This window comes from Hibiscus syriacus, unplaced genomic scaffold, assembly GCF_006381635.1.
Source record: "Hibiscus syriacus cultivar Baekdansim isolate YM2019G1 unplaced genomic scaffold, ASM638163v2 tig00112293_pilon, whole genome shotgun sequence".
Classification (NCBI taxonomy): Eukaryota; Viridiplantae; Streptophyta; class Magnoliopsida; order Malvales; family Malvaceae; genus Hibiscus; species Hibiscus syriacus.
The window spans coordinates 1,504,174-1,576,262 of record NW_024063296.1 but is presented as its reverse complement, the minus strand read 5'-3'; the positions used below and the strand labels follow the sequence as shown (position 1 = coordinate 1,576,262).

Below are 72,089 nucleotides of genomic sequence, written 5' to 3'. Positions count from 1 at the left end.
ACTAATTCTTTAAAGGTAGTGCGAGTTGTCTAAATATGTAAATTTTAGAATTTAAGTGGAAATGGATTAGAAGCTGAAGAGTAATGTTTAAATGTTTGAGTATATTTTTGGATATTTGGAAATGAAGTTAAATGAAAAGATACCATTTTGAATAAATTGAAAATGTTGAGAGGAATTCTAAAAGAATTCATTTTAATGATTAGATGTTAGAATTCGAAAGGTTCCAAAACTTTGGTTTGTTTGCAAATTCTTAAATGAAGAAGTATTATTTGAGTAAATTATTGAATACTGGAAATTTTATTAGTATTCTGAAATTTGAATTAAATATTGAGTTGAGGTTGAATTAAAAAATTATTGAGTTTGGTGGTTGAAAATCGAAATTTAAGAAAGTTTGAGTTGAAATTATAGATGTTTGAAATGTTGAGGTTTTGATTTGAGCATTTTATTAAAGTGCTAGAATTTTTATATTTAATGTGTAATGATTTTAATGGTGAAGGACCATTATGAACTAAATGGAAAGGTTGAGGTGAATTCTAAAAATAATTCACAACTTATAGCTTATATTAGTACGATACTAATATGTAGTTCGAACACTTTGTGTAATTATTTTGGTATTGCTAGACCACGACAAATCTAGCAATCGAGATGATTTGAAAGGTAAAGAAAAGATACGTGATTAGAAATATCGCTTAAAGGATTCTATAGTGAGGTAAAGGTGAGTGCAGTTATTTATTTAATTATTTTGATCGAGGACGACTTGCGATAAGTCAACCTCATTCCAATTTACAGTATGATTTATAAAGTTTCTAAAGAATATTTTTATAATATTATATATTAGTTTTATGAATGATTTAGGGTATGAACTACCCAAGCATGATATTTTTATGATATATTTATTATGATACATCAGCCCTTTGTGTGTTATAGTGAGAACTGTTGGTACACTTGCCATGCCATTAGTTGAGTATTTATCCATTATCAGCTTTGGTACATTCGTGTATCTATGTTATCATATCAGTTTTGATATATTCGTATATCAATGTTATCATATCAGCTTTGGTACATTCGTTTATCAATGTCTAACACCGTTGGTGCTTATTCAGGTTATGATGGCACTGAAGTGCATCATATCTCAATATCAGTTACGATTTGCACCATGTTATGCATAGTGCGCACCTTACTCACGTATCTAATGTTCTCATAAATATGCATTGGGCTATGAAAATGAATATGCAAGTTGTGAATGATTTCCAGTTGACAGAAAGCATTATATGCTTATTTTATCAAACATGATTTATCAGAATTTTCATGAGTTCATGATTTAAAAAGAAATTTTAGGTCTCAGTGAAGAAATCGACTTGGAAAAGTTGGTTTCTCAGTTTAATGTTTTAATTCGAATTATTTTATTTATGATTATGATATTTTCAGATTTTCTCACCTTTGATTATTACTACCTCATTAAGTTATACTTAGCGCGTGATGATTTTCATGCGTAGGGTCTGATTGAGATACAAACATTTTATGAGGAGCCTTCTAAGCATCATGTGCAGATCATCTATAATACCAGTATCTGTAAGACATCATTGAAGTTTCTTTTGACTAGTAGTGGCATGTATAATTATGTCAGTAGTTTCTATTTATCTTATTTATTTTAAATAATTTGTAATAGTAAACTAGAACTATTTTAGTTTATTTTACTTAGTTTAGTTTTATCAGTATCGATGCATGAAAAGAATATATTACGTTATTATGTTTTTAAAAGATTTCACGAAAAGACATGGTTTAGTAAAATTATTGATTAACAAATGAATTTATTTTCCTGTAACAAAGAAAAAAATTATAGGTTGAGATATACTTTAAAATATATATTAAAAAAATTAGAATACGAGTGTTTTCAAATGAAACAAATTTTTAGGCAATTTCAGTTCAATAAAATGTTTTTAAGTTGGTGTGACATCATTGACTCGTATATCAAGATGTATACAGGTTAAGGGTGTTACATTTCAATCTTCTTTATTCTACAACAAAGTAAAGGCATTGGTTGGGGCAACAGGTAGAGAAGAAAATTCATAATGGAGAATACCATTTTTTGTCATTGTGGTTTTCCAGCTTAGCTGAGAACATCTTGGACAAGAGATAATCTGGGTAAAAGGTTTCTTAGGTGCCCAAATTTTGGGAAAAAGAGTGGAAAATGTCATTCCTTCAAGTGGTTTGATGTGGAAATAACGGATCGTCCAAAAACTATTATTATTGGTCTATTAAAATCGAAGAGAGCTATGGAGAGTGCAATGATGAAAGAACGAATGATTTTGGTTTTCTTTCTTGGTGTTTTATCCTATATATCTTTCTTTGGGTTTAGGAAAGGTTGATTTAGGGTTGAAGGAGCTGCTACAAGTTTAGATAACCAAATTTTGATTTAGGGTTTTTGTTGTTAATGGAATGTATCAGGGTTAAACTTGTATTATTAAGGTTTAATTTTGAATGTTATTAATGGAATGTATTAGGCTTGTTCAACTTGCTTTATTAAGGTTTATAAAAGAAGATGAAATATTTGAACAAGTGTTTGGAAAAAAATGTATTGATCTTTGATAAAAATATTCTAGGTAAACTTTTTTAAATTTTGAATGTACCCATAATTGCATCATACTTGAACAAAACAAAGTGACCATGCATTAACATAATAAAGCCACAAAAGTTTAACAAAATAACTACATCATATTTTTGCATTAATTCCAACATAAATTTAGTAGCAAAGTTTACAATGCATTCACAAGGTTAAATAACAAAATAATTGGCCAAAAATACTAAATTGCATCATACTTGAACAAAACAAAGTAACCATGCATTAAAAAAAATTATATCATATTTTTGCATTGATTCCAACATAAATTTAGTAGCGAAGTTTACAATGCATTCACAAGGTTAAATAACAAAAAAAATTGGGCAAAACTACTAAGAAAGTTTGAAGTAGTTATTGCCAATTTTAAGATCAACCTACTTTTGACAGTATTGACAACGAAAACAGAAAGTAGAGCATAACCACAAAACACAAAATATCATGTTTCTAACACTTGTGAATGTACACAAAAGACATGATTTCAACACTTCAATTAATTGATTCATCATTCCTTGGCCGCTTGAAAGTTTCATCCATAGTTGGTGTGGATTGAGTGAATTGAGTAATTGAGCTTTCTTGATTGCTCATCATCCAACTAACAACATGAACTGCTGTTATTTCTGTTAAAGTTTGATGGTGGTTAGAAGGCTATTAGGTAGGAGTAGATCCTATTGATGTTGTTGTTGCTTCACTCAAACTCCCAAATGGTCTCTTAACCTGTAAAAGTGATCATATAATTGAGCCATCAATAATTGTATTAATAGATTACAAAATGTGAATATGATCATATTCTTACCAGAAGTTTAGGAATTATCACTCTGCTTGATGGATGAGATTGAGGATGACCAAAAGTATTGTAGGGTAGTCTACTGTTCCCCTCAATGATGCCTTTATATGTCCTTTTGTTATGTCCAAGTTGTCCACACTTATTACAGGAAAGTGGTGACTATTTCTTGTAAACTTTTTCACTACGATCAGTAGTTTTATCAACTTCCCTTCTCCTACTTTTATGAGGCCTGCTATGTGGTCATCTTTGGACTTTAGGTAAGATGGGCAGATTTGTGAAATTTGGAGTCCATTGATTTGGTCCTCTTATTGGTGCAATGAAACAAGAGTATATTGCTTGTTGTGTGGTCTTTTTGTAACACTGGTCCACATAAAATTCATGTATTTTCTCGATAATGAGTATAACTGAAATTGCATGATTACAAGGAATCACTGCATGAAAAAAAATTCAAAGTCAATAAGTAAAAAAATAAAAAGAAAACAACAATAGAAAACTATGCATGTCAGTCGTCCCTTTCTACATGTGCAAGTGTGCTCACTTAAGTTCACCACATGTTAGACGTGTTGTCCACATGCAACCTAATACATATAATCACCAGCATGGTGGGCCAACACCTACATTCAACAATTAATGAGTCAGATTAAAAGACAATAACTTTAGAAAATATCTACATCTACATGACAGTTTTACCTATTGGACATATTAATTGATGCATCTATTTTTTTTTTTGGACACAAAGTTAAAGTACAATTGTCAACTTTAGTCTTATTCTTAGCAATCCTATGAATTATCTTAGTTTGAACTATTTCCAGCATGTTTATAATAGGCTTATGTCTTGCATCAATTATGAACTGTAAAATAAAAACAAAAAATTCAAAAACATATCCATCAATGCAACGTAATAAAAATAACGGAACACATTTTAGAAAGTACCTTGTTAAAATATTCACATAAATTGTTTAGTAGCATATCAGATTTAGCTTTAAAAGAAAAGTGTGATTTTGACCAACTTTTAGGATCTTTCTCTGACAACCATTTATATGCATTAGATGATAAATCCTTCATCTCATTTAATGTGACCTCAAACTCCCTCACAAAGGTTGCCCTAGCATCTTTCCATAAACATTCCTTCAAAGATTGTCCCTTATGTTTTGTCTTGAAATTTATCAATATATTGCAAGGAAAGTACACAATCCTTGATGAACATATATTATTATGAGATTCACACACCAGCATCCATCTGACCATATCATTAACCTTAAAAATTAATTAAAAATTAAATTAGTAAATTTCATATCAACATTACTTTAAATAAAATAAAAATTAATTATAGTTTTCTACTAACCCCTCCACCAATCCTTTCACTCGATTTTAATATGCACGTGTCATGTAATGTATTGCATACCAAATTGGATAATAACTTTGCTGTATTAGTGGTATGTTTAGTTATTTTTTTCCAAATCATAACTTTTTAACATTGATAATGCAATATATATATATATATATATTACTTACTTTTTTTATAACAAACTATTCCATATATAATCACGCATGACATATTCATATTCCCCAATCCCTACTAGTATTTGAACCTGAGACATTACAAATAAAAATACGAATATAAATATTCATCAACAATTCAAATACTCAAGCAAACAAATATTATTTCCGTTTATGTAGCAAAAAAATATTCATCAACACTACAAATACTCACACAAACTCTAAATTATATTTTAATAATTCATGTCTCAACATAACATTTTCTTCAACATTTTAATTTCTTACAAATTTTTCATCTTTCTACACTAAGAATAATTGCTTGATCATTAATCTTTTTTGAAGATTCTTCAACCTATAATTTAGATTTAGATATATATTAATCACAACACAATGAGAAACAATATCAAATTTAATATATGTTATTAATCTTACCTTTTGCATTTTATGTGGTGCAGAACACTTAGAGCCCATTTCATCGTCAATCAAAATATTAAGTGTCCCTAATTCAAAATCAGACACCTCCCCAATATGATTACATTTTGATAGTTTATCTATCTCATCCTTCACCTTCACTCAATCCAAAAATTCTTTATTGTTTTTTTTCTTCAAAATCATCAAATTTCTTTTCAACCATAAATTCACCAACTACATTTACCATTAAACCCTTTTCAATTCATCAATCTCTTAAACGATTCCCCCCAATTTTTCTTGCACAACTCTTCGCCTCATTCATTTTACCCCTTATCTCACCAAATTTATTCACCACTTTATTCAATTTTTCATCTAATTTTTCATTATACTCCTTTTCATCAAATTTGAGGGTCTTAATCGCATCATTACTTCTGATTTGTCTATTAAAACAATCAGAAACAACTTGTTTAATATGCACTAACTCAAACATAAACATTTCAATTTTCTCAATCATTGTTTCATTCATATCACTCCCATTAGTAAAATATTTCTCATCAAAATTATCTTCTTCCATGATAAGAACCTTCAAAATTAAATTATAATATTAAACGATCTTGTTCAGTGCTTAATTGTGAAGTATACATTTATTATATTTTCTTTCTTCTTGGGTCTTTCCACTTTCAACTTTGTCATAATTCTAATCACATCTTCCTTGCCCAATGCAAGAATGTGTGGTAACCCAATTTTTTTGTAGCCAACACTTACAGAATTTGACCAGAAATCAAATAATACAACCTACATCAATAATGAACTTAATCAATTTATTGCTACACTACACTTTATTTTAAAAAGTATTATAACCAAGCACATCTTTAACAATCAATTTACTTCTAATAATGTAATACACCTTTTTAGGTATATGTGGCTTCTGAGCTTTTGAAATCTAGCTATTTCATCTATCAATTTGTCGATAACAAATTTCATCCAATTTAATTGTCCTTTCAACCCTTCCGCACACAACTTCATATAGTCCTTGCTCGGGAATGTATCACCCGTTGAATAAAGAAATATTCCAACAATACCCTCAACCTTAGTTGATCTCTGTGATAATCACTGCTTTTTATCTCTCCATCGAGTTTAACGTATTCAACCTTAGTATTTGTATTATACATTGTGCAAAGTTTTTTCCAATCCTCCCTTTCAATCACTTATTCAACACAAGTTAGAGATTTTTCTGAACCTTAGAGGAAATGAATATCTATTGAACCAAATTAGAGATTTTTCTTCATCAAAATTCTCTACCAACTCATGACACAACTCCTTAAGAATTAGTTGTGTTGATATTCCAATCAAAGGGCCAAATCCCATTTCTATAACAACATTTTCTTTTTTCTTTCCCTTCAACTATTCCATCAATTCATACAATCTGATCAAGCTATACCTTTTCGATACTTCCTACATTTTTTTTAAAATGTAATATTTTATAGAACCTTTATAAAAAAATTTATAAGCTCAAATACTAATTTAATCGAGTAAGTCCAAGGAATATCTTCTTTTCTTGTAAACTCTTTGGCGCTTTATATTATTCTTTCTATTACTTATACACTTTTATATAAGGTTCTTTCTCCTCTTCACTCATCAACTTCCATTTCACACATGCTTCTTGTTTAACCTACAATTAACGCTTCGTTATAAAAACATGTATTTTATTACAATTGTCATCTTTTACGTTAACATTCTCAATTCAATTTACATATCGAATCAATCTTTTTATTATCATCTTCCTTCAGTCGTTAACATTTACTCAAACTATAAACATTTCAAATTTGTTATAAATATAAACTTCTTAAGTACTTTTAATCAATAACCATTCAAACAAGTATTAGATAAATAAATAGTTATTTACTAAAAGTGCATATATGAGAGCATTGGTAGCTTCCGCGTTTCTTCTGTCTTAATAATCTCTTGATCCTTTTCGAAGTCATCTTCTTAAACCGTAATTGACATATTATTCATTTTTGATTCCCACAAATTTTCCCCCATGATACTTTTAATCAATAACCATTCAAATAAGTATTAGACAATTATTCTTTTTCATTTATAAAAATATACATTTGAACAATATATGCTTATTACAGTTATCCAATATAATTATGTAAGCTTAGGATAACCGATTATAGCAATACAAGTTTTCCCATTACTGATTATGTTCATTGAATCAAACCAATGAAATGAAGCAATACATTAATGCAATACATCTCAATTCCACATGATTATTATAGTAACCAATTACGTATAAAGGAATAATTTCTTCATTTCATTACAATTTCAGTTACAACTTATAATGTTATCTACGACCCAATCTTTTCCACTCAACCTATAATATTGCATTCTACTTGTTTACTAACCCCAACCTATAATGTTAGACAACCAATTATTTTTCATTCTTTCAAACTATAACAATAACGATCCATAATATTATAGCTTTTCCCTAAAAACTAAATACTAATCCCTAAACCCAAAATCACTAATTAAAAAAACTACAAACTAGGGTTTCACAAACATACCTCTATGTTATTCAAGTTGGATTTCAGTTTCGTTCATACCTTTTCTATGCAATATTGATATATATTGTTCATATGAAAAACAAATTTCAGAGAAGAAAACCCTTTTTTTCCTGATTCAAATAATATGGTCTTTTCCTAAATTGGATATGTTATCTATAATTACTCGATACTTTTCTCTATGTATCAATATTTGTGTAAAAGTTTGATACTTTTACAACATTCTCAATTTTATTCTTTTTAAAAATTTAAAAATACTAATATTTGGGGGAAAAGTATCGATATAAACGGTTTAACACATAAAATGTAATTATTCAGAACTGAAAAAGTAATTTTAGATAACAATATTGGTTGCAATTGAAAATGTTACCCTTATAAATGGTAAGAAAATAAGTTATAAACAGACAATGTTATCAATATAATTAACACTTTAAGTTGCACTTAAAATGTTATAAGATTTTAAGCCGATGTTACCTTAGTCATTCATACGACAACAAAACAAGTTAAAAGCTACATAATTTGTGCTCAATAATATTATGTTCACTAAGAAAGTAGGTTGTTGTCTGAAAAGTAAGTTACAATATGAAATATTATAAATTTAAAAAATATCGATATTTATTTTAAATATCGATACTTACCGATAACATAAGTTACACGGTTATGTCATTTTAAATTATTTTAAAATACTTAACACTTAATATATTACATACAATTCAATATTTCCAATAACACTAAACCTGTTTTATTAAACTTTTTTCTTGAAGTTTTCAATTACACCATTTTTTAACATTATATCAATCTTTCTCTCTCTACATTCCCGATAACTAGGGGTGTTCAAATTTTCGAACTAATTTGGTTAACCGACCAAACCAAATTAGTTCAATTAATTCGGTCGGCCACCGAATTAGTTCAGTCGGTTAACGGTTAAGAAAATTTTTAGAATTCGATTAACGGTTAATTCGGTTCGAAATCGGTTAATTAACTGAATTAACCGAAATTAAATTTTAAATTTTAAATATATTATATATAATATATGAGCTTAGCCCAAACCATTTAAAACCCATTTAATAATTTAAGATTCAATAACTTTTAAACCTAAATCAATATTAATTAATTAAAAAATTATATAAATTTTTTATTTTATATATTATTTAAATTAATTTTAAACTGTTTTTTGAATTAAAAATATTAAATATATTATATATAACATATAGGCTCACCCCAAACCATTTAAAACCCAATTAATAATTTAAGATCCAATAACTTTTAAAACCAAATCAATATTAATTAATTAAAAAATTTATATAAAATTTTTATTTATAATTATATATTATTTAAATTAATTATAAACTGTTTTTTGAATTAAAAATATTTAATTTTTATATAAATTAAAAAAATTTAAAAAATTTATGTTAATTCGAAAATTAACCGAATTAATCGAAATTTATTCGGTTCGATTAATATTTTCAAAAAAAAATTGATTCAATTAATAGTTAAAAAAATTCGATTAATGATAATTTGATTCAGTTGACCACCAAATTAACGGAATGAACATGCTTACCTATAACATTCCTGATAACATAGAGTACAAACAGAAACGATGAAAGGCTGGCAAAGCGTGTCATTGGCGTGTGGGACCAACCTCAATGCCGATTGTAACGAACAGCCCTTTCAGATCTCGCCACGAAATGTAAAAACAATCGCCTATTCGATGGGTGAATGCAACGAACCCGAATCACAAAACTGTTCACTGACGTTCATTTTTATATGGATAAATTATCTCATTAATCATTAAATTTTAGTTTGTATATCAAATTGGTCATTAAACTTTAAAGTGCTTTAAATTTAGCACCAATCTTTGGATATTGGTTTGTTTTAGTCAATGAACTATTAAATCACTACCGAAGTATTGATATGATAATTTTTCTTCATTTTCTATAAAATAATATCAAATCCTTTAATTATAGTTGTCGGTCAATTATCATTCGTAATTAATTGTTATTTATGATAAGAATAACACTAAATTGTTCATATTTTACTGCTTTTTACATCTCATCAAATTGTTTTTCTTAATAAAACCTACTCAAAATCAATAAAAATGCATCTAAAAATAGATATTTTAATTCCTTAATATCCTCCAAAAAGCTATTTTATGAGAATAATTTAGATGTATGGTATTTATATTATAAAAACAATGCTTCTAATCATTTAATTTCTTGAACAAATACCATAAACCTATTTAATACGAGAAAGTCTATAGATTTAAATTTTTAAAATTTATCAAGCATTAAAGAAGTTTTGAAGAAAATATAAATAAATAAAATAGTTAAGGATGATGACATGAGTTTACCTTTGTATGAGGTGGTTGTGAAAGATATTAGAGAATGATAATTTTTTTATGACGAGTTAAAATGAATGAAAAATATTAATTTTAATAAAGAAATAAGCTAGAATAAAAAATTATTTTTTATCTTCAGGTAAGCACTAAATTACATGTTATCTAAATATTAATAATTTAATGATTCGATGACAAAAAAAACTAATTTCAAAAGTTTTATGTTAAAATTGAAGTGTTTTAAAGTTAAATGATAAAATAGATATGTAAACTAAAATTCGGTGATTAAGGCTATAATTTACCATTTTTTATTTTACTCGTTGTATTGACCACCTTGAATATATATAGCCTTTTTCTAGAATTTACCCCCAAAATCAAAACAAGTCGGGGACAGTCCACTGTCAATAAAATATAGAAAAAATAATTTTAGTGACAAAAAAATATATTATAATATATGATTTTAATTAAATTTTTTTAGATTTGTTAAAATAACTAATTAAATCGTAATGCGATCGATAATTCGTAACGCGATCTCTGGTATCGTAAATCAGTTTCCAGATTCGCAACGACTGGTGGTATTGCATTTGTTTCTTAAGAATTTTCTCTAAAAAGATAGTATTCGCGAGTACGTGTCGAAGACACGTATTACCACGACCACGACCCGAGACTAGACGAGATGGACGGCGGTGGCACGCGAGAGTCCTCCTTGTTCTCTATCACTCAACAAGGAAGTGGGAAAGCCAAGATTTAAATATCATTCCCAATAGTGTTTTCAATACTATGTGAGATTGAGCATTACCAACACTTGTTTCCAATACTATGTGATTATTTAGGAAACAATTAACAATCATGCACCTTAAAACAACTGAATCAGCAACCAATTGCATTAGTATTATACGATTAAATATGTCATAATTAAAAGTCAATCTACAATCAATCGCGATTATTGTAATTTTAAGCAAAACATTCAAAAAAAATTACATCACTCGCGAGAATAAAAAAAATTGTTATCGTGCAATTACAATCAATTGAAAATAAATTAGAATTACATGAAAACTAAACGAACCACAAATACTTTTCATACAAATACTAAAGTCATTAACTATAATTCACAAATAATATCACTATTTAAGGCTCAATTCCACATAGTATTGGGAACAAGTGTTGGTAATGTTCAATCCCACGTAGTATTGGAAACACTATTGGGAATGATATTTAAGGCTTGGATTTCCCACTTCCTTGTTGAGTGATAGAGAATAAGGGGACTCTCGCGAGTCGCCGCCGTTCGTCTCGTCTCATCTCGGGTCGAGTTGGGTCGGGTCGGGTCGTGGTAATACACGTCCGTGCGAATACTATCTTTTTAGAAAAAATTCTTAACAAACAAATGCAATACCACCAGTCGTTGCAATTTTAGACTATCGCAACGAATTTGGAATAAATCGCAACGCGAACTTCGACTATCACAACGAACTTGAAATAAATCATAACACGAACTTAGACTATCACAACGATTTACGATACCGAAATATTACGATTTAGTTGATCATTTTGATAAATCTAAAACAAAATTGGTTAAAATCATATGAAGGTTATTTTCTCTAAAATATATCCTTCCTTCTTCATCCCTTCTCCTCTCCTCTTTAGCTGATTCATTCCGTCCTCAGATCCGCCCTCGATCGATCCAAAACCAACTTCATTGTTTGAAAGTGGTTTCCGATCAGATCAAAATCAGATTGGTTTTTGTTTCCTCATTGGAGCGAAGTTTTTTTTCAAATATGGAAAAAACGACGGCGTTTATAACGGAGGAAGGCGACGGAGGTCAGGAGAGAGAAGTATTGTTGGACAGCAGCAACGGGAGCAACGGAAGCGGAAACGGCGACCATAAACATAGGCATAAAACTTCATCCAGCTTCGGTGGGGACGAGAAGGGGATTTTTGAATTTTTCGGATGGGTGTATCATATTGGAGTCAACTCGATCGGCCACGAATATTGTCATCTTCGCTTCCTCCTTATAAAGGGGAAATACGTTATGATGTACAAAAGAGATCCTCATGAGAACCCCGGTATTGTACGTAACGTCACTTTTCCTCTCTTTTTTCTTTTCTTTTGGACTTGATGGATCTTTTTTGACTATGTATACGTTCGTCATGTTGTTTTTAAGTTATAATGAATTTGATTTATTCATTTACAGAAATAATTTATTTAGGCAGTCTTCCTTCTAATTAGGGTGTTCCAGTGAATGGATTGACATCGAGACTGTATGTTTGTGGGTCTAAATATTTGATATATTTCCAAGACTTTGTTGAATTAGTAGAATGAGTTCATAGTATACAAGGCTGCCTTTAGATAATTCAGCTTAAGCATGGGGAAAAGAAGGTTAAATACATTTTTGTTTATGAAACCTTCTGGTTCCTTAAAAAGTTGGTATTTGTTTTCTCAGTTAGGAAATCAGGTCATTATAAATATAAAAGTTAAACGAGGGAGAATTTGCAACTTTTTGTCTGCAACTTATTTATTTGCTTCTAGGAGGGCACCCTTCAGAAGAGAATGCAATTCATAGAAGGTTAGATGCTTTGGAGTTTGTAGAGAACTGATTAAAGTTCATAACACCATACAATAATCAACAAGATGCGGCAAGTCTATCAAAAGAGAAGAAATTGCCCGTGTTATTGGTCTTGCTAATATGTGGCCTTTCATGACTACATGATTTAACTTATGAATTTAAGTTCATTATTGAATTTAATTTGTCTATACATTGTTATGAAAAGTGTCTCTAAATGTCTCTTACTCAACTCTGGGGCCTTGGATAGAGTAGAAATGTCTTCTGTTATGAGAAAGTGACAACCATGTAGGCCTACAATTACGAAGTTCAAATTCAAGGCTGTTTTTTTCTTCTGTAATTGCATTTAATAGGAGTCTATTTGCTATTCACTTAGTATTATGATGGTGAAATACGAGAGATCTTCAAATACAATATTATATTTGGAAATTGTTTTCAATTCTCTTGCTTGTTTTTCATTGTTATCGCTTGCCAATGTTCTTGAAGGAATAATTACTTCAGTTTTGTGTGTCTGACCATTCGTCCCATTTAATTGTTATGAATTCTCGCTTTCTAATATGTTATCTTTTCCAGAAACCTATTAGGAAGGGTGTTATTGGACCTACATTGATGGTGGAGGAGTTAGGACGGCGGAAAGTCAATGATGGGGTAAGTCTGTAGTAATCATTGTTTGCTTAGTTTGTTTTTATCATTCACTATTATTTTTCTTTCAAAAACTTGCTTTTGAATAGTATATTATGGTTCTTATTCTTCTTTTCCAGTTTTCTTTTTCTCACTAGCTCTTTCTGGTGGTTGATTGTTTATGCTTTTTTCAGTTGGATCACTTCATGATTTTTTATGGCTATTTTGATGATTTTATGGTTAAGCAATCTTCATGTTGTACTTGACACTTTTCTTTTGTTAACCATTTGCAGGATTTTTATGTTATACAATTTTACAATCGATTGAATGAGTCCAAGAAAGGAGAAGTAAGTTTGTTTCACAAAATTGAATTGATAATGATTGCTGGATATCACCTTTTATTGTGCATTTAATCATATGATATTCTGTTGGTATGTATAACCTTTGAGTTTATTGAGTTGTTGTAATTTGTAAATTTACAAGTTATTAGACAAATGTTTTGGAGAATATCATGCTTAAATTGGCTCATATTTCAACCTCTTCCTTAAATTATTTTTGAATCATCTCTAAAGATATTAAATCCTGTGGTTGGGTCTAGTTACCGATTGTGAAGGTTTATAAGTATTTCCTCTTGTCTAGTATGTAATATAACATGGAAGATGCAATTATTGACAAAATAAATGTGAATGGTTTAGTAATCAAAACCATATTTTTATTTTTCCTTTTTTTTGAGTCCTTCATGTCTAAAGCCATAGTGCGTTTGTTGGTTCCTTCGGTGATGCTAATGCATAATGCAGGACCAGGGAAGTGTCAGCTTTTACTTTTATACACAGATAATTAGCTCTTTAAGTTACTTTTCTTTCTTATTAATGGTTAGTTTGTCTTGTGTGTGGAAGTGACTCACAGCTAACTTAGTGTTTTTGGCTTCAAGATTGCTTGTTCTTCTGCTGGAGAAGCTCGGAAATGGATGGAGGCATTTGACCATGCCAAGCAACAGGTACTTGGAAGTCAGTTAAAAAGATTTGATTCACAAGTGTGGTTTCTTTCTCAGAAGAGATGAAATTGTTTTCCTCATGTATTCACATAACTTGCTACCCATTTCAACAGGCCGAATATGAACTTTCAAGAGGAGGTAGTACCAGAAACAAGTTAAGCATGGAGACTGAGTAAGCCATTTTCCTTGACTATCTTGTTATAGTAGCCTACTTGAGCTTGCTAATAATTAAAGACTGATTTTAGAGAACATTTATGGATAATGTATTTCTTAGGATCGAGGGGGAAATTCCATTAATAGATTTCAATTGATAGGTTGAGTAGATACTAAGAACAGAAGGTACTTATCTGTGAAAATAATGAAATGCAGTATAACTAGATAGTTCTTTGACGTTTACTTGAGGTTAAATTTTGGTTTTGGTATTCAATTCAACATATATATGTTTATTTTGACTATGTTGCTGAACTATAAGATATATCAGCTAGTAGCCTCTTGTAACAAAATCAAAATTTCTGCACGCTTCTACATATTATACTTTGTTTTAATACGTTCTTTTCTGGAAGAAAGATCAATTGCTCTGCCTGTTTTCTTCTGAAGTATTGATTTGGAACATCGACCACGAGTAAAGCGGTACGCACACGGACTGAAGAAACTTATAAGAATTGGAAAAGGTGAGTTGGTATTTGTCATGATTATGTATTTAGTCCACTGCACCTTTTAATATTTAAAAAGATTCTACTATTTTCACTTTGTGGTATAAAATTACCTCTTAGTGTATCACAGTTTTTTCTTCCTTATGTAAAATATTATGGAATTTGTGTCAAATGTTGTTTATCATGTGCAGGTATTTGATATTACAAATAAAATTATAGGTGAATCATGATAAGCTAATACTTCATGCATTGGTCTTAAGATAAAGAAAATGCTGCATCCTAGGGTCCGCATTCTACAAAGCCTATTTGGTTTTGTATCAGCTGTTTTGCTGAAATTACCAAATCTTAAATGAAGGTAATAAAAGTCAAGTGTGCATCCCAAGTTTGTTCAGTAACTCCAGTTGGACAATTCCAACAAAGTTGATTTTCTGGATAATGAAAATCAAGATAATGCGTTCGTAAATTTGAACGTAAGTTCGTGTTAGAAATTTCAGCAGTTCAAGCTTGCACTTTTTATCATGAAAGCATAGAGAAAATCCGTGAATAAAAGTTTTGTGGAAAAATTTATGATTTGGGGAGACTGAAAAGGCATTGCTGTGTCATATTCAAGCAGGAAACCATCTGAGGAAGTGAGAGTTAAATTGGAATTAATTGATATGAAGTCTCTTTTATTTATTTTGAAATTTAAAGAAAATAAATTTTTATGTTTCTAATATGTATGTCTTAATGCTGAATGCCTTTTCAACTTTTTATAATTCTTTTATAGTGCTGAGTAAAACTTGTAGTTTTTTTTTTATGTTGGCTGCTCATAGGTCCAGAGATGCTTTTGCGGAAAACCTCAAACTTGGGTGGTTATGGTACTTCAGATGGATACTTTGAAGGGCAATTTGGAGATGCAATTGAAGCACATGAATGGAAATGTGTTCGTACGATCAATGGTATTTTCTTTTGGTTAAACAAAATGCATTAATCCAAAAGAGAAAAAAATGCAAGATATTAAATTGTAACAAATACCAATAAGTTTAAACTTGTTGGACTGGAGCAATGATATATTAAAGCACTGTAGACATTAACCTCCAGAGCTGGAAAACTGTCATGATGCAGTCATATTGTCATTGTTAATGGTTTACTGCAATCAACCTTGTCCTTTCAATAATTCTATTTTGTCAGAGTTGCTCTAGCTTTATCATCTGATCTCCTGATTCCCGAGCATGTTGGCTGAAGAATTAAAAATTTCTTCTCATTAAGATCTGGATAATGAAAGATTTGACAATTTGTGATTTACTTTGAGTCTCTCAACATGCTAAGAAAATGGAATGGTCCTAATAGAGAAACAATTTTTGTATAACCATCTAAAAGTTTGCTTTCTGATTGGTTTCAGGTATTAGAATCCTTGAGGATGTGGCTGATTCTAAGGTATTTATAGTATCATACTTATTTTCCCCCCTTTTAATTTGTTTAAGAAAAGCATCGTGATAGATTTTCCCACATGCTTTTTGGAAGTTTGGAACTTTAGCCTTAATTTGAGAAAAATTGTACATGAACGTGAATGATAAAGAAACTTTAATTATTGGCTTTACAGTTAATACTTAGTGCCAAATATGCAGTTTACAGATAATGCAAATTGAACTTGTAGATCTAAATTTCTCAGTGCCTGTGTTTGTTTCTGCAGCTCTATTTTGTGTTAAAATAATAATTGATCAATCAGCTTTATGTTCCTAAACAATATGTTTATCAGATGAATGACTCAAATCTCTTCTTTAAATGATCTTCATATATTTATAGAATGGTAAAGCTGCCCTTGTAAAGGCTGTTGCTCTTGTAGATGCAAGTGCAGATACCGTTTTTGAAGTAATCTTAAATCTGGACCGCCGTAAGAGATATGAGTAAGCTGTTCCATCTATTTTCCTTGATTTCATATTCCTGGTACGCAAGTTTTGCTTCTCTACTAACTACCTTCACAGGTGGGATACGGTGACTGCTGACTTGGAGCTGATAGATTCCTATGATGGACACTACGATGCTGTTTATGGAATATATGATCCAAAATATCTTACTCAGTAAGTTTTTCCAGAAGGGGACTCCTGCTTTTCTGAAGAATCATTCCTCCAATGTGTAGTGCACATGTAAACATATCAAGTGGTTTTCATCAAGCCAATTCTGAGTTTGCACTTATGATTGGTTGATGTATCCTCAATTTTTTTTGTTTCTCTTTAAAACAAATAGTGATAAGGTTGAACAATATTTACTTTTCTCTTTAAAATCGATAGTGATAATTAGAGGTTGAACAGTATTTACTTTTCTCTTTAAAATCGATAGTGATAATTAGAGGTTGAACAGTAATTTCCTCAGTTAATATTAAGCTAATCAAGTTGGCATGAATCTACAGTATTTATTTTTCTCTTTAACCGATGGTGATAATTAGAGGTTGAACAGTATTAATTTCCTCAGCTAATATTAAGCTAATCAAATTGGCATGAATCTATTTTTTATCTTCTATCATAGGCTTGCATTTATTTGTCATATTACATGTTTTCTAGATGGAAATCCAAGAGAGATTTTGTCTTCACTAGGCAGTGGTTTCGAGGGCAAGATGGAACATACAGTAAGAGAGAATATGCTGATAATATTTTTAGTTTACTAACTTGCCCCTTTTTGCTCATGTATGTTATATTCTTGTTTGGCAGCGATTTTGCAACTTCCAGCTGTACATAAGAAGCGGCCTTCTAGGTCTGGATACAAGCGTACAACAATTAATCGTAAGAATTTGTATTCGTAGTTGGAATATTATTTTCTATCTGAAGAGTATGTTGATATCTATTGCATGAATACATTGTGCATTTAAAACAAGAGGAAGTGTTGTATTTCTGCTTTGCATCTCTCTTCTTTCTTTTGATACTTTTTGGAGGGATTGATTTATCCATATAGATGTGATTATTTTTTTATCTTTAGCAAATGCTGCTTTTAGATGTCTGGTTTCCATTTTGTGGCAATTCAATTGTTCATAAGGCAGTGCTAGGGTTTTGGATTGCTGTAAGATGTCTTTTATAGTTTTCATTGGTAAAGAGACCTTGTGCTATAAATCTTGCTTATATCCCTTTTCATAATATGTATCTCTTTATTTGTGGATGGCAGCATCTACATGGGAGATTAGAAGTTTAAATGCACCCATGGGTTCAAACATTGCAAAATGTCTCATAACGCATATGTTGGAGTTTCATACTGATGGATGGCTTCCATGGAAGAAAAATAGCTGCTCAAAGTTTGAAAATACCATTCCATATACTTTATTATCCCAAGTGGCAGGTTGAGTTATCTAATCAAGTTCTTATTATCTATTAATGGCTTAGGAAATCTTGTCTGATATCTTTATTTGACAGCTGGGCTCCAGAATTCTTTTGCATTTTAGAGACATGATCAGCTAAGAAAACCTAACTACACTGTTCAAATATGAACTGTTCTTTCATTTATCGCTTCAGTGGTAAATTCTATTGAGCAGGATTGATGTTGCTTGAACCACTTTATAGGTTTATCATTAGTATACATCGCTTGATTTTTTGACAATGTAACATGTAAGGAATACATTCCTTTCCTAACATTACCCACAGACCTGGGTTGCTAACGACAATGAGAGCATGAATGAAAAAATTTAAAGAGTTATTGTAAAAACAAAATATCCAAAAGCTGTGTCAAAACCTGCAGGATTTTGTGTCTGTTATCCTTTATGCCTCTGCTTCTGTAGTGTAGTTATGTTTCCTAGTAAATATGTTTCAGGGTTAAAGGAATATATTGGAGCAAATCCATCACTGAGTTATGAATCTTCCTCCACGGTTTTCCAATCAAAACTTTCTGATGTTTCAACTTCTAATAGCGACTTTGAGGATTCAGATGGGCAGGACGAATTCTATGATGCAATTGCTGGTGGTTCTTCTTCATCTTCTGAAGATGAAGAGAGTGAGGATGATCCAGACAAGAAGGTAATTCCATTGTGCCTCATTCAAAAATACAAGTGCCTGCCCTCTCCAAAGAAGAGCTAAAATTTGTTGTGCTATTTGATCTTGCTGAAATATTAGTTGTAGTTTTCCTAAAATCTTCTCTCATTGATAGCTTTCTCTCAACTTTATCAGGGAAGGAAGATTAAGCTGAAGAATGTATCTTGGGCCATCTCAAGCTTAGCTTTGAAGCGATCTTCAGGTTCTTTCTTGTCTTAAATTTTGTATCGGAAAAGATCAGTCTGGTTCTACTTTTTACTCTTATTTTGAAGGGACAATTTAAATCTTTTGCTACTAAGTTATGCACTCTGTTTTAATTTTGGTTTGTTAGATTATAACTTATAGCATAAATGATATATTGTCCTTTATTCCAGTTTGAGCTATTAAGTATTCTAAGTATGAGGTCACTGGATATGCAGCTCCTGATGTAAATAAGGAATTGGATCCTAGTGTACCTCCTTTCCATTTTGATCCAAGCCAATTCAATGGTTCCCTCTGTAAAGGAAAGGATGAGACTGACTCAAATTGTTGGACTTCTCCTAGTGGTAGGGGATTTATGATAAGAGGAAAGACTTACTTAAGAGATAGTGCCAAGGTGTGTTTTTTTCTTCTAAATCATTTGGCATGTATTTGTTTTGAGTGCCTTCATCTATTTATTTTATATCATCAAAGCATGAATATATATATATATATATATATATATAGATTTCCAGAGTTTGATCTTTGCTCATTGAAACTAAGAGTCTAACAAACCACAAGCTTGTTGGCAAAAACTTGAAACTTGACTTTCTGGTATATTATTATTGCAAAAGCGATGGAAATTGGAATGGCAATCTGTTTATGTTTGGTTGTAGTGCTACACATTCATTCTGGTCTCATTCTGAATTGATAAGTTTGCTTTATCTTTGCCAGTCATTAATTCTGTTTATGATGGGTCATGGATGTGATTTAGTTTACTTTAAATGTCTGGCTTCTATGATGTCTGACTGAAATTGGCTTTACATGTGTATCTGCTAGTGGTATTTTCTGTCTCACTGCTGTACTCTTCATTTGATTTAAAAGTTGTGACCCTCTGGTTTAATTCAGTCATTTTATGTGCTTTGTCTGAACTCTTATCACATTTTGATTTATTTATTACTTCTAGCTTTCATATTTTGCGTTTTCTTGTTGTCTTGGCTTTCTGCATGATGGAAAAAAATATTTTTGTTTTGTTTCTGACAGAGGGACATCATTTTGATTCATTTTTAATTTTAGCTTTCATAATTTGTGAGTTCTTGTTCTCTTGACTTGATGAGTTTTCTGTGTCATAATGTGCAGCTTTTAATGCAAATTAGAAATTATGGTTTTCTATATGATGGAAAAACATTTCTTTTTGTTTCATATCAGAAAGAGGGACAATCCTCTTCCTTTGGGTGTAGTATATGTGTTATGTGCTTCACATTCCTTGTTCTTGCTGAGACTCTATTTGTTCTGCGGAGAATCTATTAATATTGTAAATCTTTTTGCAGGTCATGGGTTCAGATCCCCTTCTCACGCTATTAGCTGTTGACTGGTTCAAAGTTGATAAAGCCACAGATAAAATTGCATTGCATCCTAGGTGTCTAGTTCAGGTATTATATGAGGATTCATTCTGCGCTCCCCTTTCATTGCAGTTGTGTTTTAACATTGTGTAGAAGTGATTCATTCTAAGCAAATTTGCTGCAGTTTGTGTTTTATTTTTTCATTTACTTTTGACGATAATTGTGTAGTGAAGCCTTACTACTTTAGTTCGCTATTAGCCTTCTGGATCTGTTCATCTTACATTCTCAAAATTTGTTGCTAAAATCTAAAAAAGGGAACAGTAGTATTTCACAAATTTTCATGCTATAGGGAAGCTGTTCCTATGCTAAAGGAATACTTTTCAATATTAGCAGAATTTTATGTATTTTGAGGTTTTGCTTATAAGGTATATATTTTTGAACAGATTTGAGAAAATAATTATTCTGATATTTCTCTACCAGCAGATTATATCTTTTAAAGGAAGAATTAGTACAAAAAATAGGAAAGAATCCCTAAAAATTAGGAACTACAATTAGAGACGTATTTACACTAGGTTAACTCCTAAAAATAAGGAACAAGATTCAGTCCCTCAATTCTAGGATTTCCAACACCCCCCTCAAGCTGGTGTGTAGATGTTTATCAATCCCAGCTTGCCAATAAAATCTTCAAACACGTTCTTACTCAGACTTTTAGTTATCAAGTCTGCAACTTGTTGCTTAGTAGGAAGATAGATGATACAAACTTCTCCTGAATTTACCTTCTCTTTGATGAAATGACGATCTATCTCCACGTGTTTAGTACAATCGTGATGAACTGGGTTATGTGCTATATTGACAGTAGCTTGATTATCACAATATACCTTTATAGGTTTGACCTAGGATACTTTAAGTTCCTTCATTAATCTTTGTAACCAAATTCCCTCACATATATCATGAGATAAAGCTCGATATTCTGCCTTTGCACTGCTACGAGCCACAACGAACTATTTTTTACTTCTCCATGTCACAAGATTGCCCCACACATAGCTACAATAACCACTTGTAGATCGTCTGTCACTCACTGATCCTTCCCAATCAGCATCAATGTAAAGTTCTATGTCACGACTGGTGTTTTTCTTGAAATGAAGACCTTAACCCGGTGTTCCCTTCTAATACCTTAGCATCCTGTAAACTGCCTCCAAATGTTTTTCCTTTGGAGCATGCATATACTGACTGATGACACTCACACCGAATGCAATATCAGGTCTGGTGTGAGATAGATAAATTAGTTTTCCCACGAGTCGCTGGTATCTCCCCCTGTTTACTTCTTCCCCATCATCATCATTGCCTAGCTTAGAATTGAACTCCATTGGGGTCTCGGCAGGTTTACAACCTAGCATGCTAGTTTCAGCCAATAAATCATGAGCATACTTTCGTTGGGAAATAGAAATGCTTGTCCGAGTCTGTGCTACTTCCATGCCAAGGAAGTATTTGAGATTTCCCAAATCTTTAAGCTCAAATTATGTGCTGAGGAAGTCTTTTAGTTTCAACAACTCACTCGAATCGTCCCCTGTTAGGATAATATCATCAACATAGACGATAAGAATAGAGTATCTCCCACTTCCCGAGTGTTTGTAAAATAGTGTATGATCTGCTTGCCCTTGGGTGTAATTCCTGCTGGTCATAGCCTTGGAAAACCGGGTGAACCAAGCTCTTGGGGATTGTTTCAATCCGTATTTAATTTGCATACTCGTCCTTTTTCTTCTTCAAAGCCTGGTGGAAAGTCCATATATACCTCCTCGCTCAAGTCTCCATTGAGGAATACATTTTTTTCATCAAGTTGTGTTAAGGGCCAATCAAGGTTGACAGCTAAGGAAAGGAGGACTCGAACAGTATTAAGCTTTGCAACGGGGGCAAATGTCTCATCATAGTCGAGACCATAGGTTTGAGTAAAGCCTCTTGCCACAAGTCGGGCCTTGTGCCGATCAATACTCCCATCAGGCTTGATTTTTTGTGGTGAAAATCCATTTACAACCCACAGTTTTCTTCCCTTCTGGCAGATCTGTAACTTCCCATGTCCCATTATTTTTTAGAGCATTCATTTCTTTAAAAACATGTCTCCATTCAGTTGATTTCAAAGCCTCTTTCACATTTCTTGGAGTCTCTACTTTGTCAATATTAGTTACAAAAGTTTTGCAAACTTTAGATAAATTTCCATAGGATACAAACTGAGAGATTGGATGCTGAGTACAAGTTCTTGTGCCTTTACGAACAGCGATGGGAAGGTCCAAATTCGACGAACCAGGAGAATGTTCTGGAACAGGACAGTCCTCGGAGTTTGATGAATTTGGCATTGTTGTTGTGTCGTTTTTAGGAGGGAAATGTTTTCGAGAATAAACAATGATTTCTAGAGGCTGTAGCTGGGGTTTCTCAGAGGGATTAGGTTGCTGAAGCTTACTTCTAATGGGGATTTCATCGCTGGGAAGTTCATTTCTCTCCAGTGGAACACTCAAATATGGTGTTATGAGGACAGGGTCATCCTTAGAATTTTTTGTGATGGTGGAGTTAAGGATAGGCTCAGGGGGTATAATAAGAAAAGTATGGAGAGTCTCATCTTCACTAAGAGTCTCCCCCTGAAGATGAGTGGCAGTAAAATATGGGTCGTTTTCAAAAAATGTGACATCACGAGAGACAAATGTGCGACACAAGGTGGGTGAGTAACATTTGTATCCTTTTTGTGTAGATGAGTAGCCAACAAAGACGCATAGGTGTGCTCGAGGATCAAGTTTGGATTGATTAGGTTGGTGATTATGAACAAAGGCTTTACAACCAAATATATTGGCTGGTAGGATAGGAACACGAAATAGGGGGAAGTTTTTTTGTAGGACATGTAAAGGAGTTTGGAGATTAAGAACTCTAGAGGGCATACGGTTTATTAAATAACATGCAGTAAGGACAACCTCCCCCCATAGGTATTTTGGAACTTTCATGGTAAACATTAAGGCTCGAGCAATAGCTAGTAGGTGTCTATTTTTTCTTTCTGAGATCCCGTTTTGTTGAGGTGTGTCAAGACAAGAGCTTTGATGAATGATGCCTTGTTCAGAGAGGTAGGGGCTTAAAACAAAATTGAAATACTCCATTCCATTATTAGTGTGGAGCGTGTGTATGTTTGAGTCAAATTGGATTCGGATCATGGAGTGGAAATTCTGGAATACTTTTGGTGTTTCTGTTTTTTCTTTTAGAAGGTAAACCCAACACACTCTAGTATGGTCATCAATAAATGTTATGAACCATCTAGCACCTGTGATATTTTTAATACGACTTGGCCCCCATAGGTCACTATGAATCAAAGAGAAAGGTTTGGATTGTATATAAGGCTTCAAAGGATAAGGAACTCGGGTATGTTTTGACAATTGACAGATTTCACATTTCAAGGAATTGATTTTTTTATTCCGAAATAACATAGGGAGAAAATACTTCAAATACAAGAAATTTGGATGTCCTAACCTACGATGCCACATCATGACAGTGTCCTCGTTTGAAGCAGAGAGAGCAAATACTCCTTTTTTATTCTTGTCCTTGTAGTCATCCCATATATAGAGTCCATCATCAACCTTCAATGCCAATCATCCTCCCCGATTTCTGTTCCTGTATAATACACCCATCAACAGAAAATTCAGCACAAATAACCTTGTCTTCAGTAAGTTTACTTACTGACAGTAAATTACAAGATAAACTAGGGACATGAAGAGCTTTCTCAAGTGAGAAGTCCTTAGTGAGTCGAATAGCCCCAGTTCCAGCAACAGATGAGTATGAACCATCAGCTATCCGAATTCGAGATTGGTTGTGGTAGGGGGCATACGTATGGAATAGTGATAAATTACCTGTCATGTGATCGGATGCTCCCGAATCTAGAATCCATGATGGATGATTACTAGTGAATAGTTTCAAGTTGGGACTTTGCTAGGCGAACATCCTGAACGGCTTCAGTAGGTACAGGGGTCGCAGTGGATGAGCTGCCCAAGGATAAAAGAGCCTTATTTTCCTTCTGAATTTTTGTTGTACCAGGATAACCGTGGAGCTTGAAACATTTTTACTTGTGTGACCAGTATGGTTACAGTAGCTACACCACAGTCGATCTCCTGAGCGATTTAGTTTTGAATCATTCCCTGCTCGATTTTTTTGAGATTGAGGGCCCCTTGAGATTAGGGCAGATGATTCAATAGGACTGACCAGAATTGGTCACAGGTTTTGGTTCCTTGGAATCTCCCATCATTACTCGGCGACGATTTTCTTCTCTCCGAACCTCTGTAAATGCTTCTCCAATGGTTGGAAGAGGGTTTCTACCCAGAATACGGCCACGAACTTTGTCCAAGTCTCGGTTCAGCCCTGCTAGGAACTCATAGAGCCGTTCGTTATTGAGATGTAACATGAACTTGGTGTGCTCCAAGCCTTCACCCCAGTCCACTTCATAATACATATCGAGTTCCTGCCATAAGACTTTTAAGTTTTTGTAGTACTGTGTAACATTAAGAGTTCCTTGCTGAATGTCTTTTAATTTTAGCTTGATTTCAAAAACTTGAGAAGCATTTCCTAGATTAGAATAATTTTCCTTGACTGCATCCCACATTTCTTTTGCAGCCTTGAATAAGAGTTAGGTTCGACTTATGTGACTCTCCATGGAGTTGATAAGCCAGGCCATGACAATAGAATTGTTGAGTTCCCACGTAGCATATGTAGGATCAGTAAGGGGAGGACGTAGAATTTCTCCACTGATGTATCATAGTTTCCCACGGCCTTGAATCACCATGAGTACCGATTGGGACCACTGTAAAAAATTCTTCCCATCTAATCGGTGATTAGTGATTTTGAGGGACGAATTAACATCACTATGAGAGTGCTTGATTGACATTCTGAGTTACTTGTGAAGTCTTAGAATCAGAAATATTTCCAGTGTTTGCCATGATAGAAAAACAAGACACGGGAGAAGATTAAAGTAGAATGGATCAGAAATATCCCTACAGCTCTGATGCCATGAACAAATTTGAGAAAATAATTATTATGATATTTCTCTACCAGCAGATTACATCTTTTAAAAGAAGAATTAGTACAAAAAATAGGAAAGAATCCCTAAAAATTAGGAACTACAATTAGATACATTTTACACTAGGTTAACTCCTAAAAATAAGGAAGAAGATTCAGTCCCTTAATTCTAGGATTTCCAACAATTTTTACCCTTGCTTCTGTGGATAATTAAATGAATGAACAAGGACTCATCTAGCAGAAAGTCAAATTTGGTATTCTTGGTTTTATTTATTGTATTGAGACATTTCTGAGCTGGAATACAAATGTTGCCTTCAGATGAGGTTTTTCTTAAGTTTTGTACATTTGATTAACCTTTAGACTGGATGAAACCATTTTAACCAACATTGGGAAGCTTCAAAGTTTTCAGTTTTTATGGTGATCTATAGTATTTGTTTCTTCTATTTATATCTCTAGCTAACAATAATAATAAAAAAAAGCCCTTTCCCCCTTCAATTGTTCCACTTAACACCAATCTTTTAAAAAAAATGTTTATTATCTTATCTTTTCTTGCACAATCATTCTGCCTTCTGCAACATCCTCATTCCAACTACACTAATTTTCTCTGTATTATGAGACTTAGCAAACCTAACAAAAATTCAAAATGCTAGGTAGACTTGCAATTTTTTTGATAAGAAAGTAGGCCTCGTTAAAAACACCCTTCATGATTAATAGAGCAGAAAATGCTCCTTAATCAGCGGAAGGAGGAAAAGAGTGCCTTAGGATTCATTAATAACCAAAAGATACATAATGTTTAATAACAAACATAAACACTCCCTTTACAATAACCAACCCAAAGACTAAAATATCCTAATCAGAACAGTGAACTAGCCAATACCAGCCTTAGCTAAGCTATCAGCCTCCACATTGGCTGTTCTAGCAACCCATCTAATAGTTCCATTCAAATCTGTCAACATAGTAACAATGTCTTTCACTAAGTCTAAGTAGACATAGGGACAACGATCATAATTCTTTACCCACTCCACTGCTAGTTTACTGTCTGTTTCCACGATTAAACGTTCCTTAAAACGCTGATGAATGGAACCAAAGAAGATTAATCCCTTCTTAATTGCCATAAGCTCAATCAATAAAGGAGGACCTGGACCAGCAGCCTCTTGGAAAGAACCCATAACCGAGCCATCCTCCATTCTATGAATGCCCCCAACACCACTTTTTCCTCCAATCTACATTCACTGTTGCATCCACGTTCAGTTTAATAAAGCCATTTGGAGGAGGAGACCAAGAAACAGTTTTGATGATAGAAAACCTTGAATTCGAGCAAAAATCCCCAAGAGATGGATCACTAATGAGAGTCCTTTAGAATAGACACATCCTTGGAATTAGCTAAGAACCAAGTAGCCAGCCTACATCTTGCCATTAAAAATAGATCAATCTGATCTAACCTTCCCCCATTAAACACAATGTCATTCCTAAATTTCCAAGTAGTCTAAAGAACCACTCCCAGAATAAAGGACCAAATTTTAGAATTAGGCACCATAGCTTCCCAAGCTAACATGTGAAGATACTAACTTTTTATCCATTTTTATTTATTTATTTATTATTATTATAATTATTATTATTATTATTATTATTATTATTATTAAAATATATATATATATATATATATATATAAATAATAATAAAAATTACAAGCCCAAAAATCGAAGGCCCAATCAACCGGCCCAGACCAAACTGAAACCCTAAACATTTAGGGTTTCAGCTAGGGTTTCTAACCCTAGCGCCGCAGCCGCCTCTCCAGTTGCCAGAGACCGTTGCCGACGGTCAGCTGCCAGATGCTCGAACCCACTTCAGCCACGACGCCGCCGCCTCGCTGAAGACTCCAGAAGCTTTGCTGCTTCAACACCCGCCGCCCACGTTGCAAGCTCTAGGGGTGAGTCACCACATAGCTCGGTGACTCACCGAACTCCACCCTTAGGACCGGTCCGAGACAAGCGCCGGTGATGGCTATAAAGCCATCACCCAACCTGCAAAGAAAACGGAGGACAACCAGCAAAAACAGAGAACAAAAAAAAAACAGAAAGCAAATCACTAAAACAACAAGGAAAGGAAGGAGAGAGACTTACCGTGGAAGCCACCGCCTTGATCGGAGTTACCACCGGCCTCTAGACGTCACCAAAAACCTTCGAAAACCGAAGGTATTTTCTTAGATTTGCTCCGATCGGGAGCTATTTAAAAGAAAAGACCACCGGAACCGTCATTAGTACGGTTCGATCTACATTTTAGTGTAAAAAAAAATTTTTCCGGCCACCGAAGGCGGTGGCCGGCGGCGGGGTCAACGCCGGCGAACGGCTGTCGGCCGGTGTGCTTCTCTCTGTTTTAGAGAGAAGCGAGAGAATTCTGAATTCTCTCAAAGAAGAGAGAGAGAGGGAAGAAAGGAAATGAGAGCTGACCCTTCGGGCCAGCCGGTTTCGGGCATTAAATAGCCCTTCCCAAACGACGTCGTTTCGGGGAGGGCTATTTGTGTAATTAACTAAGGGTTAAATCCCGTCCGCAGTCCCTTAACTTGTAATCCTTACATTTTAGTCACTAAATCGAATTTATAATTCTTTTAATTTGGTCTCTAAATTTTATTTATTTATATTTTAGCCCTTAACTGTATTTATAAATATTTAGGATAAATAACATATTTAGTCCTCTAATTTTATTAACTAATATTTTAACCCCAAATTATATTTTTAATTTATTTTAATCTGATAATAAAATTTTATATAATTTTATTTTAGTCACCAAATTAATAAATAAGGAAAATTGCATGTTTAATCCCTATAATTTTAAATAATTAATTATGAATTAGGTATTTAATTTTAATTTTATTATAATTTAGTCACTAATTTTAAATATTAGCATTTATTTTACTGCCTTTAAATATATAGTTCTAATTGTATTTTTATTGTTTTAATTTTACTTGTTTATATATTTAAATATTATTTTTATTATTATTATATAGTCATATAAATATATATATAATAAAATATAATTTATATTTTTTTACATAAATTTTTTATCATATTTTAATATTTATTTATTTATTTTTCAATATCGAAGAAAAAGGCAGTCTTAATACAACTGGATGTCCTATTCTGGTATTTTAAAATTAAATATTATAAAAAAATTATTATAATTTAATTTTATTTAAATTATTATATTAATATTTATTAATATCAAAGAAAAGAGCTGTCTTAAGGTACCTAGAAGTCTTTTTCTGATATTTCTAAATAAATAAATATTTTATTTATAAATATATATAAATTATTTTTTTTCCTCATAATTATAATTTTGAAATAATAGGATTATAAATTAAATATATTTTGAATTTTTAAATTTCTAATAATAGAGACAATTTATAATTAAAAAGTATCAATTTTGGGCATTGTAGGGGTGCTAATCCTTCCCTAAACGTAACCGACCACGAATCCCTTTTTATTATTAAAAAGAACGAATTTTTGGTTAAAACGCAGATCAGTTTATCTTTTAATTGATGTTTTCTTAAAAACTCTTTTAAAAGATATTTTTTAGGTATTCGACCTACCTGACCCAAAAGGCCGATGGCGACTCCCAAATTATTTTAAAAAGCATTTATTCACATCACTTTTCCCGCTAAGTAAAAAAATTCGTACCCGGACGAAAACCGGTTACGACAACATGAAGCTTTGTGCATTGGCATGCAAAACCGAACAAACTCCCCAAAATTTTAGAAATTTATTCCATAGGGTCCATGCCACAAGGCAAGTAAAAAATAAATGTGATGAAGATTCAGCCTCCTTTTTACATAGAGGATATGCAACATCTTCAATAGCTAATACTCCTCTCATTTGTAGTTCTTGTTTAACTGGCAATCTCTGATACACCACTTGCCACATAAATACTTCCACTCTAGGAGGCATCAAGCCCCTCCAAATGTTTTTCATCCAAAAGGAGTCTGCTGTCGAAACAGGACAGCATGACTTCACACTCGAATTTATAGAATAAATTCCATCCCCATTCCCTCTCCATATCAACCCATCAGACAATTCATGGGACAGAGTGATATTGTGAATTAGAGCCATTAAATCACAAAAATGAACCATTTCTCAATCACTCAAATTCCTTCTCATATTAACATGCCAGAACCAGACCGAAACTCGCCAAACTCATTGAGCTTCCCATTTTTGTTTAAAGCGAGAGCAAACAATCTCGGAAAAACATCCTTAAGAGGTGAATCAAGCGCCCAATTATCAAACCAAAAACTGATCCTGTCTCCATTACCCACACAAACTTTAAACAAACTTCTAAACTGAGCTCCAAACTGATCCTGTTTGAAATGATTTTGGACTACCGACTTCCAAATCCAAGAAGAATGTGCAGAAAGTTTTTTCTTGAACATCAGCAACCTGGGATCCAGATTATACTTGCTGCATATTACCCTCTTCCACACTGTGTTCCTATCATTAGCAAATCTCCAAGACCATTTTTCTAGGAGGGCTTTATTCATATAATTAATATCCAGAACACCAAGACCACCATCACTTTTTCCAGAACACACTGTCGACCAATTTACCCAATTGATTTTTTTGACCTCTACCCCTCTTCCCCATAAAAATCTGGCAATGATGGAATTTAGTTTAGCAATCACGACAGTAGGAATTTTGAAGAGGAACATGAAATAGGTGGGTAACGAACACAAAACAACCTTCAATAAGACCAATCTCCCTGCCATTGATAGAGTCCTCGCCTTCCATCCAGCTAGCTTCTTATAGAGGTTTTGCACAATCGGATCCCATAACACAATAGAATTCCTCTTAGCACCAGGCGACAATCCCAAATATTCTGATGGAAACTGACCTACTGCACAACCAATAGTATTTGCCCACTACATTACCTCTTCCTCACTAATATTGATACCAAATAATTTACTTTCAGTGAGATTTAGTTTAAGGCCTGTCATAACTTCAAAAACCTGTAGAACCCTCTTAACGTTTAGAATTTGTCTTCGATGCAGAGTAGAAAATGATGAGATCATCTGCGAATTGCAGATGTGATAAATTAAGAGAAGCCTCGTTTTTGCCTACAACCAGACCACAGAACAGACTCGAAGATACTGCCTTGAGTAGCAGTAAATTAAGCTCTCCAACGAAATTAAACAGCAACGGGGACAAGGAACATCTCTGCCTAAGACCTCTAGCCATAGGAAATTCATCAGTAGGTGTTGGAATTTTTTTGTGAAATAAGGCTTTTTTTTTCCAAAAACGACACATCCACACTCACATTATTTTAGGCAATCGAGTGGTGTTTTGTATGTTAACACCTTAATAGGCATCCTATTTATCAAGTAAGCGGCTGTTAAAACTGCTTCACCCAATAAGTATTTGGGAACATGCATGTAAAACATTATGACACGTGCTACTTCAAGTAAATGTTTATTTTTTCGTTCTGCTATGCCATTTTGTTGAGGGGTATCCCGACATGTAGAGTGATGAAAAATCCCTCTCTTTCAAAAAATCACCTAAGTGCTCATTAAAATATTTTGTTCCATTGTCAGAATGTAAAATACTAATCTTGGTTTGAAATTGGTTTTCAATCATAGTGTAAAAATTTTTGAATAAATCTTTCACGTCAGACTTTTTATTCATTGGATAAATCCAACATAACCATGTGTGGTCATCAATAAAAGTAACAAACCACCTTTTACCAGAAATAGTAGTAACTTTAGAAGGGCCCCAAACATCACTATGAATCAGATAAAAAGGTTTGGAGGCCTGATAATCTTTTGATAAATAAGGGGAACGACGGTTTTTTGAAAAAATGCAATTTTCACAATGAAAAGAAGAACAATCAATCCCTTTAAATAATTCTGGAAATAAGTGTTTCAAATAAAGAAAACTAGGATGTCCTAGTCTATAGTGCCACAACATTATTTTTTCTCGAACAGAAATTGAACTAGTACCACTAAAGCTTTGAACTTTTTTATTACTGATAGATACTTCATCAAAGTAATAAAGACCTTCAATCATCCTAGCACGTCCAATCATCATCCCCGAGTTCCGGTCCTGAAATTCACAATGTGATTCAAAGAAGGTAATGCAACAATTAAAATCTCTAGATAGTTTACTGACAGACAAAAGATTGCAGGCTAATTTAGGGACATGAAGAACATTATTGAGATTAATTTTCTCTGTCAGTTTAATGAGTCATTTTCCTGCAATAGGTGAAAAACTACCATCGGCAATTTTAATTTTTTCATTTCCAGGGCAAGGTGAATAGGTATTAAATAAATGAGAAAAACTAGTCATGTGATCTGAGGCTCCGGAATCTATTATCCATGGAGAGGAATTTGGACAAGAAAGGGCTTTAGGATTACTACCTGTTTGTGCCAAAGAAACACTAGGAATACCGGATGAGAAATTAGATTTTATTAGTTTCAAGAGTTGATCAATCTGCTCTTTGTTGAAGGGACCTGAGTCAGCTTCACTTGCAGTAGGAATTCCACAATTCTTCTCTCCTTGCTTGTTGTTTTTCCAGTTAGCAGGTTTGCCATGAATTTTCCAACATGTCTCACGTGTATGGCAGGGTTTGTTGCAAAAATCGCACCAGACCCGTGGTTTATCATCAGACCTGCGCTGGTAGTTTGCTGCCTTGTAGGCTGCAACATCACTCAATAAGGCAGAATTTTCAATTAACTCACCAGTACTCTTCTTTTTTAGCATGACATTTCTTCGGCTTTCTTCTCTTCTAACTTCGGAAAATATTTGGTCATTGAAAGCTTTATGGTTTTTTGATAGTCTGTGATAGGAAAGATATTTTGCAATGGGATGTTGAGTGCAATTTCGGACACATTTCCCAAGTGCTATAGGGACATCAAGATCAGGAATACTAGGTGAATTGTTGGACAAAGTGGAGGAAATCAAAGGTGTAGTAGGGATAGGATTACCTGAAGTTTCGACACCAGAACTTAGATCTTCAGATTGGTTTCGTGCAGGGTTGATATTTGAGTCTTTATTTCTCAAATGAAATCTCTTCCTAGTATAAAACTGAAGCTCAGAATTCAAATCACGTTGATTAGTTTGTAGTACTTCTCCCCCTGAACGAGAATCTCCTTCATTAGGCACCAACAAACCTGGTTCTCCTAGGCAATCGTTATTAGAAACACTTGAATTTGGATTTTCAAAGCGACCACTCTCAGAAATGCGTGGTTTTTGTATAGGATAAATGACATTGGGTAGTGGGATAGAAATGTCCCAAAAATTGTCTTCTACATCACTTGTCTCCCCCTGAAGAGAATATTTTTTAACTCACCAGTACTCTTCTTTTTTAGCATTACATTCCTTCGGCTTTCTTCTCTTCTAACTTCGGAAAATATTTCGCCAATGGATGGAAGAGGAGGTCTACCAATAATCCTTCCTCGTACTTCATCAAACTCAACATTGAGGCCGGTAAAAAACTTGTAAATACGACTATCTTCTACAGTTTTCTTATGGTGATTACAGTCGTCAATACTTTTCCATTCGTATGTGTTGAAGAGATCAAGATCCTGCCACAGCCTTTTCAACGAATGGAAATATGTGGTGACAGAATTATCTCCTTGACGAATCTCCTCCAATTTTAAAGTCAACTCAAAAACCTGAGATTGGTTGCCTAGGTCAAAATACATCTGACTAACATTATCCCACAATTCTTTTGCAGTAGGATAGCACATGTAATTGGAGCTTATGTCCTCCTCCATGGAATTGACCAGCCATGTCATAACGATGGAGTTTTCAGCATCCCAAGTAGCGTACAGCGGATCATCAACAGCAGGAGCCTTCTTGTCACCAGTGATGTAATCGATTTTCCCTTGCCCACGAATATACATCCGGACTGATTGTGACCATCGGAGGAAGTTGTCACCATTTAAGCTGATGGTGGTGATTTGGACAGAATGAGAATTGGAGTGGTGCTGCGGAGTGGCCGCAACAGGGGTTGAGGTGATTTCCGACGTGACTTCGGACATGGCTACAGTGATTTTGGAACTACTGTGTTTTAGAGTTAAGACACGATTATGGCTCTGACACCAAATTAGAAAAGAATGAAGAAATAATATGTGTCTTATTTCTTGAATGAGTACAAGGTTCCTTTTATACAGAGAGAAATTGCAACAAAAAAAGAAACTAATTAGAGCCAATATTTGACAGTTTTTACTTTCCTACTTTTTCTTGATTTACATAGAAAACAAATCCTAGAATATCTCACAGATTATGACTAAATCAAGGCTTTCAATGACCAAATTTCCAACAGTAGGAACACCATTAACTAGCACTTACATCGAAGCAGTTGTAACACATTTCCGAATCTAATAACACCATTTTGATCCGAACCCCATTTTAGCCATAATTTTAAAGAGAATGTCCCAATCTACCGTATCATAAACCTTCTTGAAATCCACCTTCAATACACAACCCTTCAATCCTCTCTTCCTCCACAAGTCAATTCCTTCATTAGCAATAAATGAACAATCCAAAATTTGTCTACCAGGAATGAAAGCAAATTGTGAATCACTGATAATATCATCGATGCAACACCTCAGCCTTCTCGCAAGACACTTTGAAAGAATTTTATACATCCCAACTACTAAACTAATAGGTCTGAAATCATCTAAACCCCCAATATTAGAACCCTTTGGAATGAGAGTTATAAAAGAGTGATTAATGCCATGCTCCCAATCCTTTTCTAAGAAAAAATTATGGAAAAAATTCAGAATATCACCTTTCAAGGAGGGCCAATTTTTTTTTTTTAAAAATCCCATATTCAACCCATCCGGCCCAGGAGCTTTTTTGCTATCACATGAGTTTAGAGTTTCCCAAATCTCATCTTCCGTAAACTCCTTTTCCAACATAAGACTCTGCTCCATGGAAATTCTTGAGAAATTCAACTTAAAATCCTCCATTTCCAGAGTAGATCGGCTGTTAAAAGCTTTGAAGAAATGCTCTCTGACAGTAGACTTAATAAGAATAGGATCCTTGAAAATTTCACCTCCAACATTAATAGCATGTAGAGAGTTCATCCTTCTCCTAATGGTAGCACAAGTGTGAAAAATTTTAGAATTCCGGTCACCTTTAACCCACTTCTCTCTTGAATTTTGGAACCAGATTTGTTCCTCAATTCTGTAAAGTTTCCAAAGGTCATTTCTCAATAACCTCAACTCTTCTAGACTGTCATAGGCATTGGAAATTTGGTTTTGCTGAATATTGTTTTCCAGTTGGTTAATTTTGTCTTCTAGAATAGAAATATCAACACGTGGATACTGATTCATATTCCCAGACCAGCTCTTAATAGCAACTTTTGTATTCCTAAGAATGCTCAAAATACCATCTTTTTTCTTGTCCTTGAACTCCTTAATAGACTCATCAACCTTCTCCAAACCATCCTCATCCATTAGATAGCTAAATAGCCTAAAAGGTCTCTTGCCTTCCCCACTTTTTAGAATTATTGAATTATGATCCGAGATAGATTTAGGCAGTAACGTTTGAGTGATACCAGAAAATGCTGAGGAGAAACTGACATTCAACAGAAACCTGTCCAGCCTAACCACAGTGGGAAAATCTCGATTACTACTCCAGGTAAAATTCCCTCCAATTAAAGGCAAATCAATTAGCCCCGTTTGCTGAATAAATAGACTAAAAATTTCCATAGAATTTCTATTTTGAGATCTACCTTCCTTCTCATCTTCTGTTAAGTAGGCATTAAAGTCCTCTCCCACACATAAAGGCAAATTGTACCCATTCAAAAACAATCCCAGTTCTTCAAAGAAATCAACCTTTTCTTCTTCAACAGACGGACCATAAACGTTTATGAAGCCACACCTAAATTGGTTGGATCTGAATTTCCCAAAAACAACAATGAACCTCCTGTGGATAAACTGATCTTTTAGCTCAAAATAACTATCATCCCAACAACTTAAAATACCTCCTGAAGAACCTACTGCTGGTGACACAACGAATCCTTGCAACTTATTTAACCCACTTCTTAAAAAAGATTTTGGCAAAATCTCAAGTTTTGTTTCTTGTAGAAAAAGAAACGTTGGTTTTTTCTCATAAATTAACTTTTGAACATCTCTCTGTTTTTCTTTCTTGCCCAGTCCCCTAGCATTCCACGACAAACTAAATAGCTTTGACATCATTTTATTGTTTGAAACTACCAAAACATTCACAGAAATCACCCACGAACTCAGCTAGCCCGACTCAAACCTTTCTCCAAATCCATTATTTTCTGTAGAAAAGCATTCTTCCCTTCCTTGAAAGATATACCCAATATCCTGCTAATTTCCCATGTAGCAATAGCTTCCTCCAACAACATTGGAAAAGTTGATGAAGATAATGTAGAAACACTAGCATGATCTAAAGTATCCCTAATGAGGGATCTTTTAACTCTCCTGTTAAAGCTCCTCCCCCTTAAATCATCACTATCCCCTTCTGAAAGAACAGTAGCCTGTGGAGTTTGAGAATGATACCCTCTTGGAATTAATATCGTACCCAACTTATTACTGCTCTCCCATGCTAATACATCCAGCCATATATTCCTTTCCTTGGACCTATTATAGACTCTCTTATGGATTTTATTTAACTTTCTTCCAACCGGAGCACTCTTCATGGATAGAGAACTAACAGAACGAGTTTGAGAACCAGCTCTTGTACTAAGCAACTTTAAGCCTTCTGCAGTCCCCACTGCACCATCAATCCCTGTTGTATCCTTGATGCCAACCACATCTGACAAAAAACTTTGATTTCCCCTAGCTCTTTCTCCATCCCCTGATCTGCTTAGAGAATTAAGATTATGATTTTGATTATCATACCCGAGCCCAATAAGATCTATTGCTGGCCCAGCAGGAATTAATCTCTTTATTGGAGAAAAGGTTTCACTGCTCCTTTCTGATTGGGCCCTGCAAGCTACCTTTTTTATTCTCCTTATTTCTGATGCCCAGCCCAGCATAGTCACCCTTTTTACTACTCCCCAAGCTTTGAAAATCTGACACTCCCTCATTAATGCCTTTCCCTTCCAAGCTTCTTTTTGAAAACTGAAATTCTTTACCTGCTACACCAACCCCGGCAGAAAATCCCAGGTCAATTCAAATGTCAACTTTCTGACGAGCTTCCTCAATAAGCCGAACTGGACCTGACATGTCAGGAGATTGTGAGCTGACATCTTCCTCCTCTGACGACTCGATGACTGTGCGTTTTCCATCGGAAAATTTCTCTGGCGTGTTGCCAAGAAAGAAGTTTGAAACCAGTGAAGTAGATCCCAGCTTTGTAGTCACCTTAAAAGATCTTCCGTAGGAGCCTAAAGTTAACACTTCCGGGACATCAAACGGACTTGCCACCCTTAGCAAAATTTTCACCGTCGAGAGATCTTCCCTGTTAATATTCGATTCCTGAATGCCCTCCAATGATCCCCACCTTCCTGTTGACTTCTCAAGGAAATGTTGTTGCCAACATAACAAAGGAACTCCATACAACTCAACCAGACAGTAAGCCATTGGCACACCACCTTCATTCAACAGAGGCGCTAATCGGTCGAACCAGAACCATAATTCCTCACTTTTATTCAACCATGCGTCCTTCATCAATTCCTCAGATTTGAACGTTACAACACAAGAATTCCATACATACCCCCAGCTTGCAATTTGAACTTCAAGACCTTCATTTCCCAAGGCTCTTTGAACCAATTCCAATTCGAAAGTATGTTTAACAATACCAGTGAGAGACCTTTTCACCCAGCTTGAACTTTCAGTAAGAATGTGCATCTCCCAAATATTCTTCTTCCCTCTCCCCTTGTTGACACTCTCATATCTGATTCCCTTTTGCTCCGACTCTATCTTCTGCGATCTGCTCGACAACAAGACATCTTTATATGATCTATCATCTCTTGTACTTCTCGGAATCACAGCCTTCTCACTAAGTTTAGATTTTTCTCCTATGACCTTTTCCTGAGCCTCAACTAGAGATCGAGATGAACCAGTCTTTCTGGTATTTTGCAACTCCAACAAAAAATTTCCTCCCATCAATCCACAACCCATTTAAGTTTTCGACTGCCCTCCTCAGCCCTGCTTCGTTACCAAACTGAACAAAAGCAAACGTGGAAGATTTATACTTTGGTTTGTTCATCACATTTGGTATGAAGACTCTCACCACCTGACCCTGATCGAGAAAAAGATTCCATAACTCTCTTCTAGAGACTCTCCTACTTAGGTTGTCAATGAAAGCAGTCCAACTCACGCCGGAGGAAGACTGACCTTTTTCTCTTTCTCTCTCTTCTTTTCTGACTCTCTCACTCATCATTATTTACATCCTAGGTAGACTTGCAGTTTTTTAGATTTTCGTTTCAGTTTGGTGATATTTTAATTTGAGGACCGTTGAATTGACGTTTATACTTGGATTATATCCAGCAGCAAACAGTTTGCTACTCCTACAGGTTGTTAGAGACTATAATTTTTTTTGGAACTGTCGAACTATCTATTCTTCCATCTTTATATTCCTAGTATATGGGATTATTTATGTTCTAAAGATAAATAACACCCTTTTGATATTCTTTATTACACCAGACACCAAAGGTTCCTTTCCTGCTGGAACAAGCTAATTTTGCAAATATTTTAGCTCTTGTGCGTGAATTTGTATAGTTGTAAAACAGCTTATGAGTTATGACCTACTGCTATTTTTCATTTACAGACAGATGCTGGAAAAAAGCTTCCATTTATCCTGGTGATTAATCTCGAGGTATGTATGTAGATGCATCTTAACCTCTTTTATCAGTGCTGGGTGCATGCGCTTGAACAAAATATCTTTCTTATACTGGAATTTTTTATTAAACTCTTCCATTAGTTATGAAGAATATTGTTCCAGGTTAAAGACTACAGCAGAAAACTAACCATTAAAAGATGAAAGTTTTGCTTGGGACATAAAAGTTTGCCATTCTGATGCTTAGGCTATAGTTTCAAAAAAGAATATTATGTGTTTATTTAAAGAAATGCTAATCAGTAAATAGACATGCATGTACTAGTGGATGATACAAAGACTACGGTGGAAAATTTTGAACAATTTTTACTACTTTTAATGGTCGATTACATAATCACATGGATCGCGGTACGCTCCAGTATGGGAACGTGGAACGGGATCGCAATTCGCTAGGTCCCTAAAATTCGGTACGAGGGGGGCTAGGCTCATTTCGGATCACTCCTATACGATGTACCATATAAATTGGTACGATGTACCAGTTTCTTAGCTCCCGCATTCTTGCTATTTCCTGCACAAATGAAGGTTACTTCATCAAGGAGTGGCTTAATAGGATCCTTCTCTTCGGTTACTTTTTCTGAATGACTGCCACTGCCCTCATTTGCTGCTGTTGTTTGTTGCACATCATCATCAAGGTCAATGTAACCTTGTGTCTCACTGATTCCAGTCTCGTTCTCATCATAGTCACTATCTCTTCGATGATTCTGGCCAAATGCCATTGCAGATTTGCAGTGATAAAAAACAGAAATTGAAGAAGAAAAGAAGAGTTTGTGGCTTAGTGAAGGAAATCGACACTGTAGGAAGGTAATCAGGTAATCGACACTGTCTGTGGCTCTGTGCTGTGCGACTAACTTAAATATTTATAGTAGTTAAAATCAGAAGATAAAGAATCCATAATTTATGTTGTGTGAATGAAAAATATGATTGATTAACTGAATCCTCGGTCATGAAGTGTGAATAGAAATCCAAGGGCCGGTCAACGTCGTTCTTTCCCGCGTCAGTGTGGATGGAATTGAACAGTCGAATTGATGAAATTGGTTGTCTGTTCGCATTTTTTTATTGTCCAGAACGATGAATCGATGGCTTCAAATCGCGATTTGAACATCAATGGGGTCGATTGGATGGTCAATTTTGGATCGTATAAGCTTTCGTACCGAATCGCGATTTTGAAACGACCTGGAACGCGTTCGTACCGCATTTTGGATCGCAGCGTACAGTACGTAGATCGTGGGCTATTGAGCGATTTATGTAACTATGGTCGATTAAGATCACTCTCTGGCCTTTACACATCCCCTTCTAGCATCCACTGTTCTCCAAAGAATACTGACTTTTGAGGATGAAAATCGGAAGCAGGGTTGCTTGGGGAGAACTTTAATGTAATACTTATGTTGTTTGCAACTAGTTCCATTTTGGTCTTTCAAAGAGGATATATATGTTCTTCTATCACACTTTCAGGTCCCTGCGAAACCAAACTATAGTTTGGTCCTTTACTATGCTTCTGATAGGCCCGTGAATAAAAATTCTTTATTGGGAAGATTTGTGGATGGAACAGATATGTTTCGCGATGCAAGATTTAAACTGATTCCAAGTATTGTTGAGGTATGGAATGCTATATTGTAGACACTTCTAGTGTCATGTATCTATTTTATTGAAATGCTTATTTTCTTTCAAATGCACAGGGCTATTGGATTGTCAAGCGTGCAGTTGGAACAAAAGCTTGCCTACTTGGGAAAGCTGTTACCTGCAAGTATTTCAGACTAGACAACTTTCTTGAGGTAATGCAACCTTGCTAATTTGTTTGCCTCAATAGGCTGCAAGTGATTTATGCATCTATATTTTATTTTGGTCAAATTATGGTTTCTCTACTATGTTTAACTTTAGGTTTTAGTCCCTGTACTTCAGTTTGGTGCCTATACTTTTATGATGTTATTAATTAATCCTAATAGCCAACAGCGTTAACTATTCTTTGTAAAATGCTGATGTTGGGGTTTTCTTGAAAAGTCCCTTCCAACAGAAAAAAACTCCGTGTTAGCATAGCATGATGAGTTGAAAGGGGGTTCTTAAGGTAAAGAAATCTATGTAAGCATATCAAAGTGTTAACTATATGGATATCAACTAATGAAATTATAAAAGTGTTGGGATCAAATTATGTCAAATTAAAGTACAGAGACTAAATCCCAAATTTGAGCACAATTGGACCGAAATCATAATTTGACCTCGTGTTTTAGTAGTGATGCATTTCACCGAAAAAATGTTAACCACAAATTATATGCTAAACATAATTGCATGAATCAAGTGGGAACTTTGAGATCTCATATTTTCTGACCTACACTAGATTACGACGTCTGCTGATGTTAAACTCTTAGAAGCAGAGATATATACCGCAATTATCTTTCCAATAGATTGAGAATTTAATGCCTACCTGGTATCGAACAACTTGATGATGCTGTTTCCGAATCTTCTCTTGTGCAGATTGATGTGGATATCGGGTCATCATCTGTAGCAAGAAGTGTCATTGGCCTTGTCCTTGGATATGTCACAAGCTTAGTAGTAGATCTTGCAATATTAATCGAGGTCTGTGCCTTTCTTCTGCTGTTAGTTTTAAAACTACCATGTCCTAGCGTTGCCTTTCGTTTTCTGCCAAGACCGCATCTTTGTTAATGGTTGTGATGTGTTATGGTTAATTATCATGCGCAACCGTCAAGTGAATTCTGTTCATTTGCTGTTTGAATCATCTGTGAAACTTTGTGAAATTCATGACCGTGTTCTATATCACGACGATGAAAGTATATAGAAATGCACACTAGATAACCTTTAGGTGCTGTGTAAAGTTGAATTGTTCCTACTTTATACATCTGAACCCTATGCATTGACAATTGCTCTCCTTTTGCAGGCAAAGGAAGAGTCAGAATTGCCTGAGTACATTTTGGGCACCGTTCGACTAAATCGTGTTAAGCCTGAATCTGCTGTACCGCTTAACGATTGAAGTTAAACACTTTGTTATAAATATAATTCCATCTCTAAGCATCTTGTGGTCCTTGCGATGAGTAGGCTCCGATCATAAACGTCTCCGATATGGTATTAGATTACTGTTGAGTTAGCTTCCAAACATTAGGTGGCATTTGCAGCCCAAATTTTTCTTTATTATTTCAGTTTGCAGTTCACTTTACATACATGAACATTATCATATTGGTTGAAGAAACAACTGGTGTATTTTGGACATTAAAGTTTCTCCCAATTTGAGACATGGTTTGGTCGAAGAAACATACGGTGCAATCTGTCATTGGGACAAATTTCGAAGGTTTTTTTTTTAAACCCCTGTATCCATTGTCATTTGCGACAAGCGTTTGTTGAGAGACGGCCGTATGTGTTTTCTTTGCATTTAAATTTGAGGTAAACTATATAGGTTTAAGCAAAATTCGACTTGACTCGAAAACCCGAATTTTCTATCAATTTGGTTTTTGAGTTCGAGTCGATTGAAATTTAAAATTTTGACTCAAAAAACTGAAAAACTTGACTATGTATTTTGACATTTTTACAATTTAATCCATGATTTCATTATTCTTTTAATTTCTCCTTCATTTTAAGTCTATTTTAATCAAAATATGAAAAACATGCTCTTGAACTATCGTAGAATACATATATACTTTCAATACTTATTTTTGATAACAAGTTTTTTATTTTTAATTTAGTCCCTCAAATTTTCATAATTTTCTTATTTCTTTAATTTTTCCTTTATTTTAAGTTTTTTTTATCAAATTTGAATGACATGCTCATATACTACTATAGAAAACTTATGTAACTTCAATATATTTGCTAATGAAGAAGAGAAGGTTTTACTCACCGTTGCTTTTTTAATATAAACAATACAATAACTATATATAAGAGATGTGCTAGAGTCCTATTTAACTTTATCCTTATCTACAAAATAGTTAGAGTTAGAGATAAACTAGAATACTAATATTTACAAAATATCTAGAAACATTATATAACTTACATTCTCCTCAAGTTGGGGAGAAAATATTATAAAGATTCAGTTTGGATGTGTTCTCGTCAAAAGTAACCCTTGTAAGTGCCTTGTTTAGGATGTCTTCTAGCTAATTTTTGGAAAAAACATAACTTAGTCTTAGGGTTCTTTTGTTTCAACATAAAACATTTTTCGGAAAACGTATTTCTTATTTTTTTTTTAGTGTTTGGTTGGAGGAAAATTGGTTGGTTAACGTAAAATATTTTCTTGGTCAACATAATTTTCTTTTTGTTTTCTGAAAAATGACTTACGGTCTGATTTTTCATAAATCATTTTTTGAACATTTTACTTCAAAGAATAAAGACTCAAAATAATTTATTCTATGAATTTAATATTAATAAAATATTTTAATATCATTTTAATCAAAATATTAATTATTAAAAATATTTAAAAATACATTTATTAATATTTCTAATAATATAATATAATATTTTTAATATTATAATAAAATAATCAATTATATTATAATAATATAAGATATTATATTTTTATTTTAATAATATATAATAAATTATTTATTAATTTCATAGAAATAATATTATTAAATTATTAATAATGAATAATATTATTTATATATTTAATATTAATATAATAATCTAATAATATTTTAATAAATATATTTAAAATATACTAATTAATATTTTTAAAATATAATATAACACTATTACTTTAATAAATAATTTATAGTATTTATAGTTTTTTTTCTCAAGAAAATATACCAATATTAATATTTTATTAATAAAATTATAAAAATAATATTTTAATAATAAATAAATTATTTTAATATTTTAAAAATAATAATATTAAGTTTTATGATAAATAGTATTATTTTATTATCTTTATTAATTGTAATAAATAATTTTTAAAAAATTCATCAACTAGTGGAAAAGAGGTTTAAACATTTTCCAAACATTGTAAAACTTTTTCTAGAAAATGTTTTTCAGAAAATATAATTCATTTTATAGAAAACATTTCCAGGAAAACATTTTCAGTGAAACAAACGGACCTTAATGTGTCACCATTCACCTTCTCGGAAATAAAATGTTTGTTTATCTCCACATGTTTTGTTCTATCGTGATGAACTGTATTCTTAACAATGCTTATTGCTGACTTGTTGTCACTTTGAAATTCAAAATAATGGCTATCCCACACCTCCAACTCAATTAAAAGCCTTTGTAACCAAACAAATTCACATATTCCAAGTATCATCACCCTAAATTCTACTTCAATACTATTTCTGGAAACTACAAATTGTTTCTTGCTCCTCCAAGTCACTAAATTTCCTAAAACGAATGAAGAGTAACTCGTAATTAATCTCTTGTCCGTTAGTTCTCCAGCCTAGCTAGAATCTGGAAAAAATCTTTATTGTCCTATCATCATGTTTTCTAAAAATTAACCCATGTCTCGATCTCATTTTCAAATACCTTAAAATTCGATACACATTGTCTAGATGTTCTTCTCTAGGACCATTCATGTACTGGCTCACAATGTTGACAGAGAAAGTTGTGCATGGCCTAGTTATAGATAAATAAATGAGCTTACCTACCAACTTTCGATATCACTATTTATTTACGGGACTACCTTCCTTATTGAACTTCAAATTTACTTCCATGGGAGTTTATAAAGGCTTACAAACAGTCATTCCAGCCTTAGAAAGCAAGTCTAGGATTAGGGGTGAGGAAAACTCGACTCTACTCAAAAAATCAATTTTTTTCAATTTCTAGTTATTTTAGTCAATTCGAATTATCAATTTGGTTTTCGAGTTTAAGTCGAGTTGAAATTTTGAGTTGCTCAAAAAACCAAAAATTTGACTAAGTATTTTAATAGTTTTATGATTTAGTCAATGATTTCATTGTTCTTTTAATTTCTCCTTCATTTTAAGTCTTTTTTTATCATATTTGAATCGCATGCTCTTAAACCATAATAGAATACATATGTACTTTTAATTATTCTTTTTGTTAACAAATTTTCTATTTTTCAATTTAGTCCCTCAATTTTTCATTATTTCTTTATTTCTTCAACTTGTCTTTTATTTTAAGTCTATTTTTTTACCAAACTTGAACCACACGCTCATATATCACATAACTTCAATTCTTACTTTTTACTAAAAATGCACTCTTTTTATTTAGTCCCTTAACTTTGTATTTTACTCAATTTGGTCGTTTGACTACAATTGTTTGCAAATTCTTTCTTCCCATTAATTCCTTGACTCTCTTTTATACTTTCATCAATATTTTACCCTGAAAATACTTTCTTTAAAATATAATATTATGAATATATTTTATAATTTTAGATTGTATTGGATTATTGAATAACATTATAATGTGAAAAGAATAATTATAATAAAATTGGAACAAATCCTTGCCATAATACTATTAATAATTATAATAAAATTAGTATAAAAACTCAAATAACTCGACTCGAAAAAAAATCAAATTAAGTTCGAGTTGTAAAATATGACTCATCAACTCGAATAACTTAAAATATTTTGACTAGACTCAACTCGATCAAAAGCTCACCTTTTATCTAGAATATACTTCCTTTAGTTGATAACAATACCCTCTCTTGATATCGCTTCCATGCCCCAAAAAATATCGTAAAGTCCCAAAATCCTTGGGATCAAACTCTCTCGCCTGTAACACCTTCAATCTCTCTATCTAGTCATCACTTGTGATGATGATTGTAACACCCTAAATTTCCCAATTCAAAACCCTAGGATTTTGGGAAAATTGTTCAAATTCCTAATTTCTTTATGGTGGCCAAATAGCAAAATTTAAAAGTTTGGATCCATTTTCGAGAACTGTAGATGTTTAGATGACCAATTTTGTAATCAAACCAATTTTATTATATGTTGAACTTTAAACCTAATATATTTAAATCTCGTGTGACTCCTCCATTCTTATTTTTCTTCTTCGAAACACTAGAAACGCCACTGTTCGTGGAGTTTTTCCATCGTCGTGTCATCTTTCATCATTAAGGTAGGTTCGATGGCCATTCCTCACAACCCCATCATAACCAAGTTCATAGCCGTTGTCGTTGGAGATGGTTATCATGAAACCCGCGAGCTTTGACTCGCAATACAACCCGTGCCATCGTCGTGCTTGTCCGTTTATGGTCGTGGGTGGTCAGGTTTTTGTCGGGGAAGACCTAACTGGACTTAGACGCAGTTGGGTAGCATGTTGGCCATGAAAAAAGCCCTTATCTGTTCCGGTTAGGTGATATCGGTTCTTTCCAACCCTTCTTTGTGTCGTCGTCGATCGATTAAGGCATGACAAGGCTGTCCGTGACAACTGGTAGTGAAATTTCAACGCTGGCAGTCCTGTTTAAATATATCGACAACTTGTTATATTCGAACCAAACCTACTATCGATTCTCCGATCGAGTTGGAAATAATTTTAAGGTAATGGTCATTGAAATTTTCTAAAGCTTTCTTTTAGGTCCCCTAACTTTTAAACTTGCAATACAATCCTCCAACATTTAGTCCGTTTGCAATATGGTCTCTGCCGTTACATTTCTATTAGTACGTTTGTAATATGGTCACTGAACTTTTCAGGCGCTTGGATTTAGTTCCTCCAACTTTTAAAACTTGAAACATAGTCCTCAATTTCATTTTAAACTCCAAATTCCTTTTCAATCTCGAATTTCCTTTTTCTCTTCTCTTTTTTCATTTCCATCGTAACTTTTCAGTCGGAGATGCATGGGAAATTATAATCTAACTTTCAATTATGTGTAGGTATTGACTTGAATAAAGGTCCATTGAGAGAAAACCCGACCTTGGGACTATCTGGACCATTAACGATTCAAGGTGTAATGTTAGATACAGGTCATCTCAGCTTAAGCATAGATGTTCGATGAAATACTTGTGAGAAAAAATGGGGTTAAAAATGCAGAGTTGACAAATACTACTAAGATGAACTAAGTATCATTGTTGAAAGTCACCAACAAAGTTGGAATTATTTTGTATAAATGGCATATAATAATTTCTTCATTTGATCCTCGTGGTTAAAGATTTTTTAACAGATTATCAAATATAATGAAATCCCAAACAGCGTATTCAACTATCAGTCTCTTTCGCTCATATGTATTCTCGTTTGTTTTTTTTTCAATTTTCTGCCATGTAAAATTTTAAACCCAAGTAGTGCTCTGTCTTTCAGCTTTTTATTTACAACTAAAAAATAGATGAAGAATTGCTGGAACGTAACACCGATTGCGTTTATTTCTTAGCTCTCCCCTCACTTGCAAAAAGGTATTTATTTTCTCTTTTGTGCTATCTGGAAGTAAGATTTTCCTCTTTTGCACTTTCCCGTTTTTAGCTCGCATTGTGTTTTTTGTTGTTGAAATTTTTATGTTTCTGGAACTACATGTCAATGATCTGGATATTCAGTGTTAGTTTTGAACCAAAACCATCTAATTTTCTTTCTTTCTTTTTAATCAAAACTTTTAGTACTCCTTATGAAAGATATTCAGTCAATCATAATAGAAGTGAAAGAGGGTCCTAGGCTAAATTTTTTTATCTTCTTGTTTGATTTTTCTTTAAATCATGGAATTGGTTGTGAGTATCGACATAGTGAAATCTCAAGGCTCAATAAGAGAGACTGCTGGTACTAGTTTACTGGAAATTGTATTGATCCGACCTATGGTTTTTGGCATCCTCTGAGCTCGTATTCTTTTTAATAAGTTCATGTTGATTATGGGACTGATATATCGTGAACAAATTGGAGTTTTTACATGTTTTGGAAATTTTTCAGTTGAATTGTATTGAATTATAGATTTAGAAGACAATTTTGCATGCACGCAACTAGAAATGCATCATGACAAGGTAATATATTTGGAGCAGTTACTTGACCCTGTCATGATGCCTTTCGAGTTATGAAAGAGACTAAGAGGTGAATGCGCTGTTTGGGATTTCATTATATTTGATCATCTGTTGGAAAATCTTTAACCACAAGGATTAAACGAAGAAATTATTATATATCATTTATACAAAATAATTCCAACTTTGTGAGTGACTTTCAACAATGATACTTAGTTCATCTTAGTAGTATTTATCAACTCTGCATTTCTAACCCCATTTTTTTCTCACAAGCATTTCATCGAACATCTATGTTTCACCTGAGATGACATGTATCTAACATTACACATTGAATCGTTGATGGTCTCGATAGTCTCTTGGTCGGGTCTTCTCTCAATGGACCCTTATTCAAGTTAACACCTCCACATAATTCAAAGTTAGATTAGAATTTCCCATGCATCCCCGACTTAAAAAGTTACGCTGAAAATGAGAAGATATGAGAAAAAAAGGAAATTCGAGATCGAAAAGGAATTTGGAGTTTAGAATGAAATTGAGGACTATGTTGCAAGTTTTAAAAGTTAGGGGACCAAAATACAAGTGCCTAAAAAGTTCAGTGACCATGTTGCAAATGTACTAATGACAGTGTAACAGTGGAGACCATATTGCAAACGGACTAAATGTTGGAAGACTGTATTGTAAGTTTTAAAAGTTAGGGAACCTAAATAAAAGCTTTAGAAAAGTTTAGTGACCATTACTATACTTTACCCTAATTTTAATTCACCGTTAATTTATTATTTCGTAATATAAAATTGTTAAATTGGGATTTGAATAGGACGTTGTCAATTTTAAAGGAGAAATTGAAATGGGAATCGTCTTACCGCCTTCTCCGCTATTACCCACGAATTACAAACAGATTTGTATGGCTCGTGTTGACCATAAGTGTTAATTGATAATTTTTAGTACGACAGACTTCGTTGTTAGTTTAGAATAATTTATTTATGTATTTAAAATATTTCGTAGGTTCTGATTTGGGTCGATCCACTGTTCTGGCCAACAGTGGGAAATGATATTAATGTCATTAGCTATTTGTCAAAGTGTGTCTCTATCGGTGCTACATATGTTTACTTAATTGCTTGATTGTTGGGTCGTTTGGTAAAATACTTGAAAGCATGTTTGAATGTGAAATCAGTTGTGTTCAATATGATTTGGAAAATACTAAGTTTATGCATGATGAATTGTCAGAATTGGATTATGTGATGTGCGTATAGAATATGTGATTGCATGGAATTATCGTAAACCATAATATATACTTCAGATATTTGATTACGTAATACTTTTTATTTGGATTCGATCAGAAATCATATTTGTATGTCATTTTGCATGTCATATCGGGACAAATTTTTATAAGGGAAGTTCAATGCATTCATTCGATGAGGTGAATGTCACTTTCGGATTCAGTGACCTCTACTTTTGTGGCAGGTCCCACTTTATACGGTGTGGTTTGATTGTAGATAGTTTGGTTTTGGGGGAACCCATTCTTCGAATGGCGTGACAGGAGTACGGGTGGGTTCATGAGCATTTGCACAACATTCAATTATATGATTATCACTGTTTGATTCGAACTTTGATTAATATTGATTAATTTAGATTATGTTATGACGTGTTTGTTTTGCACTTTAGAGACAATAAGCTTATTAGGTTACCCCATTAGTTTCTCTTTTTTAGATACTCGGATTAAGAGAATCGATACTTGAAGTTACGTCTTTATTCAGGTTTTATTCACAGTATGACATTTCACTTGGTTTTTTATTCCTTATTTTTATTAATATGTTATTTAGTTAACATTTGTTATGTTTAAATATTATGGGACATTGGACATACAATTTTGTTTTGGACTTTGGGAATTGAACTCTGAATTTGATAAATGTTTGAGTTACTTTTTTTAAATATCATTGATTTATTTTGGTTACATAAAGTATTTGAAATGAATAAATGCGAGGGCTAATTTTAACATATCTTAAATAACGCCCGGTAAGTTTTTAGGAAACTTAGTTAACGTGCCTTTTGGATCCGACCTGTTTCATCTAGATCGGATAAAGGGGGTTACAATGATATCATCAACGTAGACAATTAAGAATGCATTTCTTGTTTGATGCAGTCTTGAGAAATAGGGTATGATCATATTGACACTGCTTTTTAGTTGTCTCGCAAAAGTACCTTAGTGAACCTGTCAAACCAAGCCGTAGGAGATTGTTTTAATCCATATAAAGACTTCAGATTTTTTGTTGTTATTTACACTCATGGTGGAACTCGCATATAGATCTTTTCTTCGAGATTACCATTTAAGAACACATTCTTGATTTTAACTGATGAAGCACCCAATCCTCATTCACGACTAAGGATAGTAATACTGTTACCATGTTAAGTTTTGCAACTGGAGCAAAAATCTCTTTATAGTTAACACCATAAGTCTAAGTGAGACCTTTTGTCACAAGTCTTGCCTTATATCGTTCAACATTACTATCTGCTTTGTACTTTACTGTAAAGACTCATTTTCAATCAAATGATTTCATGTGTTTAGGAAGATCGACAATAATCCAAGTTTTTGTTGCTTTCAAGTGTCGAAAGTTCTTCTTCTATTGCATTCTTCCACTATAAACTTTTTAATTCTTTCTCTACTAAGTCTGGAATGTGAATGTTATTTACCTTAGCTGTAAAATTCTTAAAAACATGCATTAGTTTACCATAAGTCATAAACTTATTAATAGAGTTATTTGTATACTATCATTCTCCCTTTCTTTGAGCAATTGGTAACTCACTAGTATCAACCAAGACATACAACTCACTAGGCATATTCTGATCCCCTTCTTCACTATCTAAGGGATTCAAACATAGTTTCGGTTCTTGGCAGTACATAGGCTGTGTGGAGACCACTACTATGTGTTTCGGGTTTTGTTTGTACAAAATAAGTTTTTTGATTTAGGAGATAAATGGTGAAATAAGTGAATTTGGTGTTCTAGGAGAATTTTATGGGTTTAAGGTTTGATGTAGGTGGATTTAATTTTCAAGATTATTTGTTTCAGTGGTGTGATCTTCAAGATCTTGTGATTCGATGGTGTCAAGGCTTTGTTTCTTAATGTTGGTAGTGTTAAATAGAAAAAAAAAGCGATTGAAAATTCAATAGTAATCGAGAAAGGCTAAAAGTTGAACTCACTCACATGCTTCCCCTGGATTTCAAAAAAAAAGTTTACATTCAAGAAAGGTAACATCCATAAAGTGAAAACCTTCTTAGTTTAAGGACAATAACACCGATAACCTTTTTTATTGAGAAGAGTACCAATAAAGATACCGAATCGCTCGAGGATTGAGTTTAGACTTAGAGATAGTATGGTCGTGAACAAAAATAGTGCAACCAAAGACTCGAAGAAGAACACGAGTAGTCAAAGGTTTAATGGGGGAAAACTAAGTAAAAACATCCTTAGAACACTGGAATTAAAGAACCTTGCTAGATATATGGATAATGAGATATGTAGCAGTTAAGAGAGCCCCACCCCAAAGATATTGAAGAACATTGGTAAAAAAGAAGTGACCTGGTAACCTTAAGAAGATAACAATTTTTACACTTAACGACCCTATTTTATTGAGGTGAATTGACATAATAAATGATTGCACAATCTCCTTTTCCTGAAAGAAAGACCTCAACGAGTGAGAAAAATATTCACTACCATTATTCCACTTAAAATTCAAATAGAACAATGAAATTGAGTTTGAACTATTTTGTGGAATTGTTTAAAGATATCCCAGCCTTAGATTTATGGTGCATAAGAAAAGTCCATGTTATACAGGAATGGTCGTCAACAAATGAAATAAACCAACAAACCTCATTTAAGCTTTTAACATGAAAGAGATCCCAAACGTCACTGTGTATAATGGTAAAAGGTTTGGATGAGTGATATGGAGAAGGATAATATGTATTTCGGGTTTGTTTGGCAAGATGAAAAATATCACAAGAAAACGATGAATGATGTTTATGAATGAGTAACTTTGGAAACAACATATATAATATAGGAAAAATTAGGATGACCTAACATGAAGTGTCATAAAAATATTTTAATCAAAACATCATTATGCAATGGAAATATCGAAACAAAAGGAAACAAAATACTAGAGTTGACATGGGTTTGCATGGGAGGAGAGACATACAAAATGTAAAGGCTACCACAAAACCTAACACTACCAATCACTTTCCCAGAACTTGAATTTCAAACTAGCCTTGCAATAAAAGTCAGTAGATAATTTACTCATAGAAAAGAGATTGCAAGCCAAATTCATAACATAAAGAACAAAGTGTAAAATCATATGCAGGTTTAGCCGAACAGTTCCACTGCCTGCAATAGTCGAAATCGAACCATCATCAATTCAAAAACTAAAAGAAGATATTGCTCTATTAAAATTCTAAAATAGTTTGAAATCCCCAATCATATGATCACTATTCCCAAAATCAACAATCCATAGAGTAAAAACAAGCGAAGAAGTCAATGAAGCTAAAGAGATGCTATCGTCACGAGCCTCAAAAACAACCTTGGCAGAGGTTAGGTAGACCATTGTGGGCGGGACAGAATGAGATAAGATCTAACCTAACCGATGCCATGTAGAAAATATATTTACCGATGAAGAAGAGAAGTTTTTATTCACCGTTGCTTTTTATTAGAAACAATACAATAAGCAATATATAAGAGATGTGCTAGAGTCCTAGTTAAATTAAGAGTTCTAGTCCTAACTAAGTTAACTTTATCCTTATTTATAAAATAGGCTAGAGTTAGAGATAAACTAAAATACTAACATTTACAAGATAATCCGAAACTTTATCTAGAGACATAACTTACATTACTAAAAATATACTCTCTTTTTTATTTAGACCTTAAGATTGCATTGTACTCAATTTTATCTTTTGATTGCAATTGTTTGTAGATTCTCTCTTACTATTAATTTCTTAACTCTTTTATATTCTCATCAATATGTTACCTTCAAAATAAAGAAAAATATAATATTTTGAATATATTTTATAATTTTATATTTTAATTTGATATATTAAATAACATTATGACATGAAAAGAATATGATATATATATATATATATATATATATATATATATATATTATGGTTAGAAAAAGTTGAAAAATTGGAACCATCATTACCATAATACTACAAATAATTTTCATAAAATTAACATAAAAACTCGAATATCTCAACTCAAATTTATTAAACTTGACTCGACTCGAAAAAAATTTCAAGTTAAGTTCAAGTTGTAAAATACAACTTGTAAACTCTAACTCAAAAATTTTTTAGCTCGACTCGATTGAATGCTCACCGCTAAAACTATACATTTAGTACCAAATTTATTATATTTACTTTTTTTATATTCAAACTTTAATTTTCTTAAAATCATACCTAGTTTAAGTTTCATTTTGACATCTCGTTGTTAAAAACTTAATAATGATGTTGACGTGTGTCACCATAAGGTAATGTCATGTTATCAATGAAAAAATAGACAATTATCACCTCAGTATTTTTTTTTTAATTTTTTAACGACGAAGTATCAAATTGAGTCATAAACTAAACATTGAGTATGATTAAAAAATAAATAAAAAATATGTATCAAAACGAAATAAAAAGAATAGTTTAGGTATTAAATGTATAATTTATTTGGATTTGGTATAAGATTACGTAATCAAGTTTTTTCAAAGATGGTAATATGATATTACTAATAATATCAAATTTTGTTAAATGGAATAAAAATGAAGTGAATACCAAATGTTTCTTAAATATTAATGCAATTTTAATAATGTGAACAAATATTTAGCATAATATATATATATATGAAAAAAATACTAGTTACAAATAAAAAAATATGGATTAAGCTGAAGTATTTGTGAGGCGGATCAAACTTATAAATGATCATCACACAAAATATTGTTTCTTGCTGACCATAGGTTCCAGCAAACAATGGGAAATAAGGTATATTCTAATATTGGTCTTCCCCTCAAGTTAAGAATCAACCATTCATTAGCATTTTGTATATTATTGTTTCTTCTATTTTCATGGTTAAACTTTACATTAAGAATAATTAAACAAATTTTATTATGTTCCCTTGCCATTAAGACAAGGCCTCAATGACATCTTGCATATTTCAATGTGGTCCATATAGGGATGGACCAATAATGTTTTAAAAAAATTTCAAATTCTCATATAGTTCAAATATTTTTTTTAATATTTTCTACTTATGATTTAATTGTATACTCCCCTAATTTTATAATTTTATGCTCCTAAATTTTTAATATAGCTCGGGTTTACATCCCTATATAAAAACTCGTGTTAGTCCCTATCCCTGAAGTAATCTAATCTTCATATTCTATCTAATAGCACTACACAATCTTAATGCATCAGGCAATGTATAGAACTTCAAAAACTAGCTTAAATCATAACAAGTGTTACCTGGCAATTTTAAAATAGCAACCAACAAAGCACACAGATGAACATAAGAACTAAAAGCAGAGTATAAAACTCAAACATCAGCTAAACCAAATTCATGGCATGAAATATTCCATCAAATTCCCACATAAATAAAACTCAGCAAACAATACTTGGACTCTTCAATCCAAATTACCCTGTTGAGCTTAGAACCCTAGCTTGGTGCGGCGCCAGTGCCTTCTCTTGGCGTTGTACCTGTACAGTGCTATCCTTTCTTAATGGCAATGATAATAATGGAAGCGAATTAAAAATTTAATATTTATTTTGTAAATTTTAAAAGTTTGATGACTGAAATGTAAGTATCGTAAAAGTTTGAAGATCATTTGTGTAGTTTATTCAATAGTGAAATAATAATAAAAAAATTCTCTCTGTTTGGTTGACAAGAAAAAGCTAAAAACAAATACTGAAATACAGGGCAGAGAGAGAATGAGTTGAGCAAAAACCTAGAGAAAATGAGGGAGAGAGAATGTTGCACCCAACAAACTAAAAAAAGAAAAAAAAAGATACTACAAATTTCTTAAAGTTTGATGTTTTGTTGGAGAGTTGAAACATCTTAACTCTGCTTTGGGCTATCAACATCATAGTCCCTTCCTATACCTTTCACCTGCAAAGCTTTTCTCTCTTCTTCTTCTAAACACAGTTCTAGTTTCCAATTCTCTCTTACTTTCACTCTTTGTCCTTGTACTTTCTTTTTCTTTCTTTTTTTGGGGTTTTGGCTATCTGGGTTTTACTTGGAAGTTAAAAAAAACAGTGGATAATTTTGAAACAATTGAAATCTTCGGCTCTGTGATCTCTGTTTTCGTTTGGTTTTCTCTTTTATTGTTATTGTTATTCATAAATGACTATGGAGGAGAATGGGTGGATCTAGTCGTAAAGATGACTGCAAAGACCGGTTTCCAAATGGTATGCATGTTTTAGCCGTGGATGATGATCCTATTAGCCTCAAAGTTTTGGAAAATCTGCTTCGTAAATGCCGATATCAAGGTAAGTTCTTTTCTTTTTGAAAATTGCTTGCAAGGTGTTTGGTAAATTGCCTCAATGTGTCATTTCTTCGGCTTAATTAAGTGATTGGTTAACTTTTGAACACCGGAAGATCTGTCTGTTGCGCTTTGCAGTGTGCATTGAATGTGGACTTTGGTAATTGTAGCATGCAAGATTTGACTCTGAACATATCATTTATGGCTTTTGTCTTGCAGTTACCACGACAAATCAGGCAATTACAGCACTAAATGTTGAGAGGAAACAGGAACAGGTATGATTTGGTTATCATTGATGTTAATATGCCAGATATGGATGGCTTTAAGCTTCTTGAGCTTCTTGGGCTTGAAAGGGACCTACCTGTTATCAGTAAGCACTAAACCCTCTCTTTCGATCATATGTTTTTTTTTTCTGGTGGGATGGATAGTCGGTAACCGTTAACCGTAATGCTTTTTCTCGACTAATTCCCACTTCCCAGTGTTGTCAGCTCATAGTGATACTGAGCTTGTAATGAAGGGGATTACATATGGTGCTTGTGACTACTTTTTAAAGCCCGTTCGCATCGAGGAGTTAAAGAACATATCGCAGCATGTGGTCGGGAGAAAGAAGCTCGATTCCAAGGATCAAAGTTCTGCCAAGAATAGAGATATGGTTCAGGGAGGAAGTGGAGAAGTTGGCAAACATTGATGAACAGTTCAGACAAAAAATTCATTAAGAAGTGAAAGGACCAAAGTGAAGATGACGAAGAAGAGGGTGGCGATAATGAAGATGAGAATGAGGACCCCTCAACCCAGAAGAAGCCTCGAGTTGTTTGGTCCGTCGAGCTGCATAGGAAGTTTGTTGCAGCCGTCAATCATTTGGGTCTTGACAGTGAGTTTTGGGCTGTTTAGTGTCTTATGTTGAGATAAGAGTGTTCATGTCTGACTGCATTTTCTCTTCTCTTTATTCAAATGCAGAGGCTGTTCCAAAGAAAATTCTTAACCTTATGAATGTTGAAGGGATCACAAGGGAAAATGCGGCAAGCCATCTGCAGGTAAGCTCCTTTTCTTTTTATTTTTCGCATCATGATTCCAATGAATGTATTACCCTTGCAATAATAAGCATACATGGGATCTTGTTACTAGGAGGTCTGTTTTGTAGAAAAATTCAATATTCTGTGAAGATAACTGAATAAGTATAGTAGCAAACCCAATGTTTAGAAGTGCTTCGCATACAATAAGCTAATTATGTCTCCTTTAGTTTCCTTTGAGTCTCCTCTTTAAGCTTTTTGTCTTGTGTCGTCTTGCAGAAATATAGATTTTACCTGAAAAGACTCAGCACTGTTGCAACCCAGCAAGCAAACATGGTTGCTGCATTAGGCAATAGAGATCCGTCTTACTTGCGTATGGATGGCTTTGGAGATTTTTGCACATTGACTGGACCCGTAAGGCTTTCGAGTGGTACTCTATCATCTTATCAACCTGGTGGGATGCTCGGTAGACTGAACTCCTCAGTCTTTAAGCCTACACGTGATTTCTTCTGGTTTGATTCAATAGGGACATTCTCAAACCTTGAACAATTCAATCAATGGTCTCGGGAAGATTCAGCCAGCTGTGTTGCCTTCAAACCAGAATCAAAATGGAACTCTATTTCAAGCGGTCCTAACATCAATGGAATTCAACCAACTATTGCAGAATAAGTCCACTAACCGCTTTGGAGAACGTAATCCTGTTAATAATCCGAATGCTTTTGGTGTTGCCACAAATTTCCTGGATGCCAGAGTGACGATTGGTAGCTAGAGCAGTTCTCTATCTACGGCCTCAGGCTATCTGTTGTCATTAGCAAACACACAAACGGCACAACATAGTGATGAATTTGGAAATCAATCATCACTTGGTGGGAATCATTTGACAGAGTGTTAGATGCCACGAAAACTGGCAGAGCACTGTTCAATTATCTGATTTCTTATCCAGTTCATTGCCCACAAGTGAAGCTTTTGATCATGAGCAGTTGCAGACTAATAATTTGCAAGAAAGCGTTTCTTGGAGGAGCTCTCACCTAAATGACAGCCCCATCGATCTTTCCTCTTCCATGGCCAGTGCGGCACGTCTGGACGACTCTAGAAGAGACATGCAGTGCCAAAACGGTCCGAGTAATAATGCAATTCATGATATAGATTATGTGGCAAAGAAACAGTGGGGAAAATGCAGTTCGTTTGGCAGGATGGATTCCCTGGTTGCTGCAAGTGGGTCTATGTTGGACCAAAGCATTGCTGCTGTTAGCAGCAAAACAACCGACATTTCTTTCTTCGGTCAACTAAATGGTGATGCCTCTTATGTTCAACATCCTGAAGGTGGCAAATCGGCTTTTGACACAAGATTGACGTCTGATGAAGACTTCCTCTTTGAGCAGACAAAGCCGCGAAATGATTTTGGTCAAAATAATAATGGATCCTTTGGCGTTATAATGAATTCCATGATTAAGCCTGTATGACAAGGCTTTCGCAGTTTGATTCCCTTGTGTATGTTCTAAATATACTTGTTATGAGCATAAATTCTTTAAAAAACTGCATTCTGTGATGCAGGAGCAGTATAACGAGACCATGTTGATGGATGGGGAATTTGGATTCGATGCATTCCCCCTTGGGTCATGTATATGAAACAGTTAAGCCTATTGTCATCGATGCTTATTCTCGGATAAAAGATGGCGAAAAGGGCCATAAGCATACTCTTTGTAGGTGTTTGTATCATTATGTAAGTTATTCTCAGTTGCCAACATCTGATTTCTAGTGAGGTTCTCTGTCCCTTTTTGGAATTCCTTTTTCATGTCCTTTTTACACTTTGGTGTTGAATAGTAGCTTTGGGAAATTTATAATTTCAGCTTTTCATAGCTTTAGCTTCTTTCATGTCCGTTTTCTCGTAATTTTATTTGTAGTTTGTTGTGATCAAAGAAGTTGTCGCGCTTCCATGGATGTTGATAACATTTATAAACATAATTTCGGTACATATAAGACTTTATTATATGTAAAATATAAATATATATGTCCACACAGTAGTATGACAGTTGAAACAGGTGAAAATACAGAAGGGAAATAGATATTTTGGGGGCTTTTGCCCCAACAAGATTTAACCAAGCAACTTTTCTTGCCTGCTTGCAAGAATATTCTAGCCTAGGATAATTGAATGAACCACACGGAGTTTATTCCCCTTACCAACCCATTTGTCGAGCTCGTTGCTCCCACAATGTTGTAACTTTCCTCTCCCTGATTAGCGAGGCCTCGGCTCGTTCTCTTGCTTCCTCACAGGTTTCAGTGGCAGCGATACATTTCTCCACCTCCTTTTGGTACTGGGAAGCCACCCTTTTCGCTTCACCAATGGTGATGTTCATATGGCGGGAATGCTCTTCTGCAACGGCCTCCTGCAACTTCAACTCCTCTGTCAGAAGGTCCACAAATTGCTTCTCCATCTCTTGTTTGAGATCAGGGTCATTGTTTCCACAATCTGCGTTGTCATAGTTTGATTCAGGCATACGTGCTTTTGGATTAAAAAGTTGAATACAAAGAAATAAGTTTAACCAATTTGAGTTAATAGAATAAACTCCAACCTGTGATGGAGAGATTAGTCAATCCTGCAAAAGAAGAAACAAAATCACAAAAAAAAGTTACATAGAGATAACCTAAGTTTCGAGTAGCAAACACATGAACACTTGACAAACTTTTACAACAATTGCAGCTGAGACTAGAGGAAACACAAAACAAGGAAAACCAACAGCATAAATGCATAAGAAGCTTCAGATTCGGCACGAAAGGTCATCATCTCAAGGTAATATAGTCCAAACACACGAGGCGATAATATCAGATGTGAAAGAAATGAAGTTATTAGTTCACAAATACAACAATGCAGCTAACTGATATGATATACCAATAGTCATTCCAGGAACGTAAGACCAGTTCACTGTCCTTGACGTAAAACCTGGAGAAGGATCAAAATCACCAGACAAAGGGAACCCATATTCTTTACTATGATATGTTATTGCATGGTTAGTAAGCTAGAACCCAGAAAGGTCATCACCTAACTCAACATACTTCCCTGCATACAAATCAGAAATGGATATAGACATGGCAATCTCCATTCAAGTAATATAAACAGAGTTACTGTGCACATATAGTGTTTGGGTGCAGAGGCTCGTATTTGTAATGCAAGGTATCGTCTGTTTCGACCCGAAACTATCTACAATTTTGTCACAAGAGTTACCTGTTGTGAGATTGGATGTTCCATAATACAACAGCAACTCACCTCAATATCTGATTAAGCAAGCACAAATCTGAATTCAATTTGGGGTTTACTTGCATATCAACAACCAAGCAGAGACATCAGCAGCAGCAACAGATCAAAACCCCAAATTGAAGAAACAAGAATTTCACAAAGAATAACAAACAAATCTAAACCCAAATGAAGAACTACTGTACTCGTATCAAATCCAAAGCTCAAAAATGCAAAATTAGCAACAAAAGCAGATCACAAGATTTCAAATTTCCCAATATGCGTATTCCATAACTACACCCCAAAACCAAAATTTGACAACAACCCAGAACCAAAACCAAAATTTGACAACAACCCAGAATGAGAGAAGAATGGATACCGGGGGCAATCTTGAGAAGGGAAAGAGGAGGAGGACAATCACAGATGCAAGGGGGACAGGACGATTTGGAATCACCAAGCTTGAGAGTTTTGTTGAATCTCCAGTAAAGAGCAGGTCCACAAACTGCAAGTGCTGAAACCACGGCAAATGTTACAAGGCATAGCCTCAAGCAAGTCCCTGATCGCCTTGACATTGTTTCCTATTTCTCTTTCTTTTATGGAGTTGATGGAATATTGAGATCTAACCAGGGATGCAGTGATTGATGGCCATAAATATGAAATTAACAGCTTCAGCTGCCCTTTTAAATTTTAATGTTTTCATTCCCATGTTTTTCCATTAAAAAGTTGAATAAAAAGAGGGTCAAATTGCACTTCACTGCTTCCAAAATCCATGGTTTAGGTAGATTCACCGACGCGACGAATGAAGTCTATGTAGGCGCCGGCCCATATACAAATTCCTTGGTATCTCCTCGGGCAGTGGTAAACACTGGATAAATCAACACATTTAACCGTTAATTATCAGTCATAAGCTGTTAAAATGAAATCTACAAATTTAGGATTAATGTAAAAAATATCGAATTATATTTAATTTATATTTACGTGCCTAAATTTTTTTAGTTAATCATAACAATAATTAAAAGTTCTGTTTATTAACACTTGTCATATTTATATAATTTTAAAAATTTTATGTAAAATAATACGATTGAAATTATATTTTAAAAAATTCTCAAAATTTTATCAAATCTTTAATGAATCTCAAAATCTCACGTTGATCGCTACCATTTATCCCGTTATCTTCGATCGAACCTCCGCACAACGACAAGATGAACTCGACGACTTAGACCTCAGAAACCCGATGAACATTCGATGAACCAAACTTTAAAAAATCGTAATACCCATAGACCCGACGACTAAGGTGATGATAGATGACAAGAAAGAGGTCAAAGATGACGTGACAATATCAGTGACCGACAAAAAAAATGATAAGATTACGAATTATAGAGTTGGTTTTAAATTTTAAGGATTTGATTTTTTTAGTTTTAGAGAAATTATATTTTTTTAGTAATATTTTTATTTTTTAAAATTTTTTTAAATTATTTGAACGTAACATAAATTTTTTAACGTACGTTACGACTAAATATTTAAAATGGTAATCTTTATAACAATAAATATATAGATTAACTAAAAATTTAAACAGTTAAATAAAAAATATAACTTAAACATTTTTATATTAAGCCTTAAATTATATATGATACGAGAATACTACCCTATTGTAACCATAATGTCAACCATGAATTTTATCAGTAATCAACATGATTGAGTACAACAATTAATCCTTATGAGTTTACATATAAATTAAATTAGTCATGTTTAGGGGTATAAATGAATATATCATTCGATGAATTATTCGTGAATTGTTTATATGATGTTCATTTGTTAAGTTAAATAAATAAATATGAACAAAATGTTTATGTTCATGTAATAAATTGAAAAAATACGAGTATAAGTATATTCAATTTGTTTATGTTCACGAACAAACACGTTTAATGACTCGTTTATAAGCTAATTTATTTTATTCTCATTTTCTTTTATTCTTTAATATTTTAAATATGGGTGAATATAGATACTAAATTGAATACAAGATGAATTTTGAAGTTTAAATTATAAAGTCTAAAGAGTTTAAGGACTAATGATATAATTTTACCATTTTTTTGCTCGCAAATAAAAAGATAAAAAGAGAGTGTCAATAGTCGAGAGGACTTGAATTATATAAATGTATATAGTCGCGAGATGTTAAATGTATATGTTGGCGAATATATAAACAAACGTGTTCGCGAACGTTAGACAAACATATAAGTTTAAAATTATTAAATATTAAAAAAATAAACAAATAAACAAGAACACAACATTAAAAGTTTAAACGAACACGAATTAAACATGAACACATTTAGAAATAAATAAATAAAGATGAAAATAACTTTATTCATTCAAGTCCGATTCATTTAACCTGTTAGTCTTGCCCCTAACTTAGGTCCAATTGCAATTTAGATCCTTGCAAGTTTAAATATAAGTTAATTTTTAGATTTAGATACGTAATAAGTGATTATTAGGAGTTGTCTAGCTAAATAAATTGACTCCTAATATTTGATCATATTTCCAGCACATAATAATTACTAAAATTTTAATATTTGCTTCACCATTGGATAGATAATATCAACAAAAAGGAAACATGGATTTGATCTAAATTAACTGTTTGTACCGAACTTGTCTCAACTTATTCATGTCTGAGATCTGCACAGTATTCATTTAACCACTCTCGGATGATCCCGACTTCTTGTTTCCTCAGTTCAATAAGCCAGTCGGGATCGTCTCTCGTCGACGACCGGAAATCAACATGAAGAGCTCCTAATGACTGAAGGGCAAGTGGATGAATTTCTTACAATGCATAATAATCCATCGATGTGTAGGACATACAATGCTTATTGTTCATAGTTCAAAACATACCCTTTTCTTTTGACAAGTGCATTGATTCTGGAAGATATATTCTTCAGCACGCTGTAACATCATTCGTATCATACATCGGTTTTAATTGCGATGAATCGATGCCGATTTTAGTTCATGGAAGAAGTGATCTATGGCAAGCTAACAGAGAACAACTTACCCTCCTCGGCTCCATGGATCCTGCATTCCATTGGAGAATATGATATTGCTACCAAATTTCTTCAACAGATTCTGAATTATCTGCATCGACAAGGGACATCGATAAGTTCAAATATTTTCGAAAATGGTATATCGGAATGGAACGGAAGAGGAGAAAACGACCGAAACGAACTGACTTCACCACCGAATTCAGTCGTAATCCAGTGTGGCCGAGGGGAAACATGCTATCCTTAGAGCAAGTCATCGGCATAACCATTTCCGTACATGACTGTATAATCGTTTTCACCTAAAAATTCCAATCGAGTTTTGGATCGAATAAAACGGTCCTAAAACAGGATCGGATGGAGTGAAGAGTTAAGACTTTTCTGATCGAATTTGGGTAGATAAAAATCTGACCCGACCTACTCATTTTGGGCTTATAAGTCGGCTTAATTAGGCCCTAACAATTCAAGTAAACCATTTGTCTCTTTGCTGAGTTGAAGAGAAACCATTTGTCTCTTTGCTGAGGTGAAGTGAAAGATGAAATTGCCTAATTGGACTGTTCTTACCATTTCTGTATCACTCCATTATTGCCCCCTGTTACTTGCTTCTTAAGTTTGTTTACTTGCAATACAATCTCACCATTTCAAAAACTCACATGTCCCCATCACCATAAACGGCCCAGAACCCTCCATCTGCATGTGGCAGTTGCAGGCCATCTATACGCTAAACATGTATGACCCTCAGCCCTCCACGATTCACTCAACATTTCACATTTCCAAACACTATTAAAAACACCAGCAACAACCACTTCTCCCCCCCCCCACCAAAAAAAATCTAAAACAATAACAATGGAAGTAGTGAAGAATCATCTATACGCTAAACATGTATGACCCTCAGCCTCCACGATTCACTCAACATTTCACATTTCCAAACACTATTAAAAACACCAGCAACAACCACTTCTCCCCCCCCCCACCAAAAAAAATCTAAAACAATAACAATGGAAGTAGTGAAGAATCTGGACCTCCAAAGATTCATGGGAAGGTGGTACGAAATAGCTTCCTTCCCAAACTTTTTCCAGCCCAAGAATGGGGAGAACACAAGGGCAACGTACACGGTGAACGAAGATGGCACGGTGCATGTGCTCAACGAGACGTATAAAGATGGCAAGAAAGTGTCAATTGAAGGCACTGCTTACAAGGCCGATCCCAAGACTAATGAAGCCAAGCTAAAAGTGAAGTTTTATGTCCCTCCTTTCTTGCCCATCATCCCTGTCACTGGTGATTACTGGGTTTTGTACATTGATGATGATTATCAGTACGTTCTTGTCGGTGGAGGACCTACCAAGAAGTTCCTTTGGGTGTGTTTAAAACCCTGAATCTCTTTTGTGGTTTGTCATTGGTTGGTAATTTAAACCCTGATTTTTTTTCCAGATATTATGCAGGAGTACACACATGGGTGATGAAACCTACAACTTTCTGGTGCAGAAGGCCAAAGATTTGGGGTATGAAGCGAGCAAACTGCATAAGACCCCACAGACCGATCCGCCACCGGAAACGGAGGATGTCCCAAAAGACAAAGGCATCTGGTGGATCAAATCCCTGTTTGAGAAGTAGGAAACTGAAATGAATGGAAGCATGGTGTATGCATGTCAGATATTCAAATAAACATCGCATCAGAATCTCGTCTTGGTAGTGTTAAAGTCTGATACATGTCTTTCTGTTTTTGTAAAGAAGTAGCAGTTTGAATACAAGGTTATGTGTTGTTCTTCCCTGAAACTCCATTTTAATGGTTTTGAACTATGAACAATGATGTTTTAGCTGTTTGATGATGATGGAAGGATGAAGAAGCTTATGCAGTTCAATTAATTTGTTTTTTTTTCCAATCCTAAGGTGGAGAATGGTAGGTGAAGGGGACCAGGTTGAGTTCATGAAATTTGTTATCCTCTCTCTGATGTGACTGCAACCTTATCTTCAACATGGGCAGTTCAATTTGGACCACGGAGTTTCTACTTCCTTGAAACAATCTTTGGATTTTATGGAAAGTACAAGTTTAGGGAAAGTTTTAAAGGAAAGGTCTCTAATTAGTAATTATCCCATTAGTTAATATACTACAAAAACATAACAATTTTTAACATCCCTGATATAACCACATTTATGATAACGACTTTACTCAAATCCTCCATTAAATGGATTAAATGTTGGGATGCAAAGGTACACATATAAGTGCTTCTATTAAAATTATTGTATTGATTATTAAATCAATTTAATATAAATTATAAGATTCGTTTTTTTTTAAATTATATTAAAAATTATTGTATAATATTTGGATGATATCAGGTACATAATTTTTTATTTTTTGATAAAAAATTAAATGTATTCTTTATAATATTAAACACAATAGATAATATTATCTATTATAAAAGACTTAATAATATTATTGTCAAAATATAATAATAATTTAATTAATATTAATATTTATTATAAACATACCATTAACTTATTTACCCTAGTATATAATTTTGAAGGGGGAAAAGATATAACTTCGCATATGTTTTTGTTGACTTGTAATTAATTTTACATTGACCAACCATTTTACTCGAACCAAATACTAAAAGTAAAAAAAATATTTTTCGAAAATTTAATTACAACAAAATGAACATATTCTTGTTTTTTAATATAATCATTAATATCTTATCTACTGGTCTATTAATTAAGATTGGATATTACAAAAACTCATTATAAGGATGATCCTTCCCGTCTAATTCGCTTCACTGATAATTATGAGACTCAAATCCTAAACATTGTTGAAGAAACCTATAATTCACTTCACTCGTAATTATGAGACTTAAATCCTAAACATTGTTAAAGAAATCTATAATTCACTTCACTCATAATTATGAGACTCAAAATCCAAAACATTGTTAAAGAAACCTATAGCATCATCTCACTAAATCAATTGATAAATGATAAAATATTTTATTTTATTTTTTTACTAATACATGAATTAAATTAATCCATTTAATAATAATTGGATTAATTTGAATCTATCTCTATAATAAGAGGATTAGATTGAACCAATCTCTATACTACACAAACCAAATCGGTTAACCATATAAACAAATAAAAGTTACCATCAGCTCCAATTGCTAGAACACTTGAATGTCATCACAACATACCTGTGTTTCTCTACAAGTTTTACAGTATACTACAACATTGATTGTTACTTTTAGCCCGGCTGTAGAACATCTGTTTCAATAACCAAAAGAGGATTGATTTTAGCAACAACATATGGTTGTTCCAAAAGAACAATAAGGTTAGACTCCCAACCCGTGTACTGACACTGGATAGGGATGGATAGAGAGGGCAGGAAAAGGCAGTCGCGTCCTTGAAAATTTAAAATTACCATTTTAGATTTTTCTGTATTTTTTTTATTGAAAATCTGTTTTCGTCCCCCTAGAGTTTTATAAATTCATTCATTCATGATGTTCGCCGTTGACTCCGGATATATTTCGATTATTAGTCCACAGTAGCACTTTGTAAGTATTAATTCTAATGATAGTCTATTTCGACATAATTGTAACTCCAAAAGAAAAATAATATGCAAAGTGGATAATGCAATATTGTCTTGCACATGTACCTGAGATGCCGCACTGAGATCTGAACTCGTCTCAACTAAACTGTCCAGCTTCTCACCTCGTGCAATCACGCTATCAATTGTTTAATGCTGCATCAAAGACATAATCATTTCAATGTTTGAGAGAAGAACTTCTAATAAATGAAATCCAAGCTAACACAAGCATACCGATACTTTTCCATTGAAATGATATAATTCATCACAACATTACAAATAAAAAAAGATCCAAATATGGACAGTGAACAAATAGATCTTGGGAGCTGAGGATGACATAGTACGATAGCTGAAAGCTAAATGGAAACAACAGAAAAATCTTCACTTTTCCTACAAAAATAGAAAAATACTTACAAGGATGACTTTAGTCTCATCCAACTCCCTCCGAATTTTCAATAATTTATCAGCCTCTACAGGGTCTTGAAAACGGTAAAAGGCTTATGTAAGGTTTTTAAATATAACTATCCTATAAAGCTCCAATAATATCCTTAGAAAAGAAAATGTGAGATTAATTTGGAAGGTATAAGTGTACATCATCCCATATTAAAACATAGCAGAAATGAAGGACAAAGAAAACAGATACCTGAAACTTGGTCAAAGCCTCATCCAAATAGGTCCAAGTTTGAGTGCTGTCAGCTTCTGCAGTTCTCCATGATTCCCCAAAGCTTTTCTGTTATTCATTCACCACCTGCCAAACATTACCGTTTGAAAATCTTCCAAAGATCCCACAGAAGATCCAATCTCACACACATATTTCAGAACACCATATGTCAAACGTGATGAATGTCACCCACAGACTCTAAACGCTATCTTAAACTCTTAATGTATTATAGGCACAGACACAAGCTGTAACATCCTCAATATCGGGTTAGTGACCAAATTATAAAGTTTCAGAAATTGGTGATTAAAGTAGGATAATTGAATAGTTCAATGACTTATTGGAAATATGATGAAGGTTATTCAGTAATTATTAAAGGAAATAAAGGGTAAATTGGTCATTTGACCAGAAAGATTTTTTATCTTTCTTTTAGGGTTATAAAACACGTGGGAAAGGAGAGAATTATCCAGAGTCTTCTTCTCCAGCTTCTTCTTCTCCCCGTAAGCCTCATTTAAAGGTGAGTTTAATTTCAACTGTTTAATTCTTGGATTTATAAGTTGATTTTGATTCTTGGAGTATTATATAAGCTTAAGGAAAGCTTATATAAGCTTTAAACATCAAGAATAGAGAATTAGAAAGGAAATGATATGAAGGGTGTAGAAATGAAATTTTGTTATAGAAAGGTTTTTGTAGTTCTAAAGATGGATTTGACTTGTCAAGGGTATAATTAAAAAGCTAGAAGCAATAGAATTGAATTTGGAACATGTTTAAAATTTAGTGTAATTCTTGAATTACATATGGAGAATAGGATTTTGATGTTAAAGAGGTGCTTAATGAATAGGAATGAGTTTGAATATGAGTATGTAAGTTAAAATAAGAAAGGGGATGATATATGAAGTATTAAGCTGAAAAGAGTGGATTTTCGGGCATAAAAGAGGATTCTGGGCAGAGTGCATCGATGCACATTCATAGTGCATCGATGCATCAAGGTTAAAACCCAGAAATTACTTGAAGGTGTATCGATGCATTGGTAATGCATCGATGCACTCTTTTAAAATAGAAACATCGAATGCAATTAGTGCATCGATGCATAAGGCATGCATCGATGCATCCCAGTAATAATACAACATCGAATGCATTTTATGCACCGATGCATCAGTAGTGCATCGATGCATACCTTCATTAAAAGATAAAATTGGCTTTTCTCTGAGCTTAAGGAGTGATAGTTTCGAATATATCAATCAGTATACTGATAAGTATTAATGTATTATTATGTAGATATAGAATGAAAGCTTGTTCCGGAACAAACTAAGGTTTAGGATTGATTCAAAACAATGAGGCCCAGGTGAGTGCATCTTATTGTATAAGATTATATGGAAATTGGACTTGTGATAAGTCTATTCTTATAGTAATAGCTCATTAAGTCTTGATTATAAGTATGTTAACGATATGAAGTGTATGTATGTTTGATTATATGAATTGATATGTTTTGTTTGGTATGTGCTATGTGATTTATGAAAAAAATACGGTTAAGTGTTAATGAGAGAATATAAAATAAGTTATGAAATTATATGAATATAGAAGATAAGTCAAGAGATGTAGGGAAATGGAAATAGATGTTTATAAAGAGTCATAGAAGAACAAATATAAGTAATATGATAATGAAATATAAGACTATGTGAATACATGGTTATGAGATAAAGATGTAAGAATAGGAAAATATGATGAGAGTGAGTTCATGAGAAGTGATATGAACTAGGTAAACATGAGTTGGACAAGTACATAGTGATATGATCCATCATGGGAATTAGTATAATAGAGCTTTTGATTTAATGAGAGTTAAGGGAACTAATAAGATTGAATTATAGAATGAAATGGGAATAATATATCAATTAGGAAACTTGAATATAAAGGGACGATACGAATATGCAAGATAAGTTATATGCTAAATATCTATGGAGCTATATGAAAAGATTATAATGAAATTATGAAATTGAATTAAGTAAATAGATTAAATTATTACCTAAATAAAAATACTATTAAATGATATATATATTTAGAATACGATATAAGCTATGTAAAAGTGTTCTAGGTGTTTCTATATGTTATATGAAGTATATGATCATATGTGAACAAGATATGATAAGTATGTTTACATGAATAAATGTGATTGGGTGAGAAATGATAGAAAGTATATGAAAACATGTATAGGTGAATTAGCTTTGTAATTAGGTAATATATGAAATCATAACTATGAATTATGTGATGTGAAAGTAATCTATGTGATTATATGTTATATGAATACAAGAACATGAGATATGTGACATGTGAATTATATGGAAATGATCTACGTGTAAGTGAACTATGTGACTATGTGATAATATGAAAAGAAGCTATGTGATACGTGATATGTGAAAGTGAATTACATGTTTATGTGAATATTTGAAATGAAATAAATGATAATGCCCATGTTATGTGTCATGAGAGCTAGGGGTATAGTTGGCATGCCAAGAGTCGAGGGTCTACGCGGTCTTTCGGGACATATATATTCTTTGGAACATTTATGAGGTCTTTGAGGCACATACTTGGTCCTTAGTATATGTATGATTCTTAAGGAATGATATGTGGTCCTTATGGACATTATTATATGGCACTACGGTGCAATTCTACGCGGTCCTTCGGGATATATATATATTCTATGGAACATGTGTGAAGTCTTGTAAGACACATACTTGATCCATAGTATATGTATATGATTCTTAAGGAATGATATGTGGTCCTTATGGACATTATTATAAGGCACTACGGTGCAATTCTACGCGGCACTACGGTGCAATTCTACGTGCACTTCGGTGCAATGATACGAGCTGTGGTGACAGCATTAGTTCACAACCTCTATAGACTCACATATCGATAGTTCTCAAAAGTGTACCATGGGCTAATCAAAGAGATAACATAAATACAATATATATAATGTATATGCTTTTGGTGAAATGATATATGAGTGATATGATATACAGAAAGGATAAGTACAAGATTATGTGATAAATAATTCGATGATAATGATAGAGATAATGATAATAATATATATGATAAATGCTAAGAAAGTAGATGATGATATATGTACATGAGTGTCTTTGTTATATAAAAAGGTATATGATTTTGTATGATAAATTAGTATTAAATGTTCCTGTGTTTTGTTATATGGGATGTTTTTATGATTTCTATTATATGTTTTATTTGCCTCACTAAGTCATCGACTTAGCGTGTGATTGTTTCACACGTAGGTTCGAGAAGAATATAGAGAGCAATGTGGAGCAAGACATGTCAGTTCTCCTTACCAAATGTCAGATCAGAAAATATATGTACTGGTTATAGAGTGTAGTTGGCATGTAGTCTAAGGATATAAATTGTATGAACTATGATATATTTTGTAAACGTTTTGAATAAGTTAAATGTTATCAAAGTTTTTAAATTACTCACTATTTTATACAAGTAAATGTTTTGAAAAGTCAATGTGACACCTCAGACTCGAATCCAGGTCGAGTACGGGTTGGGGGTGTTATATTTAATGGTATCAGAGCTAAGGTTTAGCCGATTCTAGGCTTAAACTGAAGTCAAAGGAGGTTTAAAAATGTGTACATGCCAACTAAAGGTGAAAATTTCTGATATGATAGTGTAAGGAGTATACTTTCTTGCTAATAGAATAAGATTTGTATGAGATAGTAAGAATTGATTATAGAAATTGTCAAAGTAAAGTAAATCGATAACTGAAAAATCTGATGGTGATAGCAATTCACCTGCCCTGGCCAGGCAGGATGAAGAGCAGAAACATCAGAAAGTGTCTTATAAGATTAAAGGTTGATTTCAGAAAGTTGAAATCATATTAGAATAGTGATAGATGATCTTTATTTGTTTTGAATCGGAAAAGTTATATGAATTAGTTTTGTTAGTATGTGGATAAGATAGAATATGGTGAACAAGTGTCACCATAAGAGTGTTAAAAGATCAAATGATGCAGTGAGAATTGCAAAAGAGTTCCAGGATAAGTGCATCAGTGACAAGTGTATAAGGTATATGAAGCTAGAGTTTATGAGTTTGATACAGGGGGAAATCGTAATGTGTATGGACAAGAGTACAGTTTGATGAGTAGAGTGAAAGGTTGTGAAGCTAATTTAAATGAAAATGATGCATGCAAGTGATGTGTAGAGGGCTGGTGCCTGGATTAAAAGGAGTGTTGTAGGTGTTGAAATGGGTCCCTTTTCAAAAAGTGGTTATTGTGTTAAGGTTTTAGAGAAAACTCAGAATGATTAAGGGAACTGGTATTTCATAAATTAGCACTACCAAAGAGAGATAGAGATTATGATTTTCAACTACAAACTTGATTGGAATTGGTGGTATTTCAAGATAAAAGATCAATTGGAGGAAAGTCAGACTCATTTAAGTAGTAGAGTCTGGTTCTGGATAATTGAATGAAAAGTTAAAGATATATATATGAAAGTGGAGGAATGAATTCAGAGTTTTGCTAGAAATTATATAAAGTGAAGAATAAGAAGTGTTTTAAATGGATCAAGTGATGTAGATATTGTTTTGCATTCTAGAAGGAAAAAGTTAGCGTTGGCTAACAAGAATATGTGATGGGAATGTACGGGAAGTATAAGAATATAAGATATTGTCGGGATATGATAATCAAATATGGAATGGATCTGGATACAATTTTATATTTGAGTAAAGCTGAGAATTGATAAGAAGAGTTTGAGAATGTGTATATCGATAATTAGTTTATAAGACAAAGAAAGTCATAATGTTGAGTTTGAACAACGGAAATTTCGGGATGTATATGATTGGATGATTAGGACTTGTGCCCTAGATTGAACAGATGTTATTGAATATTTGTCATAGTAAAGGTGATAGAGTTATAAGATTGAAAGGAAAGATAAAGTTGAGTTAATTGATTATGATGTGAATGTGAATATAGTTGTATATTCTGAGCAGATAACTATGATGTAGAAACAGAGATAAGTATTTGCATGGAACCTTCAGGAAGGAAAATATAAGTATAAGAAATGATAAAGAATGAAGTTATGTATAAGAAATGGGTTATCAGAGTAATGAGGATGCAATGAACATTGGTACATAAAGATGAGTATAAGTGATAAGATAAGAGTATGTGAATATGAAAAAGAAAGATATGATTTGTGTATAAGGAATAAATAAAGGAGAAATGGAATAAAGAAAGGAAATGGATTGAGGTTATGAGTTACTGTGTTTATGATAAGTAACAGAAAATAAATGTATAAAGGAAAAAGACAATTGAAGAAATACAGGAAGGAAAAAGTAAGTAAATGAGGTAACATGATAACAATAGAAGATATGTTCTTATTGATTTGTTCAGTGAAAATTCGAGGACGAATTTTCTTTAAAGGAGGGGAGATTTGTAACATCCTCAATACCGGGTTAGTGACCAAATTATAAAGTTTCAGAAATTGGTGATTAAAGTAGGATAATTGAATAGTTCAATTACTTATTGGAAATATGATGAAGGTTATTCAGTAATTATTAAAGGAAATAAAGGGTAAATTGGTCATTTAACCAGAAAGATTTTTTATCTTTCTTTTAGGGTTATAAAACACGTGGGAAAGGAGAGAATTATCCAGAGTCTTCTTCTCCAGCTTCTTCTTCTCCCCGTAAGCCTCATTTAAAGGTGAGTTTAATTTCAACTGTTTAATTCTTGGATTTATAAGTTGATTTTGATTCTTGGAGTATTATATAAGCTTAAGGAAATCTTATATATAAGCTTTAAACATCAAGAATAGAGAATTAGAAAGGAAATGATATGAAGGGTGTAGAAATGAAATTTTGTTATAGAAAGGTTTTT

At 33.3% G+C, this 72,089-nt stretch overlaps 3 protein-coding genes, 1 long non-coding RNA gene and 2 pseudogenes across 4 annotated transcripts; 3 read left to right on the top strand and 3 right to left on the bottom strand.

Moving 5' to 3' along the window:
- The first annotated feature begins 11,888 nt into the window (after positions 1 to 11,888).
- Positions 11,889 to 41,609, top strand: LOC120177656 (protein ENHANCED DISEASE RESISTANCE 2-like). Its single transcript, XM_039183730.1, has 23 exons — positions 11,889 to 11,917; positions 11,980 to 12,283; positions 13,349 to 13,423; positions 13,690 to 13,743; positions 14,328 to 14,393; positions 14,504 to 14,562; positions 14,988 to 15,061; positions 15,856 to 15,981; positions 16,425 to 16,459; positions 16,829 to 16,929; positions 17,008 to 17,103; positions 17,584 to 17,648; positions 17,731 to 17,802; positions 18,179 to 18,349; positions 18,818 to 19,020; positions 19,171 to 19,237; positions 19,455 to 19,630; positions 20,544 to 20,645; positions 38,330 to 38,377; positions 39,848 to 39,991; positions 40,072 to 40,167; positions 40,865 to 40,966; positions 41,286 to 41,609. The coding sequence occupies exons 2-23, from the start codon at positions 11,990 to 11,992 to the stop codon at positions 41,376 to 41,378; spliced, it is 2,319 nt and encodes a 772-aa protein (XP_039039661.1). The 5' UTR covers positions 11,889 to 11,917; positions 11,980 to 11,989; the 3' UTR covers positions 41,379 to 41,609.
- Positions 41,610 to 54,170: 12,561 nt separating this feature from the next.
- Positions 54,171 to 57,574, top strand: LOC120177592 (annotated as a pseudogene).
- Positions 57,575 to 57,700: 126 nt separating this feature from the next.
- Positions 57,701 to 59,656, bottom strand: LOC120177593. The gene is made up of 3 exons (XM_039183690.1): positions 59,342 to 59,656; positions 58,304 to 58,327; positions 57,701 to 58,200 (listed from the first exon to the last, which is right to left on the bottom strand). The coding sequence occupies exons 1-3, from the start codon at positions 59,532 to 59,534 to the stop codon at positions 57,908 to 57,910; spliced, it is 510 nt and encodes a 169-aa protein (XP_039039621.1). The 5' UTR covers positions 59,535 to 59,656; the 3' UTR covers positions 57,701 to 57,907.
- Positions 59,657 to 61,607: 1,951 nt separating this feature from the next.
- LOC120177621 lies at positions 61,608 to 62,286 on the bottom strand. Its single transcript, XR_005521438.1, has 4 exons — positions 62,178 to 62,286; positions 62,003 to 62,082; positions 61,846 to 61,896; positions 61,608 to 61,746 (listed from the first exon to the last, which is right to left on the bottom strand). It is a non-coding gene; the product is annotated as an uncharacterized LOC120177621 (long non-coding RNA).
- A 654-nt stretch (positions 62,287 to 62,940) lies between these two features.
- LOC120177581 (temperature-induced lipocalin-1-like) lies at positions 62,941 to 63,754 on the top strand. Its single transcript, XM_039183678.1, has 2 exons — positions 62,941 to 63,343; positions 63,417 to 63,754. Exons 1-2 carry the CDS (start codon positions 62,984 to 62,986, stop codon positions 63,597 to 63,599), a joined length of 543 nt encoding a protein of 180 aa, XP_039039609.1. The 5' UTR covers positions 62,941 to 62,983; the 3' UTR covers positions 63,600 to 63,754.
- Positions 63,755 to 65,180: 1,426 nt separating this feature from the next.
- The window catches only part of LOC120177652, a 12,016-nt pseudogene continuing 5,107 nt past the window's right edge, over positions 65,181 to 72,089 (bottom strand).

Bases quoted from the DNA above. Each gene is read 5' to 3' on its own strand.
- LOC120177593 (XM_039183690.1), bottom strand. From the start codon at position 59,534: ATGTCAAGGCGATCAGGGACTTGCTTGAGGCTATGCCTTGTAACATTT. The intron at 58,328-59,341 runs GTATCCATTCTT...CTTCTTTTGCAG, and splicing joins CCTTCTCAAGATTGCCCCCG to GATTGACTAATCTCTCCATC. The intron at 58,201-58,303 runs GTTGGAGTTTAT...ATGACAACGCAG, and splicing joins GACTAATCTCTCCATCACAG to ATTGTGGAAACAATGACCCT.
- LOC120177581 (XM_039183678.1), top strand. From the start codon at position 62,984: ATGGAAGTAGTGAAGAATCTGGACCTCCAAAGATTCATGGGAAGGTGG. The intron at 63,344-63,416 runs GTGTGTTTAAAA...TTTTTTTTCCAG, and splicing joins CTACCAAGAAGTTCCTTTGG to ATATTATGCAGGAGTACACA.
- LOC120177656 (XM_039183730.1), top strand. From the start codon at position 11,990: ATGGAAAAAACGACGGCGTTTATAACGGAGGAAGGCGACGGAGGTCAG. The intron at 19,021-19,170 runs GTAATTCCATTG...CAACTTTATCAG, and splicing joins AGGATGATCCAGACAAGAAG to GGAAGGAAGATTAAGCTGAA. The intron at 38,378-39,847 runs GTATGTATGTAG...TCACACTTTCAG, and splicing joins TCCTGGTGATTAATCTCGAG to GTCCCTGCGAAACCAAACTA.